This window comes from Camarhynchus parvulus, chromosome 1 (genome assembly GCF_901933205.1).
Source record: "Camarhynchus parvulus chromosome 1, STF_HiC, whole genome shotgun sequence".
Classification (NCBI taxonomy): Eukaryota; Metazoa; Chordata; class Aves; order Passeriformes; family Thraupidae; genus Camarhynchus; species Camarhynchus parvulus.
In genome coordinates, this window is record NC_044571.1 from 91076926 (window position 1) to 91142088 (window position 65163).

A 65163-nucleotide genomic window follows, 5' to 3' on the forward strand; every position below is an offset into this window, starting at 1 on the left:
ACACTCAAGAGAAGTGTCCACAGCAGATTGGCTCCTTCTTCTCTTGCATGGTGGCTCCTTGAGTTTCTCTAAGAGTTGCAGCTTCTGGCTTGACTGACACCAGCAAAGCCATTTCTCTAAATCTCTGAATCTCACAGCCAGTCTGGTATTTCTCTGTGTCTCACATCCTCCTGGGAGGCAACATATGCTCCCCTTTTCCACCCTTTACGTGTTTAGACTGCAAATGCTCTGTCAGCAGTATAAGGACCTGACCCACACAGCAGGAGAATTTGCAACCTGCCCAGTCCCACCCTGTCTGTGAAGCTGACCAGTCTCATCTAGCTTCATCCCACCATGAGAAGTATCTAAATCCTTGGCTAACACAAGTGCTCTCTCAGTGCCATGAGGTGACAGAGCCACTTTGGTACGTGCCTCTGGAGAAACAGGTCCTGCTCTTACTGATTGAAAGTAGTCACATGGGGATTTAATCACTGTTCCTAGCAGTGACATCTGAAAGAGATAAAAAAGGGAGCTGAGCAGCCTGTGTATGCCCATCTGCAGTCAGCCAGTTTGTTAAGGCATTAAATTCATCCACCAAACTAGGAGCCAGCTTTCAAACAGATCAACATCCCAGGCTGTTTTGATCCAGAGCTGTGGGTTAGCCTTGCTTTGTTGCTGGCCACTGCTTTATGAGAGCAGAAACTGTCTCTAATTATGGAGTGTGAGTAAAACGCTGCACCCTTCAGCAAGCACTCAGAAGCAAGGAGGTTACCATCATTCTCTCCTGGAGGGACTGGTACAGGATGACCTCAGTCTCCATATGCGCTGCACCACAGCTGATTGTCACAAAAGCCAGTTACTGATGTGCTTCACCATATAATGGGATCACTGCTTGACATCCCTGCAGCACAGAACTTTGAAAAAATTTCTACAAAAAGCAGAACTATCCAGTGAGCCTCTGGACTAGCTGATTCAACAATGCTGAGTCTATTGTGCCTTAATGTCTCCTTTGAGAGAGCAATGGCACGGCTGGCAAGCAGCAGTAAGCCTGCTTGTTGTGGTCACGTAACATCAACTGTCTCCTCGTGATCCTGCTGTCTTTGTCTGAGGCCCTTCCAGAACAGAGAGTGCATCAATCCAGCTTCATTTTCACTCATGTTGTGAGAAGCTGCTCCTTATTTCTTCACTGGATGTATTCACCTATCTTCCATAGTAGCAGGACTAAACTCACCATTTGCAACTTTACCTCTGATCATAAGGATGCATAATAACAACTCCTGGGTCCATGAATCACATATTACTTTTTTTAATCTTGGCTTTTTCTATGTTAGAATCACCAGGGACTCTGATTTTCAGTGTTCTTGTCAGGATTTTTCTTGTTCTTCAGTTTCCTACCGACCATGTGACAACTCACACTGTTGAGGTACTACTCTGAACTATAGCAGTGCTAACCATCTGTCTGAATTTGGGTCTGTGTCCATCCTCAGTAAGTACTTAAGTATCTAATCTGATAGATTGTCGAAGTCCAGATATTTTGGTACCAGGTATATTGTATCCAGGAAAAATTGCTTTCAAGCTTTTGGAGCCTCCTTGCTGGCTGATAATTACCTGGTTTTGGAATGAGTCCTTTATACTTTTTCGGAGTCAGCAGAATCTATGGGAGCAGATTTTGCTTCACAGTCTTGTTCACTTCAGTCTCCATAAACCCTGGGCACAGCTGGCACACAACATCTCTGAATTCTCATTTTGAGCATCTCATGGTTCCTTGCCTGACTTCCTTTAGGGATAATGGGAAGAACAACACTTTCAATGTGCTGCAACCTTGCTGCCATCCTCCTGTTTATCAGAGCCGGTACCTGCTGAGGAATTGTCTCTGCTGGGGCCCTGTCTAGGCCTGACATAAACAGCATCTTCCTCAGAGTCTACAGTTTGATTACTGAAGTCATACCCTTGATGCTCAATACAGACCAGCCTAACAACCTTCGCTCTATTTTTTGCTTCTTGTGGTATCATACAAACTAGTATTTTTGTTCATGTTTCATTTACAGTAATCTTACTATTTCATTCATGGTAACCCTACTATTTCTGTTACTTATGCCTAGATATTTGACAGGCTTCATTGACTTCCTTGATGCTACTGACCTTCTGATACCAGCATGAAACTTCTTTGGGTCTTCTCTTTGATTTTTTTCAGTTCCTGAACACCTTTGATGTAATTCTTTGAACATATTTATTCTTGCCTACCTGGCTGTATTAACTTCTCTTCCAGGCACACCATTTCCATCATAAGATACAGACCATTTTGCTAATTCATCTGGAACCTCCAGCTTTTTCCAAAGTCACTCCAAGTCACCCGTCATGCTATTCATATGATCTTTCCCATATCCAAATACCACCTCTGCAGACCTAAGTAATATCCTAATATCCTAATATCAACAATCTTGCTGTTATTTCCCTAGGAAGCAGGGTAAGATATGAAACACAACCTGGATGTCAGAAGAAGGAAAGGATGTTTCCTAGAAAGGGTGTTGAACACATTGCCAACAAACACTGTTTTTCTAAAGCCTTGTGCTGGAAGCCTGCTGATACATCACACCTGGGGAATATACTTGAGGATAACAAAAAATGATGGCCTGCCATGAAAAACATTTCCCTTAGTTTATTTGTTTCACATCAGAAACTAATGGAAGAATTTTATCTATTTCATCTATGACAGCAAATAGCTACTTCACTGACTTTTCTCAGTGATTCCTGATGCTCTAAGTCCATCTGGTTACACTTTTAGCCATTGGTGAAATGCAAAAGAAACTTTTCCATGTGTTCCTCTCAGCTGTATTCCCACAGTCTGCACCTGTGGTACCCGTCACCAAGGCAATCCCACATGGTTAGTGCATTCCAAGGAAAACACAGCTCAGGGCTGTGCTCCGAGGGGATGGGTCAGGCACTTTGGTCATACATGTCAAGGATGGACAGGCAGTTCAGCTGTTAAACTCTGACAAAACTCTATTGCCAAGTGCCAATGAGATTTAATCTGGGTTTCTTTGGAGACTCACAATATGGCCAAACTGGGACAGTTTTTCAGGCTATGACAGAACTCATATCCCCTGCAGTGGAGCTCCTTTCAAGCCAAATTTCTAATCTCTGCTCCACAGAAACTTTAGATCTTCTCAAAGAAAGGCACTGCTAGTCAATTTTAAACTACAGATACATCTGTTTCTTTTTCTCTAACCTCTTTCCAAGATTAAACTCAGCTCCCTCAACCCAAACCACCAGAGACATCCACCATGGTGAATCGCAGCCTCCACAGTTACATTCATCTGGGTTGCAAGACTCTGGGAACAGACTCTCAAAACCAGCCTTGTAGAAAGCATTGTCAAAAATTCCTTTTTCTTGTTTTCTACCAATAGCTGTAGCAGAAAGCAAATACAAGAGCTGAAAGCAGCAACCTATTGATCTGTACCTATCTGCAATGCTAAGGACCCTATTTCTGCCACACTCATTTCTCTGTCATTTCAGTAAGCCAGCTACTACCATGAACCTTTCCTCTTTCAACCTCTGCATGCACCCACCAGCACATTAATCCGCAGAAATCACTTCTTGCGGTTGCTTGATGGATGAATTCAGCAGAGGCCTGTCCTGCAATACATCAATGGTGCACAGTTAGGCCAGGCTCAAGGGTCTGCTTTCTAATGATAGACATGAGGGCAGCCACAGTGTGCAACCTACGTGTGAGATGGATGCCCTGTGAAAAGAGGTGTAGAGATGAGAGGGGATGTGCTGCTCATGTAAATTTTCTACATTAGATTAGCTGCCAGCATCAATGCTAGAAGCAGGTTGCTCCCAATTGTTAGGATTCCAAAGAAAAAGGACACAAAGGAGCAGTGCTACATGGTCCTATGATCCCTTCACCTTGTTTAATCCCTCCCTGGAGAAGAATAACTGATGACTGCTGAAACCAAGCAGTTCCTGTTTGAAAGGAACATATCCCTGCCTCGTTTGGAGTGGGAGATGTCAACGAAGGGAGGATTTCATCCCTAAGGAAACAGCTCCACCTGTGTGATTGAAATAAGATATGAGACACTTAGAAAGATTTCTAAAGCTTGCATGAGCACAACCACTGCTTGTACTCATTGCTTTTCCAATTTATCTATTTGCATTTCTGTTAGTGTGAACAGATCAGATTCAGCTTGTTCACTGGTTTTGATAAGTTTCATTTTTTCTGGCTGCCTCTCTTTGAGACAGTGCACCCTGGAGTTGGGCATCCACATACACATCAATGAACTTGCTGGATGGGTAGGGGATGATGCACGCATTCCATGGGATTTGTTGGGTGCCACTTCTGAAAACAATGCAAAGACAGTAACACAGCACTAGAAATCTTACTTGAAATGACTCTTTCTGAAAATCTCAGCCAGGATCAGGTCTTGTATTTTGCAAAACTCTCTCTGCCTCCAGACTGATTATGTTACTTCGGTGTATTTATTACAACCTGGGTGCAATCAGTTCTCATGATGAATATCCCTTTAGCCATCCAATACCAATTACTCATGCGCTACCTGCTCAGTGGAAAAGAACCAGTGAATCTCATTTCTTCACTCGCCAAAGATTTCCCTGCCTCCTTTTCCATCGTTACATTTCTGGAAGCGCTTTTCCTCTTCTTTTATTTTAGTCCTGGGTGTCCCCTGAGCTCAGTGATTGCATTTAAAACAGACACAACGACATTATGAAGCATTAAACTAATGGCATTTGAGACCATTTTTCTCCCGTAAACCATTATGACGTCCCTGGAACGGCTGGCAGAGGGCTGAACACCAGTGCCGCCATGCAGGGCTGCATCCCTCTCTGCCACTCGGTACCCGCTCTGGGATTTGAGGTGCCATCTCTTGTGCTTCTCTCGCCGTTACAGCCCCCAAGAAAGCTGTTTTGATCTTCAGAGGAGTTGTTTGGCACGACCATAATGACAAATATGTGAATGGAGGGTTAACCATGAATTGCAAAGTACCTATCAAATCCCCAAGGTGGAGAGGAATATATCTTCCTTCACACCCTTTTGATGTATAGTTAATTACACGAATCTGGAACTGTTACCATGTGCAAACAGAGTGAAAATTGACTTTCTAAGCCATCCCTGGCCCCTCTGCATATGTCACTTGCTCTAGCCCAATATCATGCTCTGTCTGTACACACACAAATATATAATCAGTATGGGTTTGGACCCTTTTTTTGGATAATCCAGCATTATAAAATGTTAGAGGGAAAGAACGGAATGTAGCATCCTTCAGGCCTGATGCAGCTTTTCTAAAAAGAAGAAAAAAATCCTTATTTTATATTGGTTGTTCTTTCTCTTGCCTGAATAAAAGCTTTAGCACAGCTTGAAAGGGTTGCATGTGCTGAAATGTAGCCCAAGGATATGTGTTATTATCCATCCCCTCTTGACCAGCAGGGTCTCAGCTCTCTCTCCCTTTCAGCCTTTTGTTTGAACAGATGGGATTGGGGAACGAAGGGAAAGAAAGGCAGTCTGTTCTCATTAACGCTCCCAGTACACAAACACAAACCTGAGCACAGGGGACCTACAGAACAGGACTGCTTCCACTCCACACATATCCACTGAGACCATATGTACCCGCACACAAAGGCAGACAGAAGACCCATGTCGAGCCAGCTACTAGGCATTTACCAAAGATGACTCCTCAGCAACTATTTAAAAATTATTTCTTTTAATAGAAGTCCTTCTAGGTCATTCATTTTGTTTCTTCTTTTTCAGCTGCCCAATTTAAAAAATAACCTTCACCGATGTGGTGTTGAGATTTTTTTTTCAAAAAAGGTTGTCATTAAATCAGCCTAACACCTGATCTGGGAGCAATGGTTTTGTTTTGGTCTGATACTAGCTGTGTAAAGAGATTTCAGGCTGAACTTGCCAGACTAAGGATAAGGTTTTTCCGGCTCAGTCTCCTGGCATGGGCCAAGGCTGCCTTGTCTGGAAAAGGTGCTCAAAAACCTGCTGTCCTCCATGATGGACTACCTGTCCATTAAGAATATCTCATAAACACTGTGGCCAGGGTAGGCTGTAACACTTCAAAGTTGGGTTCTTCCATTTCCCTCATGGCTCTTGCATATTTTTGCATATTTACTGATAGATCACTTGGAAGGCCCACTTAAATAAATATTTGATGCTTTTTTTGCATTGGGCATAGTCATTGGCCTCAGTGATCTCCTGTCACAGTGAATGCCTTCATGGGCAGTATGTGAGGAAATGTCTCCTTCCAGCAAAGCTTGACTCCTCGCTTTGGAAAAGGGCAAGCAGCTCCAAGCTCTGCAGCCTGGTGGCTCACCACCCCATGGCAGCTGAGCAGAGATCAATGCCTGCAGCCTGTGACAAACTCAAAGCCACTTGTAATAGCAAAGATGGGGAGGTGAGGTAGCTTCCTCAGCACCCCACTGCACACCACACATCCATCAGACACAGATGGCTACCACAGTGTGGCTGACATGTGGCAACTCATTAAGCTGCTGTACTGCAGCCACACACTGGGCTCAAGCCATGCTTGGAGCTGCAGCAGAATGGGTCTCTGTTTGAGCATGGCAGGTTCCTCCAGATACAGAATTTCCTCTGCTCCCCTTTCTGGGTGGTGACTATCACTGCAGTGCAGAAAGCATTTCCGGGCAACTCAGGTCTCCCTGCCTCTTCCTTCCTCTCCAGGTCAGCTCTGGCTCAGCTCTGTTCATCTGTCCTCCCCAGCATTAAACGGGCCAGGCCTGAAAGGAAGATGTGCCAGATGTCTGCACTGCTTAACAAGGACCTTTCAGACCAGAAGCGTAACAGACACCAAGGTGGCTCTGGAACAAGCACTGGTGAAATGAGTAGTCAGGAGTCAATTCCCCAAATAGGGTCTTTGGTTAAAGCCCCTGACTGATCTCTGTAGTTGATCATATTTCCCAAGGAGCCTCAGTACACCCTAAAGAGCACCATATACCAGACACTTTAGGTGTCTGGTAACCAAGTGAGTGAAGCTAGAGAATGGCTCTCCTCCAGCTGCAGTAGGCTGCAGTGAGCTGGAGACATGGCAGGCTCTTTTCTCAAGTGTAGAATGAAACACCCGTGTATTATGTCCAGCATCAGGTAGATCTATATTTCATTACAGCCCCGGGCATTTGACATGCAGTCTCAAGAAAAGAGAGCTGTCATTTTTTCCCCAGGTATTGTGAGCACAGGGAATGCAGAGCAGAAAATGAAGTGGTTCTCCCCGCAGGGCTGTTTGCAGAAGATCACAGGGGAGCCAAGGCAGAGGAGCATCAGTACCTCTGTTCGCAGGCTCTCACATGCTCCCTGGGCATGAAGAGGCAGGTTTCCATAGCCGCACACCCCCTTTGAACACCACTGCACACACACGTGCTCGGCAGGTTACTGCCCGCAGAGGAGCAGTTGGCAAGGCACCAACCAGCTTTTTTCCATGAACAGTTGCCCAGTTTCCATAAATAACAGCAGCCGGGGACAGAGCCCAAATGCAGCCCCCTGCTACCCAACCACGGACTGGCACAGAACAAGCTAAAGGCTTGCAGGCAGCGGGTCCAGGTTGCACATGAGCTGCACCATGAAGGTGGAGGCCCTGCACTGAGCCCCATGGCACAGCACCTCAGGCACAGCTGCTCTGTGTCCTGCAGCAGCACCACACGTGTCCTGCAGCAGCACCACTTCAGCACGGTGCAGAGCACAGCTAATGAACCTGGAGGGGCCCACAGCTGTAGCAAGCAGGTGTAGCACAGCTCTCCTCAGTGATGGCAGCACAAACAGCATGGCAAAGGGAGCCAGGGCCAGGACACATCACTTGGAACAAGGCAATGTTCAGGAGAAACCCCTAGATCTCTGTAGCACACCTCCCAGTGCTCCCAGCCGAGAACTGGACTTCACATCAGCTCTAATTGCACTTTAGGCAAGCAATGGTTAGCAGGAGAGACCAAATCACCAGCCGCCATTTTCAGCAGGCTGTAAGAACAATATTGTTATCTGGAGGCTGACACTTTGCCCATTAGCATGTCTACATGGCATCATTTATCAAAAATAGATTGTATTCCTGAAATCTCAGATAGCCAACCAAGGAACACAGGCCCCCAAGCTCTTCAAAGCAAAACACTTGAAGTTTGGGCTTGGCAAACATGACACAGCTCAGCAGCTTGCACTCTTCTTGGCAAGAAATAGCAATGCTTTCACCCAGACCATTACAACAACAAACCGCCCCCCCCCCCAAACTTAACAGAAAGATCAGCTGAAGTCTAGGAGTATTGAGGTTCCATAGTTTTCCTCTGTGTCTTTAGCAGAGGCAATTTTAAAAATTCAACTCTTGTGTTCAACCCATACCAGAAAAGCAGCCTGGAATTTGAAATGACACATTTAGAAAAAACTCAAAGAAGTGAGTTTCAGATCAATGAAAACATTTTGCTTCACCTTAAATAAAACCTAAGCAAGAAGCTGCTTGAAAATGAACTATTAATACAGAACATTTCAATAACTTGGAGATGTTCCACCTTTAAATTACCTATGAGGGCACAAGTATCTGTGGACAATGAAAAGGGGCTCAGAGTGCCACTGCAAAATCAGCAAATGTTTTGGGCTGTGAGTTATCCAGCTTCATTCAATCTGTGTCATGGAAAGATTGATCAAACTCTTCTCTGGATATTTCCAAAATATCCCAAAACTACAAAGGTAGGCCTGACAGTGATCCTCCTCCTGGTAGCAATACCTTTTCCCTACACAGCTGCTGCTAGTCATGCTTGGAAACAGGATACTGACAGACAGCTCTTTGGTCCAATAGAGTTGTCACAACATTGTGTGTGATGTTTTGCTCCACCATGTACTAGAGAGTCTCTTTCAGACCATCTGTGCCTCAGAGCACAGGACAGCACTGTGCTACCTGAGCCTGCAGTGTCACAGGAGAGGTCAGCACCCCTGGTGCCACCAGACAAACCACTGCTTGAGCTCCATTCTCTGACACTTGCTTGCATCACTTCTCAGCAGCTGGATGCACCCCGCTGCTCCCCAAGCTCTCATACTGTCTCAGATTCATGGAACAGGACACAGAAAAATGGCCAGGGGGACACCACCAATAGCACTCAGGGGGTCAAATCCCAAATGCCATGTAGACCCATGACCAGTGCTACCAGGAGCACTCCTTGGGCCTGTATGATCTGTCAGTGAAGATATACCTGTTTATACCCCGCTGAAAAGGCCCAGGGGATTACAAGCAGAGGCCAAGGAGAGTGTTGTCACTGTAAATAATACCATCCACATTCTAGGCTACATCAGGAGGAAAGTGGCCAGCAGATTGACAGAAATTATCCCAATCTGCTCCTAAGTGCTGGTGAGACTGTGCCTAGATATTCTGTTCTGTTTGGACCTCCCAAGTTCCAGAGGGATGTTGAAATACCTGGAAGAATCAATTGAAATGGTGAGGGTCCTGAAGCACATAACCCATGAGAAAAGGTTTTAGGAGCTGGGCTTGTACTCTGGTGAAGAGAAGCTACCAGGCAATATAAGAGCAGCCTACACTTATTTCAAATGGAGCCCCAGAGACGATGGAGCCAAACTCTTGTACAGTCCTAGTCACCCACAAGGTGTGAGACAGTGCAGTGAGGCTGAAGGGAGAGCTCAGTGTGACAGTTCCTAAAAACAGGAGGAGCCATTCAGGAGCCAGAGCTGCTGCAGGCAGAATGCAACAGCCCTCTCTCTAAAGTTTTCCTGGGATCAATAACCAGAGGTCTTAGTTCAAGTCAAGGGTCAAGTGATTTCACTGAGCTTCAGAAGTTGTGGTAACTCCTCTGTGTAACACACACTGTTCCAACTGTGCAGAGGTGTTTTTAAACTGGTCCTGGCTCTAGGACTTTTTGCATTATGTCCCTCCATCTCCCCACATAATTCGTTTCCAAGTGAATGTGGGAACATGACCATCCTAATTCATCTACGGTGTTTAGACTTGGATCACAGCTAATACAAAGGGGCTGGAGACAGCAAGTAAAACACCATCTGTTCATTAGCTTTGAAAATTGCATAAGCCCAAAGCCAAAACTTCACTTCCTCTGAACTCTGTAGAACTGCAGATATGGATGGAGATCTGAATCTTGTGTCTGGCTGATCCAAGTGCTCCTAAGTGGCAAGTGGTGGGGGAGAATGTGATGGCTGCTGGACTGCAACTGCTGGCTGCTGTCAGTTCCCAGTACTTCAGTGCTGCCTGGCCTGACACTCGCTCTGTTCCCAGTGAAATAGCTGGAGCTGGGATGTTCAGCTGGAACAGATCTTCAGCTTTGCTGCTTGGACTGGTTTCTACCTGACATCTCACCCTTTCTCCCAGTTACTCACATATCCAAGGCACCCACTGACACATACTGAGGTCCCAAAGAGTGAAAGGAAAGGGAAACTGGGGTGCATAAGGAGGCTCACTTGAAGATGGGCCCCACTTTGCTTCTTGCTGCAGGACCCAGCTCCATGTCATCAGTAGTCACAAGAGCTCAGCTCCCCACCATGGTGGTATTCAAGCCCTGCAGTGAATGTGATTTTTGGTCCTCAAGAAAAACTAGGTCCTTTGGTCCTTGACAGTGGGTGCACAGGGAGGACAGCAGAGAGAACAAGCCACCCCTCCTGCAATCCAAAATAAAATCAGAGGGATTGGCAGTGGCAAAACAGGCAGGAGGAGCAGTGGCCCCTCTGTGCTGTCTGGACTATTTCCCAGAAGGGACAGCAAGGCCTGTGTAATCAGGCTCAGCTGGTAATCAGACAAAGTCCAAACTAGCATAAAGACTAAATTATCCCTTAGTCCTTCCAGCTCAGGGGAAAGGATATTGATAGGGGAGGCGAGGATGGCTGCTGGACTGCAGCTGCCAGCAGCAGCCCGTGCAGACAGAGAAATATCTCTCTGTCTATATATACACACCTAACCTGCCCCTCGCCCCATTGTCATTTAAATAGCCGGCGCCTGGCGTGCAAAGGGCACATGCAAATCCCAGCGCCCTGCTCAGCCGCGCACCAGCATCGCTGCGGGCACCCCGCGGCCCTCGGGGGGAAATAACACCATCTGTGCCCGCCAGCGCTGCCTGCAGAGCCCGCCGCTCCTCCTGCCCCGACCTGCCCCTCTCTCCCGCGTACAAAGAGGGGGACTGATGCCAGGCTGTCTCAATTGGTGTGAAAAGAGGCCCCGGCAGACAAGGCTAAACCTGAGCCCAACTGGCCGTGTAGCTTTGTTTCCATCAGTGCTGGAAGAATGTACAAAAAAGCATCCCACCATGGGGAAGGTGGGGGTGTGCCTTGGTGCTGGATTTAGCCTTGGGGGAAGCATTTGTCACACCCCTAAAAGGCAGCAGACCCATCTTTACCTGTTCAAAAATCGAAGCTGCCTAAGTTACATGACCATTTTTAAATAATAAGATTTAATTTACATAAATAGACTTTTATGTGTGCATTTGGTTGGGAAGGGGTGAGCTTTTTTACAGTTTGGTTTCTGACTCCTTAAAACCCTGCCATAGGTCACGGCTTCAAGCTGCCCTCTGCAACTTTGGAGGCCAGGGGGAGCCTCAGAATTTGAAAGTGGAAAGCCAAGACCTTAATTTCACTCTAGCAGTTACCTCCAAGTCCTGTGACTCCCTGCCACTCCTTCGTACATTGCAGACACTCTGTCAGCTGCGCAAACACCGTCCATGGGGACCACTCTGGAGCCCACACCTCTGTATAGGTCCTAGTTTAAACACAGAATTTCATCATATGTAAGGCTGGAAGAGATCTCTGTGGATCATCCGGTGCAACCTCCCCACTCAGGCAGGGTGGGGAGCACACTGGACAGAATTGTGTCCAGATGGTTCTTGAATATTTCCATGGAAGGAGATTCCACATCCTCTCTGGCCAATCTGTCCAGTGCTCAGTAACCTGTACAGTAAAGAAGTTCTTCCTCATGATCAGGCAGAACTTCCTGTGTTCCAGTTTCTGCCTGTTGCCCATTGTCCTTTTGCTGGGCACTACTGACAGGACTTTGGATCCATCCTCTTGGCATCCTCCCTTCTGATATTTGAATACATTGATAAGGTTCTCTCTGTCTTCTTTTCTCGAGGCTGAACAGGTGCAGCTCCCTCAGCCATTCTTTACAAGGCAGGTGCTCCCAGTCCCTTAATCATCTAATCAGCTTTCCTCTGGACCTGCTCCACGATATCCATGTCTCTCTTGTCCTGAGGAGCCCAGAAGTGGACACAGCACTGCAGACGCAGCCTCGCCAGGGCTGAGCAGAAGGATAGGACCAGCCCCCTCGACCTGCTGGCACTGCTCTTCCCAAAGCACCCCAGGATACTCCTGGATTTCCTGGCCATGGGCGCACACTGCCGGCACTATCAGCGAAACACGGCGAAGGCGCCCCTAGAACCGGACCCGCTCTCTGAACGGGGCTGCCGAGGGGTCGGGGAGCACCGACCGGGCGGGGCAGGCCACGGCATGGCACGGCACACGCGGCATCAGGAGCGGGCTGCCCTGCTGTCCCATGGCGGGCTGTCCCTGGTCACCCGGGCTGTCCCTGGCCACTCGGGCTGTCCCCGCCGGGCTGTCCCATGGCAGGCTGTCCCTGGTCACCCGGGCTGTCCCTGGTCACTCGGGCTGTCCCCGCCGGGTGTCCCCGTGTCCCCCGCGGGCCGCCCCTCACGCCGGGACAGGGCGGGCGGGGCGCACGGCGCCAGGCGCGGGGCGGCAGCGCCACCTGGCGGTTCCCCGTGAGGCGGCGGCCGCGGGCCGGGGAGGCGCGGCGGGCGCGGCACAGGCCGCAAAGGTGGAGGGGGAAAACAGGGACCGGCTGGACACAAGCATCTAAAGCTGAGGAAAAGCTGAGGGTCTCAAAAACACGACGCTGGAACAGGTTGCCCAGAGAAGCTCTAGATGCCCCGTCTCTGGAAGAGCTCAAAGCCAGGCTGGATGGGGCTCTGAGCTACCTGGTCTAGTGGAAGGTGCCCCTGCTATAGTCAGGGGGTTTGGAACCAGGTGGTCTTTAAGGTCCCTTCCAACCCAAACTGCTCTAAGACTCCGTGATTCTATTACAGGCCTCTTCCCACCATCAGATTCAGCAGCAGTTTGCAGCCTAGGCATTAAGAATTTAAAGCCTGAGGAGGGAGGCGAGGTCTCCAAGTTTTTGCTAAACTTTCACTGTTATCATCTTACAGTTTGTGATTTTCAGAGCCTTCTGTGGCTCTTCATCACAGGTTTCATACTATTACCCAAAAATTTCCGCTTCAATTTTCAAACAGAGATGCTTTTAGAGAAGCTTTTCTATCTTCTGTGACTGCAGGTAAAAGCTTGAGCAGAGTCACCCTGGAGCTGCCATGCTGGAAAAATATCATGAGCAAGATGTTTCTCAGATCCTCAGAACCAGATGATCTTTAGGGTCCCTTCCAAACCAAAGCATTCTGTGATTCTACCGTTCTAGGTCCACAGTCTCCTCCGCCTGTGTCAGAGGAGAGGGAAAGATCAGTCCCTGTCTCCTGCCATGCCAGGCACACAACCATACGTGTGATACAGGGGGCTATATCCCCCCCACCAAGGACACTCAAGAGCCACCAGCTCAAACTGAAGACCTGATCATCCTGCAGTAGCTGCTCTCAGTGTTTTGACAGCTCCTTGCTAAAGCAAAGTCACTTCTGAGCCTCAGAGTTTGGCTCTTAATTTAGACCTCAGCATGTGGATTCTGGGTCTGCAAGGAGGGACAGCCTTTATCAGCTACAAAAAGGCTGATCTCCCAGAGACTTTGATAATTAAAACTTATTAATGTGTTTATAGTTGATAGTTTGTGAGAAACTGTTGATGGCTGGCTGTATACTTCTGTGCAGCCTAGCCTCCCCATCACAAATCAGCCTCTAGCAGAAAAGAGAGCAGAATCCCATTCCATTAATTGCATCATATCATTTAAGAAGCTCTATCTAGCTAAATCTTGAAGGACCTTCAGGAGTTGGGCTCTGATCCAGGAAAACAGTGACCCACATACTCAACTTCTAGCACAAGGGCAGACCTAATGGGATGCAAAATTAAGCACAGGCCTAAGTGTTTTTGCTGGGTTCAGGGCCATACAGACTAACACTTCAGAGAAGGTCAACATCTCACAGCCTGTCAGTGTCAGTGGGGAGATAGATGGAGTGCTGCTTCCTAATTTTACTTATGCTAATAAATTCCCCACCTGTGTACAGTAATTTACAGGCCAAAAAAAAAGCCAAGCTGCTGACACTGGATAGCTATAAGACAGCAGCTGATCATGGTGTTTGGTTCACTAGAGTTTAATAAGTGAAATCTCTCTGGGCTGGATAACTCTGGGCAGGTTTGGCCACTCCTGCAACCTCTTCCTGAGTATCAGGCTCCCCAGGTTTCCTTCAAAATATTTCCAGTAAATGTGTGTATATGTGTGTGTCTGTGCACACATATCCTGCCTGATCCTCAAGCAGTGGTCTCCCAGCTCTCATCTGAGACACAGCATAGGTACAGGAAGGGAATTTTGGATAAAAATGAAAATATTGCAGTTCAAAATGTCAAAAGACATATTTTTAGTCCAAACCATTCTGTCGAATTAAAACACACTTTTAAAGTACTTTATGTTGCAGGATCTGTGGTTTCTGCCACTGGAGAGTTGTAACTGTGTTTTTTTCAATTAGCACTTCAATTAATGTCATGGAAAGCCTGTCTGAGATGATTGCTGAGTAGTCTCCTTTTCAGCATGTGCAGTTATTTGGGTTGACACTGTCAGGATAAATGATGCTGTTCAGCCACATAGTTCTCTATATGATCACAACACGTGGAAGTCAAAAGGACTAACTTCAGTCTTAAATACTCAGGCTCTTCATCAGATTTGAAAAATTGTAAATTCATCAGTGACTCAGGTCCTGTTCTGATTCATTTAGCTGAATGAATCGGAATCTCTCCTCTGTGGGTCTGATCTGGACAAATTGCAATCAGAGCAAACTCTAGGAGCAGGAAAAAACATCAGGGTTTCACATCTTCACAAAACTAGCCTTAAGTATCTAATTGGCTGTTTAAACCCCAACAATCTGCTTCTTGCAAATGAAATAATGATCCTGAAATGACTGCAGCTTGAAATTGGTCTTTAAAAGCAGCTAAAAAATTGGTCATAAATCTGCAGGCTTTAACTCTGGCAAAACAGTAATATAAGAAGTCCAGAAAACAGCACTTTATGGTGAGGTGGGTATTTGTGGCTTTGTCAAAACATCCCAGACAGAATAATGAAAGCTCTGTAATACTCCTGGAAATATTTCCCTCTGTACAGGAAGGAAGGAAGGAAGGAAGGAAGGGAGGGAGGGAGGGAGGGAGGGAAAAACCCAACAAGACAAATACATTGACCAAGGATGAACGGGTATCAGTTATATTTACTAAAATAAAGCTATCTTGGTTTCCTGCTATGGGCCAGTAAGGACTGAGCACAAACTGCTGTGCTAGATCATTTTAGGTCCTCTTTTTACATGTGACATTTGCCTGACTGCACTAACTACTCCAGCTCAAGTTACTGCATCCCTGCCCTGTATATCCACACCTGCTAATCCAGGGAGCTTTGTAGGAGCTTAGTTGCAGCCATGAGCGTGCACGCGCTACACACAGCTGTGACGTGCGGCTCCTGAGAGGCGGAAGGGCCGAGCTGGCAGGGCTGGTTCCTCACCCCACGCATGTGATCTGAGACACAAGAGGATGAGAAACACCATCAGCGTACAGCCTGACGTCTAAAACCTGTCACATCCTCCAAGCTGGCTTTTGTCTACTGCCCATCAAACTACCCCTCAGTCAGGGATCTTCACTAGGACCACGGCACCCAGCAAGGGACCTGTTGAGAGCAATGTCATAGTTTGCTGCCAAGCCATAAGGAATTTCTGAATGTTGGCCACAGGCTGACATCTGATCTTTTCTTTGGTACAACTCCATTTGGAGTGTACCATGTGGTACAGCTGGCAGCTCTAAGAGTCAGTCTGAAGGCATCTTTGATGGCTCAGAGAAAAAGGGACCAAGCTGGAGCCATGCCTTAATATTTTGTGATCCTCCTAACCCACAGTACCTACTAAAATGCACCTGAAGAAAACTCTCCACCTGCCTACAGACAGCCTGTCTCCTACAGGGATGTAGTGGTTCCCACTTTCCCTGGAGCACTAGAGAAAGGCACACACGACCCTTGAAGAGTTTATGTGAGAAACCACGCACTGTATCTCCTGTGCACCCTGTTTCCTCCTGCCCTTCACCCCTCAGACCATTCTTCCATGCCCCTCAGCCAGCCACCCCCAAGTCCCATCTGCTAAGGGGTGGGAGGCCCCTTGGCAGGCAGGGATGGAAACAGGAGCACAGCCTGTGGAATGACTCCCTGCTCCGGGGGAGAGCTGACCTCTGCAAGCTGACACACCATGCCAGGGCAAGCGTTATAAATATGAGTGAACCCAGCAGCCCTTTATGGAAACCATGAGCCAGGCTGCAGCTCAGGGGTGCTGCCAGGTGGTATTTAACGATAAATCTCAGGTTAGAAAGAAAAGCCAAACCATGCTCTGGTATAACACCTGCTAGCCCCAGCTTGGAGAGACACAGCTACTGCTTTTTCCTCCAGGAAAGTGTTGGCTGCATGTTTCTGGGGGTGTTGGTTTCTTTTTTTCTTTCTCACGACAGACCTGGTGCAGAAGGCTGCTGTGGAGGTATATTCCTTCTAGCAGGTCTCCTCTGAGCATCCAGCCTACCCAGGTGGAGCCTCTGCTTCCCAGCCTCTCACAGCAGACACAGCCAATGGGCCAGTGCTCTGTCCCAGGATGAAGAGACTCTTCATCAAGGCAAGCCAATATTTCTTCAAGAGTGGGTGGCCATTTCTAAAGAAGGGGCAAAAATATTCAGAAGAAGCTGCAAATTGTTTCCACTGCCCAAATGTTTCTGCTACCCACATTAATTGTCGGTAGTGGCTGATTTTCAGTATGGCAGAGGCATTTTTTCAATAAGGCAGAGATTTTTTACAAGGGCATGTAGAGATAGGAAAAGGGATAGTGGGTTTAAACTGAAGGAGAGTAGGTTTAAATTACCTATTAGAAAGAAATCCTTTCTCTGAGGGTGGTGAGGCACTGGAACAGGTTGCCCAGAGAAGATTCAGCAACAGTTTGCATCCCAAGGAAGGAGGCAAGGTCTCCAACTTTCTGCTAACCTTCCACCATATCATCTTACAGTTTGTGATTTTCAGAGCCTTCTGTGGCTCTTCATGACAGGTTTCATGCCATTACCCAAATATTTCCACTTTCATTTTTGGACAGAGATGCTTTAATGGAGAAGATTTTCTCTCTTCTGTGACTGCAGGTAAAAGCTTGAGCAAAAGCACCCTGAAGTTGCCAGAGAAAGATGTTTCAAGCAAGACACTTTTCAGATCTCCATATTTCTAGGCTGACTTAAGGATCCAAGGGAAGGGGATACTTGAGTCATTACTTCTGAATTATTGGGAACATTGTGTAACTGTACCCAGCTACATACCAATATCCATGTTGGGTTTGCTGCCCGTAGGACTTATTCACATGGAAGAATTTGAAAAATTTGCAAAATTTGCCTGGCACCAAAAAAAAACCATGCCCAGAGGATGCATAATGGACTGCCTGGAAGACATCTAGACTGCCTGGAAACTTTTTCACCCCAGAAATGCAAGCACTTGATAAATTAACTTTTTAGAGAGACTCAGGGCCATCCCAGACAGTATAAAACCCACTTAGAGGAGGAGAAGAAGGTGGTAAAAATGGAGCAGAAATTCAAGAGCAGCAAATCCTCTCTGTCTCCTTACAAAATTAAGGAGCGTGCTAAGCTTGTCTGGCTCATCATTCAAAAGGAATGAGGTTCCTGGTGGCACAGTGAGCTCACCCCAGTGCTTCCCAGCCTGTCAGCTGTGCCCCAACAGGCGTCACTGTCCAGGCAGGGGAGGAGGAAGGTTCTGAGGGGCAGCACAAGAGGCTGAGAGCAGAGGAGAGCTGAGCAGCCACTCCACAGAAACAGGTGTAAATCTGCTGGGAACAGCTCCGTCAGCAGCAGCAGGCGCCACACCACTAAATTAAACACCCCTCCAGTCATCAAGATGTTATTAAATATGCTGGTCCCCTCATGGCTAGGAGAAACCTGAGGTGCAGGTGTCACCCCTGACCTGTCCACCCCAAATGGGTGTGCTCCATGTGGGCTCCATCTTTTAGAATCTGGCCTGGCAGAGCTGGGTGGAAGCAGTGCCAGTGGTTAATGCGTGCATGCATGGGCGCATGCAGACAGACACATGGACACAGACTCGGACATACCAATCATAGACAAGGCTGGGCAAGAGTCCAGTGATCCCATCTCCTCCAAGAAAAAGGCAGGGGACTGATGGAAATGGCCAGGCTGTACATGCCCTAAGATTTTTCAGAAGGGAGCATACTGCGTCAGATCATGTGTTTTATTTCTTTAATTTATTAATAATGATTAAATTATTATGATATCATTTGTAATTGCTCAGGTCCCTGGGTCAGAGCTCAGTCTGCACCATTCACACTCCAGTTCTTGGGCCACCATCTTTGGGCCAAACTTTCACACTACTCACAGCTTGGCTGTGGATCACTGGGCTTTCACAAAGATCTCAGCACCTCTCACAGGAACATGCCTGGCCTGGTTTCTGAGCCAGCCCTTCTGAAAACATAGTCAGCAGCTGATGCATCTCCTTCTCCAGCTCTCCACGATGCCAAAACCTTCAGGAGCACAGACCTGACCCAGGCTCCCTGCCTACCTAAAGCACTAATCCCTGTGAGTCTGATGTCTAAGCACCTTGCAGCATCATATCATCCCTGGACCCTGGTGGCACAGTTCACATGGAAAGGTTTTTCCAAAACCCTGTGGGAAGCCTGTCACTGTGGAAAACTTGAACATCCATCTCCTATCCACAGCCCCTTTCTGTCCCTCATGAAGCACCCACCCATACCTTTCCCCTTGAGGGGAGATTATGCCACTGCCTCGGGGCAACTGCTTTAACTCCTCAGTTGTGATATCTCAGCAGAAGAAAGTGGCATTAAACTGGACTGAAATGGTGTGGTGGTTTTTCTGAAGTAGGGTGCATTAGAGATCATCTGGCGGAAAAAAAAAGGACCTCTCATCAGTCATAGTCCCTTGCTATGCAGGGATCTGCACTGACACCAACATATTTTAGGAGTTTATACATCAAACAAGGGCTGAAGGTCCCAGCACCAGATGCATGCCAGACCCCTTCTTGCTCCCAGGTCCTGCAGAAGAGAAGATGGACAGGAACTCACTGCAGGCAGCACTGTGGCCAAGGCTCTGTGTGGGCTGTTTTGTGCAGCATGACTGGAATAGTTCTGAGTCACAGCTGGAGGGCCCCAACTCATTGTGATTACCAGCAAAGCAAAGACTTTACTAACCAGCCTACGCCTGTCACATGCACAAAATTCTCCCATCCTGGTGCTACATGCAGGAAGTCCCCCAGGGAGCCCCTCTACCCTTTCCAGGGTGAGTTCCATGTGGACAAATACAACCCTGCTGCCAGAGGCTGGCAGAGCTTCCAACCCAGCTGGGAGGGATAGGCAGGTCACTGCCTCTGTGTCCTGTTGCAAACTATCTGCCAGCTTTTCCAGTCCACCTGATGGGTTCCTCAACCACCACAACAGATTGCCCTCAGATGTCCCTTGTCAGGCCCCTGCATGAAGCAGCAGCCTTGTCTCCTTTCACAATTTCTCTTAACGCTTTTCATTTTCACTTCGTTTCTTTCTCTTTCCCTCCCATTTCCATATATGCCAATGGGCACATTTCCATTTGGCCACAGTGATGCCTTAGTTAAATCCTTTCTTGCTGTGTAGAGATTATTAGCTCATTAAGAGGTGACTATCCTAGTCCTTCTGGGACAGTCCCAGTTTTGACCTTCTAAATTACTTTTTGACATGTACAAGTCAGAGGTGCCAGACAAGGTCCCAAAGGCAGAGAGGTGCAATGATCCCCCTAATGTGGCACAGACATCCCCCTAATGTGGCACAGACCAACTTTGCTCTGGGGGACACAATGCCTAAAAAACACAAGATTTTTTTTAAATGCCTGTGTGCAGAGTTAGGACTCTTGGATTATCTTCTTGACCTTCCCTTTACAACTTCTATATAATTTCATAGAAGTGCTTTTGTCTATCCTGTATTTGTTTTTCCTCATCAAAACCAGCGTCCATGAGTCAGAAAGGGTTTATAGCATCTTCTTATCACACAGCAGGTCTCAAGACACCTCAGTCAAAGTAGTGTCAGGTACTACAAAGATCTCTGGCTTTTTGTAACAGGTGAAAAAGGGAGGGAGTGCCAATGATACAGCTCCTCTGCCTTGCACTTGCCTGCCATCACTGGCATGACTGCATTGGAGTACAAGCAATGTAAAGCACCATGAAGGACTTACCACCTTTCAGGGCTGAAGGGAAGGGAAAGAGAACTACGTTTTTTACACTGCAGAGCTTTTCTCAGTGTTCCCCTTGGTCTCTTTAGGAAGGTTCAGTGTGTCTCTGAGGCTCCCACCCTGGTCATTGCAGTAGCCCGCAAGCTATTACCCACTCTGACCTTGCTTGGCTAGCTGGTGGCAAAAAGCATATTTTCTGAATACTCCTATCTTGCAAAACACACAAGGTCTTAGAAGCTTGAAAAGAGATTAGCTAAAGCAGAACCCTAAATCCTGAAGCCCTGGAAGAAAGGCTCAGTGAAGCATTTGGATCAGCAGTGGCTGGGGACGTCTTTTACTGTGTGAGATAAAAAGGACAGTGAAGGTGAGAACAGCAGCATAGAGTGCAGCTGCAGTGGCCAGGAGGGAGGAACAGCAAGTGTATATCCCTAATTTATAATACAAGCAGGAAAAAAATCATGAAGAAGGAGATTTTTATTTGCTCTATGTCTCCACTCTGCATTTCTGCAAGCTTGAATTGAAGGGATGAAGTTGTACTGTTTTGAGCACTATTACTGACTACCTATCCTCACAAAATTGGAAGAAATAAAGTAAAATCCTACTTCAATGAATGTCAGGGTTGGGTTTGCAAGCTGAATCCCTGGAGCTAGGATTTTGCTTGATGGATGGACCCAGAAAGCCAACAGTAGTGAATAAACCAGCAGCAAGTGTTTCCTCTTAATTATCTCTTTCTTTGCCTCAAGTTTTGGGCCAGTTCTGAAGGTTGTTTAAACAATATAAGCACCTGTCAGGGTGGACAGGCAGTGAGCCCTACCAGCTCATTCCTCAGAAAGCTTTCAGGGAAACATCTCTGCGATAGTTAGCTGGGGGAAAGCACTGTACTGGTTTCTTGAGGCAGAGCTAAGAGAAGGAGCAACAGAATGGATGGAGTCAATGGTTAAGTAATCAGAGCCGGGAGGTTGAACCGGCTTATATCAGAGACTAACAGATGCCAGCTTTGCCAGGAAATGAGATATCTGAGCTGAAAGGCAAGTGTCCCAGGATTTAGTTCAGACCATCTTGCCCTCGTGTGACACTGCCCACAGAAACACGTGTGTGAAACTACAGGCAGTTAAGTGGGATCAGGAAGTCACTAGACTGTACAGGAAGAGAGCACAAAATATCTGCAGTGAACAGAGGAGTGCAAAATCTGAAGTTTCACAGAGAAGCCTGTGAAATTTCTTTGTTCTTATCCTTCCCTCCTGAGGGGAACTGCTATTGCTCCTACCCTATGAAAGAAGATCTGACATGCACAGAAAGCTTATGCCAGTGTCCTGTAGAAATGAGCCTTCAATAAAACTCAGGTTGCCCACATGCATGAGGTCTGCACACTATACTTTTCTTGACAGTGAGCCTGGCCCAAAATTCCAAATTGAAAACATTATCTGAAAGTGGATGGACATGCTTTGAAATTCCAAGGAGTTTTGCTTCTGGGGTTGAGATGAGCACATTTCAGTGTGCTGCTGTTAGCACCAATAGAGATGATGAAGAGAAAAGCACAACACTTGTGGCCTTTGTCAGGTTGTGGGAGCATCTGCTTCAGTCCCAGGTCTGCTGTTCCCCAGGGGAAAAAACCAAAGCAGTTCTGCTCAGATTCAAGTATTTAACTGCTGCTCTGAACATCCCAAAACACATGAATACAGGATTCCAGACCTGTATTGGCAGGACTGCAAGGAGAACATCTGCTTTTGACTAAAGTGTATTGGAATTAAGAATTTTAGGTGATTGAGGCAGTTGTTCCAGCTTTGAGGAATTCACCATCACTTCTGCCTTGGTGAACAAGGTGTCTTGAATTTCATATAGATGCAGCTAGAGCTAGAAGATCACAGAAAATGTCCACTAGATTTACCTCTGCAGCTCCACTGATGTTCTGGTTGGAGACACAAAGAGATGGACTCTCTGGTGACCATGACACCCAGGGTTGGTCTGCTGGAAGAATTCCGTTTGATGCAGAGATGAAGCCTAAAAATCACAAATATTTGCTACTCATGCCACAAGCAGATAAACGAGATTCATGTGGAGCTAACAAAGCAACAATTTTTGTGAACAAGAAGCATTTTTCCCTTTTTGATAGGAAAAAAAAAGAGGAGAAAATGAAAATTGGATTATATCTATTTTTAGGCAGATTAAAAAGTTATTCAGACTAGAGAAAAAGTGCATCAAAAATAGCTTGAGCAATATCAAAGTGGAGCAATTGCTGAAGACCTACAAGAATAAAGGAGGTCAGGAGCCTCAGAAGCCAATCTTTGAAGTAGCTGCAAACGTTTCATTTTCACACCCTGTCTAATGTGCTCCTGCTTTAAAACACATTGTGACACCAGTGAAGCCTGCTCCTGCACCCCAGATCCATGTGAGTCCTTCAAAGGCAAGCAATCAGCCTAATGTATGCCTAATCATCCCACAAACTTGGTTTTGTGTTTTACATCCTGAACACTCAGCATAAACCTAACCAGCCATTGCCACCAACGGTGACACAAGACTTGTGTCTCCTACTAAAAGCAATTCAGACTTTCCTCTCCCTCTAAAAATGACTGGCCCTGAAGTCTGCCTCTAAAAAGTGTATTTTGGAGGCTTCTCTTGCTTCAGCTTTTACCCAGATTCCTCAGGCTTTGTCATTTGGACTTTAATTTGACAGCAAGTGTTGAACTTATGAAAAGGCTTTGGAAATAACAGATCAGAAACAGGCAGATTTGGAAACTATTACCCAGAGGGTTTCAGTCAGTATGTTGTGGGCTGTTCAGGTGGGAAGTGATAGCTGACATAGAAGTGAAAGGATGTGTAGTCCTAAGTCACCCAGGAGATGTGTTTAATCTGCCCAGGAAAGTGTTCCAGTCACCATCCCTGGGGGTATTTAAAAGACATGTAGGTGTGATGCTTAGGGACATGGTTTAGTGGTGGATTTGGCAGTGTTTGATTAATGGCTGGACTCAATGATCTTCAGAGTCTTTTACAACCTAAACGATTCTATGATTCTGTAATTGCTAAGTAATGCTCACCTTTTCCCCCAGATGTTGAAACAATCCCAGACATACAATTAAATGGAAACAACTACATTAAGAAGGGATATTGTCTCTTCCCTGGTGTGGATGGAGCAAAGCTGTGATGGAGCAGCATGCAAGGAAAAGACCTGATAAAGCCACTTGTCGGCACATCACTTTGGCAGGGGGAAGGGAGCCGTGCCCCCTGTCAAGCTCTTCTCTGCCAGCCCTTCAGCAGGCCTTTTCCAGTGGATCCATGCCAGCCCCAGGGCTGGCTCGTGGCCAGCTGGCCTGCCTCCACCTGCCTGTTGCTGCCAGTCATGGGTCAGAGGTGACACCGTGGTCAGAGGAGGGAAGAGCTGAGGGACTGTGCCTCTGAACCACTCTCCCCAGCAGCGCTGTGCAGGTGATACAGCAAAGCAGCAGCTGTGCTCAGGAGGAACTGGCCACCATCCCTGGGACATGAAGAAGGAGGAATATGCAGGACAGCTTGCTGGGAAATGCAAGAGGGTTGTGTGAAAAACCTGCTTCAGTCCAACAGGCAGGCCCCAGAAAGGGTGGCTGGCGGTGATGGTGCCATCTGACCATCCTCTTGAGGAGAGCCCTGCCTCCTGCCCCAAGACACTGGCTTGGGCACATGCCTCCCACCCGCCAGGCCCCTTAGCACGATGAGGTTTAACCACTCGCCAGCAATGCATGTGGCTTGGGAACTGCTGTGAAAATGTGAGGCTGCAACATAAGTTTCCCTCTGCTTTTGGATTGTAGGTCCAAGGGCCAGCAATTCTCCTGCTGCCCTACAAGCAGAGAATGTGCTTCAGAAAGCACCTTGAATGTCAGCTAGCAGCTCCAAATGGTGCTCCAGGCAGGAGAAAGAAGTCCCAGGAGTGTTCACCTCCTTTGCTGCTGAGGAAACAGGACTTTTCCTCTAGTGGTGCAGATGAGGCTCTGAAACTGTTTAACCTGAGATCTGTTATCAAAAGCTTAATCACTGTGATGCCCAAAGGAATATAAAGAGAGATACCCTTATTATAAATCGCAGTAAATACTTTCTATTTTTGTCAATTCCTAGTAGGACAGCCTGTGCCTTGGTTCCCTGTGTGAGTGAAGTCTGTCCCTTCTCAAACCCTGCCTGCATAGTCCCAGGACTGACATCTTTCACTCCCTCCCTCTTGCCCACTCTGTCTCTCTCAGATGATGCAGAGTGCCAGCAAGTCCCTCAATGGTGTCATATCTGTCCTTTTTATTCATTGCAGGGTTTATTTTTAGCCTGAAACAACTGCTTCCTAAAAATGGAGTTCCTAATGACACGGGAGCTGGACACAGCTATGTAAGGTATCCAGGGCTTGGCCTGACAGCTTCTCCCGTCTGTCTCTCTCTTTGTTGTGAGTACAGGACAGCAAAGTTTGCTGCTCCCCACCAGCCTTGCAGTGTTTGGGCTCAACTCTAGGAAAGCAGCAGAGAGAAACTTAGAGAAACTAAGAGAAATTTAGTTCAAACTTTACCTGGAGTCCTTGGTCTCCCTCTCTTCTCAAATCAAGAAAGAGGGGGACATTTACCCACCCTTTGCTGCACTCCAAGGGTGCCCCTATGAAGGCAATTTGCTGGATCCTGGCAGGTTTTTACCTGCTTTTCTGCTGCAAGGCAGAAGAGGGACTGAACTTCCCTACTTACGATGGGAAAGACCGAGTGATCGACCTGAACGAGAAGAATTACAAACAGGCACTGAAGAAGTATGACATGCTCTGCCTGCTCTTCCATGAGCCTGTGAGCTCTGACAAGGTCTCCCAGAAGCAGTTCCAGATGACAGAGATGGTGCTGGAGGTAAGTGCCGCTGCATGTCCCAGTCGGGGTCAGTGCCACAGCACTGCACGGAGTCATGGAGAGGAGCCACTGGACAGGAGAGGCAAATGGTCTCATGCAGAGCAGGTTGGGCATCCAAAAGTTTGTTTAGTTGGATTTCAGTTAGCCCCTGCCTGAATTCTGCAAAGCCCGGGGAAAAGCCACTTTTGTGCTCTTCTCAGTTTGCTGGGAAATAGCTTTTCTGGATTGTCTGTCAGAAACTCAGGCAATAGCAAGTAACCTTGCAAACCTCAGAAACATGAACTCAGCTCAGCTCAGCTTTCCCAAATCTCAGCACCTGAACCTGTAGCTTGAAATTTTTTGATCCTTTCTCATTCTGTACAAGCCAGTATCCCACTTGTATTCTGGATTGAGTCCCATTTTTTATCCCACTTGCAGCAGTCAGCCAAGAAACCTTATCAAGCTGTGCAGCAAATGGGTGTCCTAGCTCCCCATCTCAAAAGCTCCCTGCTGGTGCAGCAGCATTAAATCCCTTTTTGTTTTTTGACACTTGGTTGCCTGCTTGGAATCAGTCTATAGCTGCTTGTTAATGCAACCATTGTCTTCTGTGCTGGAAAAAGAGTGTTGTTAATTCTTTCATGAACGAATGATTCATTAATCCTCGGTAAAATAAATCATGGCAAAAGTGACAATGTAGATTTGTAGCATTCTTCCTTGTATTGTAGCTGTAATCCAGGGAATCGCACAGCTGCAAGCCTCGATTGTTAGGTGCATATTTCTTACCAGGAGCTTGCAACTATTCCCTCTTAACTAAAAGACATATTTGAAAAGAAAGTGAATTCAGAATTGCAGAAGAAACACTTCAGCTTTATTTGTCAGATCCAGAGAGAAAATGCATTGCATCCCTGAGAGCGTAGGAAATGTGAATAAGGAAATATGCTTGCTGAGGGATAGGACCCAAAAAAGTTCAGTGTCAAGTTCAAGGTCTGCTGACCTCCTCAGCAAGCCTGATGACTCCCAGAAAGAAAGGTCCAAAAACTAACCAGATTTTACTTACCTGTCAGGCAATGGTTACTTTCTGCAGGTGAGTGATCAAATAACATTTGGCAAAGAAAAGAAAAAAGTAATGCTTGATCTCCGGCTGAAATGAGTATTGTTGGTTGTATAATGACATTGTTGTTTAGCAGGATAGCTATTTTGTGCTTGGTAGGTGTCAAACAGTTACTAGGTACATATTTATAGAAACCTGACAGAAGCATGTCCCATCCCTGGAAATGTTCAAGGCCATGTTGAATGGAGTACTGGGCAACCTGGCATAGTGGAAGGTGTCCCTGTCCATGGCAGTGGCTTTGAACAAGATTATGTTTAAGATCCCTTCCAACCAGGCCATTCCATGTTTCCATGACTCTATGGTGTGATGTGTACCATCAGTTTGAGTCCTCATGACACCATTACCCATGCTATCAAGGGTGCGACAGCTGCAATATAATCTGGCCTTAAGCTTTTATTTTTCAGGGTTGGATTCGGCCATGAGTACATTAGCTTAGGATTCTGGTGATTTATTTGGTTTCCAATTGCTCTCTGCTATGGACCTCTTATGTGACCTTGGGCAAGAGACTGAGGGTTAGACCTGCAGCAGCCTTTACATAATTGCAGTGCTCCAGTCCCTTAGTGCTCAGCTTCCAGCTAACGGTGCCACACATCAACTGGCACTCGTGGCTTTGACCTCAAAATTTCCAAAGCACTTGCAGTGCTGATTCAGTACATGTATCACAGTTTCAGATCAGTCCCTCCCCTGGACTGAGAACTGCAGCAGCAGCAATCTGACAGCCCAAGCACAAGAGAAATCTGCAGACTGAGCACTTCTTTGCTTCTGTCACCCAGAGAGAATCAGAAGGGGAGAGGGTCTCAGAATGCAACAAAGATATGTTCTATTCTGCATAGGACACAGGCCAGAATGGTGCTACAGTTCCCAATTTCTGTACTAATTTAACCATGGGAGCACTCTGAGTGGGCAAGCCAGGTTGTAATCTGCTCCTTCTTGTGAAAGCATTCAACTCTCTCTGTTCAAGCCATAATGTGTTGTACCATAGTGGGTCACTCTTAATTTTCCCTGTCAGAGCTCATTCAGCTGCTGGACTTCACTGCATGTTCACCAGCACAGGGAGAAGGAAAGAAATGTCTGCAGTGGCTCCTTGACTGAGATGTGGAGCTGTTTGCTTGTGAGATGAACTGCCTGGGATCATTATTCCTGGAAGCAGTCAGCAGCTGAACCCAAGTCTCTTGTAATTTGAGCAAGCCTTAGAGTAGTGAGCTGCTCTGTAGGCACAGGAGCAGTGACAGAGCTCTCCTTCCAGCCAAACCTGAGAAAAGTTCACTCAGGAAGGTTTTACATATCTAATTTCAGTAGAGGGGTCAGGACTTGGAGTGCTGAAGGTCCTTTACACCTGAAATGAAGTATTTAAGAGGTAAATACTCCAGCCCTCACTATTCCCTGCCATCTGTCTTGGGAAGTTCCCAGCACAGGGTGCTGCCTGTGATAAGATGCTCCTTTCTAGAGCACCTCATGTTTTTCCATCTAACTTTACTGACAATTCTCCTGCTGTTTCACATTGAGAACATGCTGATTTCACAGCCTGGCAATACAGTTTGTCTTTAGCCCCCTTCCATACAATGTCATCAGTCTCCATCCTTAGGAATAAAAGTGAGCCTCCATCCAACACACAGGCAGGTGTGGAGCAAACAAAGGTCTGAGCTGGTGGTTAAGGGCTGTTACATCAGATTGTCTCATGGACATGCATGGGTGGGCACATGAGCTTAAAGAATTTAAGTCCAGAAAACCCTCAAATAGTCCATCCTTTCTACTTCTCTAACATGTTATATTTCTTATAAGAAATGTACAATTCCAAAGATCAAAGGCAGGAAGAATTACGTTAGACACCAAAGAAAAGAGCAAGCGATATCCACCATGGCTTCCTTGAAATATGTAGCTCATCAGTAACAAGCTCTGACTGGGGCCTCTCCCAGGAGTGAAGAACACGTGAGGCTCTCTCTTAACTGGGTCCTTTGAAATTCCATGGGGGCTCAGCTCATATGGCAACATTTCCTTCTTTCAGGGCACTTCAGCCTTTTCCCTTCCAAGTCTTTGCTCTTCATAAAACTTGCAATAGCTTCATTATGTTTGAGATCACTGACTCTGGAAAATTTGGTTTAAAAGGGCCAACAGGTAGAAAGCTTATTAGGGAAGGCAGCTGATAGACAGGGGAGAGAGAAGAGAATCACAATGCTATCATTTACTTAGGAAATCAAGCTGACAACATGATAGCACGTAAGTAAAGTTAAGCACTTATTTAAGGACTTTACTAAACCATAACTATGTACAGCAGACCAAGAAGTGATATAATAAGAAAAATTTCCTTCCAAGAGAAGCATGTAGGACTGACTGACACTGTTGAAAGCTGAGGATGCACACCCACTGTCGCCAGAAAAGGGATGATGTCATCAAGCTGATATTGCATTTGGCACAGCACATGGGGTGTTCAGCTCCCTGTGTCCAGGTATACTGGATCAACAAATTCCCACGCAGCCCAGGGTCACTTTCCAGTTTAGAAGGGGAATGAAGGTGGTGTTCATTCTGAAGCAGTCCTAACAGCTCTTACCACCTACACTGCTGGGTGCCATCTGGTCCCCACAGGCTCCAGGGACAGCCAAACCCCTCTGGCAGTAAAAGCAACTCTTTGGACCATCGTTAGTTCATGACAACAGCTCCAGGGGTGGCAGTGCCAGCCCCTCAGGTCCAGATTGGAAAGATGGAGGCTGTTGGGTTGGTCTGCCAGGAAAAATAGCCAAAGGACTGATTTGAGATGCCTACTGCTTTCTGGCTAGGATGGAAAAGAGTTGGGGGAGGATTGTTCTAAGACAACCCTGGGCAGAGATACCATGAGCACAGGCTGTTTCACAGCTCAGGGTAAAAGGTTCCTTTCCTTTATGCACCTTTCTCCTATGACTCCACTCTGCACCACTGGCTACTGGAAAGCACCTGCACCTTGATTGGGAAAAGCCTCCAGACAGGGCAATGCAGAGTTTGATCCAAGCAGTCCCAGAGATAACAGTAGCCGTTCCTACCCTGTGGTGATGTTTGCAAGAGCTCTGCACACTCCATGAGGTGAGCACAGTGAAGAAAATGAAACAGCCAAGCAATCACAAGAATTGTTTAACAGACAAGTAAAATAAAAAGCTACTTGTCCTAAATGGTCTCAACTTTAATGAAGAAGGGTTAAGAGGGGAAAAGATCAAAGCAGTGAAGCTGAGAAATACCTGTTCTACTTTTTTTCTCCTCTCTATCTCCTCTACCATGTTTCACCCTGTCTCCTACCATCACTTCTAAGACCTTCTCCCTTCTCATCTCTGAATGTCCTAAATAGGGAGTTTGGCCTTCCAGTGGGTCAGCCCCTGTCTCTAGGAATCATGTAGCAAGAATAAATGAGCATTGGTGTTAGGGGCTTTCCTTTTGCACTTGAGAAGCTCTCTCCAGCAGCTGAGGAGTTCTCACTATCATAGCAGGCTGCCTGTGATGCACTCTGGTGTCCTCTTTCTGCTGAAACTCCCTCAGTCCCAGCTCCCCTGCCATTCTTCCCTTGCCATCTGTGTGCATGTGTAATATCCTTAAAAAAGAGAGGCTCATCAAGCCCAGATATTTTAGTCCCTTCAATGCAACAGTGCCCCTGGACTGAAAGTTTATGGAGAACTGGCCTAGTAAAAGCCAGTCTGATAAGAGGAAAGAGAGGAGGGATGTGGTACTCCCCTCTCCAGATGAGGCCTAGGAGCGGTCCAGCCTCTAGCAACAAATGGCAGAACAAAGTGAAACTCCTGAACATATTTGGCCAATTCTGTAACACATGGAAACACAGCCACTATCTCCCTGTGGTGTGAAAGAGAAAGAAGGATTTTGAGTCCGGTAAAAGGCAAGGATTAAACTGTGTGTAAGCTCTACCTTCTAATTCATTTATTTCCAAGTGCTGAAACTACTGCAGCTTCCAACTCGGGATGGAAAAAGTAGTAAAGATCAGCTGGTTTGGGGGTAGTTTCCCTCATATGGTCTTGAACTCTTTTGAGAGCAGATATTCCCACAAGAGTTCAGAGCCATGTAATACACAGCAAAAAGCCTCTCTCTGCTTCTGATGCAACACAGAATAAAGTTTTATCAGTTTAGATCTGTATACTTTATCCCAAAAATCCATAGGAACCAGGAGATGAGATTCTACTTTATCCCCATCTCTAGGTGTAAAAGTATAAAATCTTAAAAATATATAAAATATCAGTAAAAATAGAAATATAAATCCAAGCCCTTTCTTTAAGCACTCTTTTCTGTGTGCTTCACAAACTCAGATTTCAGACATTTTCTTTGAAAATGGCCATGTTTATGAGACAGTGCCTCAACACAATTTAGTGTCGAGGTATGAGTATAAATATGGATCTAAAAGACATGTTCAATGAGTGTCACAAAAATTCTCAGTTCTCTGGGTCCCTACAGAAGAGGTCCTCAAGGTGAGAGATGAGGGACATCTGGCTGGATAGGTATGTGTGCAACAGCCTGTAATAAAAGAGGTGTTTTAGCTTCTATGTCTACAAAAGAAGTGCTTCCACTACAGATAAGTTAATGTATAAAATAAGGAAGGCGGAAAGGAAAAGAAAAAGAAAAAGTGTGCATTGATTACTTCCCATTTGAGGCCATGTAAGTAGGTCTCAACTCAGCAACAGCCAGCAAAGTACTGATTTTTAGCAGTAGCACCCAGGGGGTTTCACTCACTGACATGCCAGCCACAAAAACAGGTTACAGAAAGCCCCCTGTTTCACAGATGGGCACATTGACATCTAGGGACAACTGTGTGCCTTGATCTTTCTGTGCAAGTGTGGCCAAAATAATTTCCAAGGCTGAATTACCTATTATTGAAATGTTTCTTTCTTTGAAGTCCCTCTGTCAGTTCCAAGCAGTGACTTTGGACAGGCTCCATGAGCAGCATCTCTCCTAGAACTGCACTTTCACAGCCATAAATGTGCTTTGAAAGGCACCTTTCTCATCTGCTAAATTATGACTGGGGAAGGGATTGTACATTGTACCAACTTGAGTTCTTCTGACATGAGCAGAAACCAGCTGTAATCCCAGGATCTAAAGATTGCAAATGTCTCCTGGAGACATGGCAGACCCCTGTGGGCTTGGGCTTGCTTTGCTGGCAGAGTGCAAGGCCAAGTCTTGGCCCTGAAGTGTGGAGCTCTTATCACAGTCCTGCTGTTGCAGACAACCTCTGTAAGTGTGCTAGAATCATGGAATAATTTAGAGATCATTGAGTGCAACCATTAACCCAGCACAGCCCACCACTAAACCATATCTGAGTGCCAGATCTACATGTCTTTTAAATACTTCCAGACTCCACCACTATCCAGAGCAGTTGTCCCAGGGCTTGACCACCCTTTCAACAAAGGAATTTCCCCTTATACCCAATCTAAACTTCCCCTGGTGCAATTTGAGGCCATTTCTATGTAAGACCTTGAGCTGCATGGAGACTCAGCAATTTCTGAGCCACTCCTCCCTTCAGAAATACAATTGAGAAAAAATGTGGAAAAGTCCATCCACTTTGGTCTTGCCATCCTCCCATGCTAGTGGGGTTCCCCTAAAAGTGCCAGCAAGGGTTCTCAGTGTCTTTCTGCTGGGCTGGTCCTCAGGAGGCAGGGTCTCACTTTTGTCAAATGAGATGCCTTTCATACAAATGCAAAATGGTTTGGATTTGAAGGGACTTTAGAGATTACCTGGTTCCAACCTTCCTGCCATGGCAGGGACACCTTCCACTAAATGAGGTGTGACTTCCTCTTCAGGGTGGGTCATCACAACATATTGCTCAAAGGCCCCCCCAGCCTGGCCTTGAACACTTCCAGGGATGGGGCATCCATGTTTTCTCTGGGCAGCCTGTTTCATTGTCTCACCAGTCTTACAATGGAGAATTTTTTCTTGGCCTTATCCTGAGTGAGGGGCCCAAGAAGGGCTAGCTTGAGCTCACACTCACCTACTCAGAGGACATGTGTGGTGTTTGTAGTTACCATTTCGAGCTGCCTGCCCTGGACCCTGACATTTTGCAGGAGCTGAGTGCAGGCTGGGGCAGCTGTTGCTCTGTGAGGCAGACTGGGTAGGGGTGGCCATGCCATGCTCGCCCACCCTGACCTTACTCCAGAGCCTGGTCTGCCCGTGCCCTTCATCTAAAATCAAACGAATCAAAGCCCTTCCTTCGTGCCTGAGCTTCATTTGTGGGAAGAATGGAAAGGGGATATGATAATTCCTTTTAAACGCCCGGGAGGGAGAAGAGCTATTTAAGCGCAAAGCCTAAGGACAAATGGGCTATGAATAAAACAAGTCTGGAACTACAAAGTCCCTAATTACCAGAGGAGGAAGGGGAGAACAGTCCAATGAGTCTTAAATGGACACTGACTGCTTTGTGACAGAGATTGAATGACACGATTCTGAGTCTGATGACCAAAGATGTCCTTTTGCAGCCTCTGTCCCTAAATAACAGGCAACCAGGCACGAAATCCATGGCCGAGGAAAGAAGTGACTTAGCAAGGTCCAAGTTCTCCTTTTCTTTTTTTTTTTTTCCTTTGCACATTGGGATTTACCTACATACATGAGAAAAAACACTTGCCCAAGGAAATGGAGCAAGCAGCAGCCAAGAGCTCAATTCCCAGGCAGTGGCTCCTCCCCTCCCCGGCACCCCGAGGGTCAGCGCTCCCTCCTGAGCAGTGCTGATGGTGCTCATTCCTGCGTGCTCTCTGACACAGCTCTGGTGAAGGCCAGCTGCTGTACATGATATGTTCTTTTTCTGGGAACCCTCTCCAGCCCTGGCAGGAGACACTGCCATCAGCTAGCAGACCTCTGACACCTCGAACCCAGGGCAAGGAGGGCTGGGTATATTTAAAGCTTTCTTCAGTTCTTATTTCTCTCTGCTCACTCCTTGGGGAAAAGGTCTTGTCTCAAGGACCACTCTGTTCCCTCAGGGCCCTTCCTCGCTGATCACTCCTGTGTATGCAGGATGGGAGCTCCCAGCTCTTGCCTGCAGCATCCTGAACCCTCTGGGATTCCAGAGGTGCTGGGTTACACTCACTTGGGTCAGAAACTGGAGAAATCTGGCTTGTTCCTGAGAGCCAGAGGCATTGGAATGACATGGGCATGTGTAGGTGAACGGGCTTAATACCAAGCATGCCTCCCTCCTGCAGCACCCACTGAAAGCACCCAGCTTTCTGCCCTGCATGGGCTTCACAGCAACTTCCAGCCTTCAGTTTCTACACAACTTTTCTGAGGCCAGAAAGAGAACCAGGGAGCAACAGCCTCACTTTTGTAAAGGACAAGGACAGCCCCAAACTACACTGTCAGTCTCTGTTTTGGAAAGGGCAGCTTAGTTGGGTGGCCCCTGCCCAGTCCCAGATGCCTGGGGCAGCGCACACACACACACAGACACACACACACGTCCCTGTCTGCCCTTGACATGCAAGTGGCACAGCTGAGTTGCCAAAACATCTGCGATGCCGTGCAGGGACCGGCTGGGAGCAGTGGCAGGTGGCCCCTGCGCCCGTGGGTGCTCGGTGGCACAGGCACCAGCCTCGGGTAGCTCACTGCCAGGGAGGCTGTGCTTTGGCTTGCAGCTGGCTAAAATTAGGGATGCCAGGAGCAGATAAAAATACAGCCCCAGCTATGTGAAACCTTTAGGGAGGCAGGCAGAGAGCACGCTGCCATATGTCTGACCCCGCTGAGCGGCTGCGCAACAATTAAAGCTCCAGGGCAGCGTTTTTGAAGCATTACCTGTGAAAGCCAGCTCTGAGGGAGTGACCTTTGCATGTTCCATATTTGGGGACTTGCCTTTTAGTCCAAGGAGTAGTGATCTCTAGGAGGGGGGTTCAGCCACTCCAAGCAGCTCAGGTGGTGGAAAAGTGTAGTAAGGTGGGACCAACATACTCTCCTTCAGTCCCCACTGGCAGCAAAGTGACTTTTCTAGTGGCAGCTGCTCAGCAGGCTTCTAGCCCTGCTCTTTGATCACCACCGTGCTTCAGGACAGCCTAAACTATGGAAGAGCCTAAGACATTACTGGTGTGCCGTGCAAGGGGGTGCTAGTGGGGACAGCACAGCATTAGGAAAGAGAAATAATGGCCTCTGTTCTCCAAGAAACTGCCCAATGTCTCAAACAGAGTAGCCAACTATAGCGTGTAGGTGGGAGTCCTGCATAAGGATTCAAAACTTCTGGGGGAATACACTAAAAAACTTGCCATTCCCCCCTGCTGTTTCTGAAAATAAAAACCTAACACTCTGGGATATAAGATCATCATCATTTCATCAACCAGGTTCTGACCATCAGCATCAACTGCAGAATTAAAGAGTAGGAGAGAACCAGCAGACGAGTGTAGATTGCTTGAAGGATGTTTCCTCATCATCTCCTGTTTCTCTTCTCCCTGCATTGCTGGAGTTTTGTTCTTCCTGCACTGCTAAACAGCAAAACAGAAAGCTCCCCATGGTTAAGAGAAGTATACTCATGATGGTTTTCAGAGACACCCAAAATGGCCCCAGCCCTTCCTCCCAAGCCTGAGCAGCTGGGGAAGAGGAGGCTTATTGTCTGCGGGACCTCTGGGCAGGTGCTGGAGAAGTGGGAAGAAAAATCCAGGCCAGAATGCCATAATGTCACTTCACAATGAAAACTGACCATGCTGAGGCAGACACTCCTCCCACCCCTATTTTTAACCCTCTCTGAGGGATTTTTTTTTGCCATTTAGCAGCAAAACTGACAAGTGCAAGGTTTGGCACAATCACTGCTGTCTGCAACTGGAATAGGAGCATGGTCAGGCAGAGAATGACATTTCTGCTGCTGTATAACCTAGGATTTCAGAATGACCCTATGGGACTGCTTAAATCTCCCAAAACTTCCCAGCATCACACCTAGGCTCAGGTAGGTACAGTGGGTGTGGAGCTGAGGTGTTGGGCAGGGAGCTGTGCCTTTCCATATCCATTATTCTGAGTGCCTGTAACTGCTGACGCCATCCAGCATGAGAGGGCTCTTGCATACTTGGTAGCAGTCAAGCTTCACTTTGGGCTGGACCTCTGACATACCAGAGGGCCATTCACCCCCTCACACTCCCCCAAATTCAAGAATGGTTATTACCTGAGGGATATGGGAGAAAGGAATAGTGCTGCCAAACTCACTCCTCTTTTTCCCAGTGCTGCACAGGACACAGCTTGGGATCCTATGGGTAGAAAGTATGCATTGCAAAGACTTCATGAACATGAGAATAAGGCTGCAAAATGTGCACGGGACATGAACTTACAACCTAGTAGGCTCTTTGCTCATGCTCTCAGCCAGCTCTGCCAGCCCAAAGCTCTTGCTCTACCCCTGGGACTGCATGATCTGTTTTGTCCAGTTCTTCCAGGGCAGTTTCTACCCTCCATGTCTCCGTGCAGCTGTTGAAGCTAAATTATGTGCTATAGAGATAGAGGCTGACACAAAGGCAAGGGCTCTGGCTGGCCAAGATTTCGAGCAATATGAATTTAAAGGCAGGAGGAGGAGGGGCTGTGCTCTTAGATTACAGATGCCTCTGTCCCAAGGCCCTGAGCCAAGAGGATTGTCAAGATTAGAAACATTATCTGCATTCAAATCCCACTAGCATTATGGAATCAGAAAATACTGTAAGGGGATATATAAATGCTTGATACTGTAATGAGTAGGGGGAAATTAGCCAAACTGCTGTGCCTCTGGCATGCTCCATATTTTGCTGCCTTTTCGGGTTCAGATCTAGGTGTGGGAATGTATTGTCACCTATGCACGGGTTAGACTCTCCTGCTGCAGTGGAAAGCAGAGAAAGCAAGGCCAGGAGCAATGCCCAGCCCCTGCATAGCTTGCACTTGCAAATGCCACCATAAACACCCTGCAAAGCCTCCTGCCTCCAGGCTCTGCCACAGTAGAAAGGGCTCCTGAAAGTCTCGTGTTGCACAAAGACCTCCCTGTTGTGAGACCCTGCTCTGGAGAGGAGCTCAGGCTGTACTGATCTCCTCACTGTCTCACTGGCATGCGGGTCCCTGCAGAGGAGGCAAGCTGCCCACTGAGCTCCCAGCTCTGCCCCCTCAGGCACGCTCACACACCATGCACAAGCACTCTCCTGTGTGCCCAAACTGCTGCACATCTCTGGGGATGAGCCCCTTCAGAGAAGCACCCCAAACACACCCACCATACCTACACCTCCAGGAGACAGTCTTGCTAGACACAGTCACACAAGCCCTGCCACACAAACAGCCACACCTCCAGCACTACCGAGACCATTTTTGATGACTGAGCACTCCCACAGTCTCACACAAAGAGGCTTTCATCACATCACCCACATTTTCTTGACACTTTTTTCCAGCAAGCTTCCATGCTCACAGCTACAGAACTGCACCCACACCCCTCCAAAGAGCTACCTTGTGTGTGCTGTATGCTGACATACATGAGTTCTGATCAATGCCTCCTCCCTTGCACACATCCCTGCTCACATCCAACCACTTGTCTGTAGCAGGTGTTGCAGCTTTTCTGCATATTTCTGACCTTCAAACGCTCACAAGCAACCCTAACCATCTCCTGTGTGCAGGAGTCAAGAACTACTGGGCTTAAACTGCCCTGACTGTGTCTGGCGTGTGGCTGACATAACTATAAGTAACTAAATCAAGTATGGGCTGGACTGGACATGACTGAACAAGTCTTCTTCCCTTGGCCATCCTGTGCTTTCCTCTGGTCACAGAGCAGCCAGAGCCTCAAGTGGTGGTTCTCAGGAAACTCTTGCTGGTGTACACAACCACCAACAAGCAGGGATGTGCTGACAATGTCCCAGAAAGCTGATGGTCCTACAGGCTCCATCCTTTTGTCCAGTCAGGGCAGATCCCAATAACAAGAAACAGAAAATCTCTTCTCTTACCGCCGCTCACTTGCAGATGTCTAGAGAGCTTGTGAGAGGTGTCCAACTCTCACTGCAAATATGGGGCTCCAGCTGCTCTCAGGTGCTCTAAGGTGACCTGAGCCACCAGATGGGATGCTAAATCAGACCAGTGCCTTGTCAGCCTAATCAATGGATGTGCAAACACAAATTATTGCTCTGGCCCTTTCAGGCAGTGCCCACTGTAAGCACAAGCCCTGAATCTGCAGCCTTACCTTCATTTCAAAGCATTGGCAAAGAGCAGGGAAAGAGCACTGACACCCCTGTTTCCTGTGTAACAGAGGCACCCCTTTTGCCCCCCATGGTGGCATTTGCCCCTAAAGACAGCAGGGCAGGTGGCTGCAGGGGATCAAAGTTGCAGCAATGCTGTGGTGGTCAGTGGAGTCTTTTTCCTCCTGGAGGGCTTTGGGACAGCCCTGAGGACATGGAATTGATGGAAGGGAGAGAACAACGACATTCTCCATCTCTCCCTTTTGCTCAAGCAAGGTCCCTGAGCCCTGATCACCAGGGTGCCTGCCACCATCCCCCAGAATTTCAGGGACAGGCTGGCAGCACAGGGAGCTGGCTGGCCCCATGACACCCCCTTGCACAGGCGAGGTGGCTGCCCTGCCACTTTTGCTCCCCAAGGCCTCTAATCACTGCTCACTCTCACAGAGGCCTGGCACAGGCAGGAGCTATTTATAGCAGGGGAGCCAAGGGGCCACGTGGCCACGGTGGCAGCGTGCTGGGTGACATTCAAACTGGCTTTGAGTCTGGGGGAGGGAGCCAAAATGAGCTGGGGCAGGGGGGGAGCTTCCTCATAAATCAACCCACCATCTCGCTGGCCATGGCTTTCTTCTGCCCCCCTCCAGCCTCCTGCTGCCAAGCACTGACAGCTGTGCCCTAATAGGGACATTCCTGCCCCAGAGGCTGCTGACCCCTCATCTCCATCATCCCCCGCCATCCGGCAGGGCTGGGAGGAGGAGCAGCAAGAAGACCATCAGCATCAGAGGCATTTGTGCAGCAGGAAGGGAGAGGGAGGAGGAGAAGCCTCTTACAGCTGCTTGGCGCTTCTCAGAGCATCATTACTACCTTGTAGGGTCTCTAGTATGCTTGTGGTGGGGCTGTCAGTCATGCAGTGCATAAGTGGATCCATTTACCAGGGTCAGTGCATCTCTAGGAGCCAATTTGGAATTCACAGGGTCTCACCCGGGGTCGCTCTCAGCACCAGGCCCTTGCAGAGCGTCTCTCCTTTCCTCACATATCTATTTTCACAAAACAGGCAGGAACTCGATATCTTCAAGAGGCCCCTTGGTCAAAGATGGTGGGAACAGGGTGCAGTGGTTTTGCAAAGCTGTGAGGAGGTGAACATGAGCATGGCTGGGTTTAGATGCATTTCTTTAGTAAAAACAGGGGACCAGGATCTGGGGGCTTACTGAAGCCTGGACTGGAGGCATGACTTCAAGCACTTCATAGGAAAAGGAGCCTGCTTTGGCCACCCCATCACGTGCATGAAGAAAACATGATGCTGCAGAGTCCTGCATGCACTGCTGCCTGCCACCATGCACTTCCAGAGTTAAAATGTCCATGGTGCCCACATCACACCCCCCTGCAGGAGGCCACCAAGGCACCACAGAGGAAACAGGTTTTGCTTTGTGCTGGTGGCACAGGACTTCCTTCCAGCCATCCCCCCTGCTTTGGTGTCCCCAGTTCACTCAGGAGCCCTCTCCTGAGGGCAGTGTCAAACAGCACACGGTATTGCCAGCAAACTCCCTGCCGCAACACAATGGGAACAAACCCAACCCTTGTGACCTCTGGGTTATCTCAGCAGAGAGGCAGCATGTGACACATGCCACCCATTGGTGCTGTTCAACAGCAGAATATGGGTCACTTGTGTCTGTCATGTCATGCTAGCAGAGCATGATGCCCTTTAGCTACCCTGTGGTGTTAACACTACTAATGTTGGGCTCTCTGCTTCTTCCCACAGCTGGCAGCTCAGGTCCTGGAGCCCAGGAGCATTGGCTTTGGTATGGTGGACTCCAAGAAGGATGCCAAGCTTGCCAAAAAGTTAGGTGAGTCCCAGGTCTGACATCTCTGGAATAGCTTGGAGAGACTGTAGGAGTGATGTGCCTATGGGAGTCCCTTAGAGGACAGCCAAATCCTTGTTACCAGCACGGGGAGGATGATGATGGCACTTGCACACTGACCACCTGCCCACCCCAACAGGGGAAGGATCAGGGGTGGGGGTGAGGATCAGAGAGACAAGCCAAGACCCTTCCAGAAAAAGCAAACCAAACCAAACCAAGTGAAAAAGAAAGTCAATTCATGCTGTAATGATGACAGGGTGTAAGTTCAAAGCTTTCTGTGCAGAAATAGTAAATAGGTGCCACGGAGTAACTTCCTGCTCTTCCTACACAGAGACAGGACCAACACAGCAGTACAGAAACAGAACATACAGGGAAAACTCTTAGTCCCCAAAATGTCATCAACCCCATGACCCACTGACCCCTGGGGCAACCACTGGGGCAGCTCCAGCCTTGCAATGGCTTGGCCATTGGTCGGGTGCCAACCATTCTGGCTTGTTCCCCAGAGTGAAAGAGGAAATGTGCTCTAAAGGTGGAAGGCTGCTGCATTGCCCACCCTGGACACAGCTGCCTTCCAGGGCCTGGCAGTCCCTTCATATTTTAGCCCACAAAGCAATATGGAAATACTGTGTCACATTAAGTACACAAATATACCACTAAACCTAAGGTTTAAGCATACTGGACTATAATTTTCTTTCCTAAATTAGAGGCTGTGAGTGCTAATGGGAGCTAAACTAAAGACAAGAGCTTCTCCAAGAAAGAACAAGCTATCAAACTCCTTGGCCAGTGGTACTCTGCCATCCTGCATTGCAGGAGACCAGTGCTGTTGAATTTGGAGCCTCCAACAAGATTCTGTGGTACTCAGTCCTCAGTCCAGTGATACAGCATTGAAACCTGTCACCCTGCAGCCTGTGGTATCTCTATCATTGGTTTCTAACCCTTTTGCCAAGGCCAGCTAAGCCTCAGACAGTTTGAAGCTCACTTTCAGGTCACTGGTGACGCTCACATAGTTCAACCTTCTCTGGACAGTGAGCACAACCCGAATCAAAATCCAGTTTCCATCTAGTGACAGGTTGTTAAAACCTGAGCTGCCAGTTAGAGCCCAGTATTTACTGCAAGATAGACAGCCAAGCTAAAACAAGTTTCTGGTGCAGAATTTTTCCAGCTGAGCCCAAACTGTGGCCTGAATGAAAAGTTCAACATTTGGGAAGAAGTTAGCACCAGTTCTGGCTGAAGTCTGTCCCCTGTGTCATGAAACACCAGTCAGGAGATTACTCGGGTTGTTTGTAACTGGACCAACACAGCAAACTGGTAATTGCATTTTCCCAGGAGGAGTTGCTGGGATAACAAGAAAGACACTCTGCACTAAACATGTTTTTAACAACATGTTAACCACTTATTGTTTCCTCTCTTCTTTCAGGCTTGCTTGAAGAGGGAAGTCTCTATGTCTTTAAGGACGAGCGGTTGGTTGAATTTGATGGGGAACTGTCTGCAGATGTCTTGGTGGAATTCCTCTTGGATGTAAGCACAGATAAGCTCAGAACTACATAAAAACTCTCAGAAGACCTTGCAAATACTTAGTTTGCTATACAAACAAGTGTATAATTGTTTGAAATTTCATCCCTGCTTGCTATTCATTGGTAGAGATGGCATTTGACATCTTCCCCAATACCTGTCTGACCATGAGATCCCAGGAAAGGTGGTATCCTTATGTGACACTAAACACTTTATATCTTAGAGACAACCTTTCTTATATAGAGCATTTGAATGGAAGCCTGCTACAATCCTTATAACTGACTGCTGTTCACCCACCTCAGCTAGCAAGCTCGCACGCAGACACTTTGCCATTTGCAAAATCTTTCACGCTTTTTCTTTCTTGTTTTAAAAAAGAGCTATTTTCAAAAAAAAAGAATATCCAAGAAATAGGGTTCTAGTAGAGCAACTAAAAAGACCTCAGTGCATTGAAAAAGGTTTATGTTGCAAACTCTTTGCCCATTTCTAGACACAAGCAACATAGCATCTCTTCAGAGAACTTGCCAAATTGCACTGCCACAAGTGAGAGGAGAACAGGGTCCTAGAACTAAATGGTCTTGGGCCATTTTGTGCATGGGCACTATGATGTACTCACCTTTGTGCCTAAATGCAAAAGCTATGCTGAATCCCACATCTACATGCTGCGCTTCTCTTTATTTACATTTTATTCCTAGGAGAGGCAACAAAACCCATGGTCTTAGCTTTATAAATGAGAACATTTTGCAGTGGCTTGGCTTTCCTTTGAAGTGAGGCTTTCTTTGTGCGTGGCCATGCAGTAATGCAGATAAGGGAGGTAAGGTGAGCAGCAGAGCTGGCAGGGTTTGTTTCCCAGGGTGGCATGTTGCCTAAATGGTCACCTGTGCTTCAGGACTGCTGGTGAGGAGAGGCATGGCCAGGGAATTAAAACAAATCCCTTGGACCTCAGCTTTCCCATGACAATGTCTGTGGCTGTGTGCATTGGGTGTTGTGACCAAAACACATGCAAGTGGCTTCAGGGACAGAAATGGGCATCCCATAAGGGCCACAGACAGGACAGAGCTTTGCCATGACCCTGCAGCAGTGGGATCCCAGGTTCCCATGGCTCAGGCCACTCTGGCAGCAGGAAAGTGCACATGCTGCTGATCTCCAGCAAAGGCACAGCCTCACACTGGAGCATCACTCTCAAGGATGCTGTAAGGCGCTTCATGAGGTTTTACTTGCTATGCCATGTGGTGTGTCACTGAAAAATCATGTTCTGTGAAAAAAGAAAGAGAGCGAGGATTTCTGATTTTGTGTTTTCCACTCAGAAAGGAAAATACCTGGCAAAGCAAGAAAATAAAACCAGACACGTCTGTGGTGCCTTGGCAGCCTCATCTGAAAAGTAAAAGAAACCCAGAGGTTCTCTACACCTCTGTAGGCAGTGGGTTGCCTGCTTTTTTTTTTCTTCTAGTGAAAACACACTTGATTTATACCACTGTTGCTGGGCAAAATAATCAGACTGAACCTTTTCACCAGCAGTGACTAAAGTTAAGAAAAAAAGAGAAAAAGTTAAGAGAAACGAAGTTTGGATCAATGACAGTCTAAAGTGCTAGACAGGTCTTCGAACTTCCTCATCAACATTGTGATGTGTGTAGGACCAAAGAATAGGTTTAAACTATTTTGCATAGGATGAGGATCAGCCAGGAAAATTCACATCCAGACTTTCTACTGCTCCAAACCACTGTTTGGTCACCCTCTAGCATGCTGGTTTTAATGTTTTTCAAAAGCGAGATCTTTGCAATGACCTCTTCCAGCAAATTACACATTAAAAAAAAAGTGTATATAGCTTTAGATACACAGGTATCATTCACAGATATTCACAATGATCATACCAGCTCCTTTCAACTTGGCCTCCTTAAAGCCAGCTGCAATTGCTACTCCTTATCCCTCACCAAAGTAAGTCCTTCAGCATTCATTTGGGTTACCCAGTCCTCTATCAGCCTCCCTCTCGATGCTCTCACCTCTGCAGTGAACCTACTAACATCTCCCTTTGAAGGTGACCTGCTTCTCTCGGCTCCTCACATTAAGGCAGAGAGCACTAAGCAGGGCTTCCAACAGCAGAGGAATTGGGTGACCTCTTTCTCCCTGCTTAGGCTGCTTGTGGCACAGCCTGCCAGGCATAGGTTGGTGCTGCAAATCACTGTGTTACCACATGCATTTGTCATGGCAGTTGCTGGAAGACCCCGTGGAGATCATCAACAGCAAGCTGGAGCTTCAGGCCTTTGACCAGATTGACGACGAAATCAAACTCATCGGCTACTTCAAGGGAGAAGACTCAGAACGTAAGATAAACGTGTTCCTCGTGGGCCTTGGAGCCTGCCTGGGAGCTCCAGGGGCTGGGCACTGGTTGTTCTCCATGAACATGAAGGGTGGTGTGGTATATGGCAGCCTGTGGCAGAGTGAAAATTGCTGGAGGATGAGTGTGTTTGCAGGCAAGTTTCTGCTGGTGTAATGCATGAGCCCAGTCCTACACCAGCATCGGTGACCTTTCTGCAAGGGGTCTGCTGGCAAGAGAAGAGAGCCATAATCCAGGGGCACCTGCAGTAAAAGTGAGTTTACTTCACCCAAAAATCAGCTGAGGTTAGAGTTACACTGAGAGAGCAGCTAAAAGGAGCAAAGTGCTCCTTCCTGTGAGCAGTGAGCCCTAAGGATCAGAGGAGGGAGGAGGGAAGGGAAAGGGGGACACGCATTAAATACCACTATGGCAGACATACAGCAGCAGTGAGCAGGGCCCTTTGGGGCAGCCTGGCAGAGGCACTGACCTGCTTCTCCTTGCTGACCCCCAAGACTGGGAAGAGGCTGGTCCCATGCCCTGAGGAATGTGCAACTCAGGGATGTCACTATCGAGTAAGAAAGCGGCACAGACTCCAAGCAGGCTGGTTTGCACAACAGCAGCTTTAATGTGAAAAACTCTTCTCTTTTTATAAACAGTTTTGACACATTCTACTTGATTAGCTAATTAACAAAAACATCTTTCTCACAAACAGTCCTTAAGAAGAACAGAAAAAAAACAGAGTAAGAAAACACCACCCGCAGGTTGTTTATAATGACAAGTCATCATCATTTCTCTACAACTCCCTAAAAAGTCTCATAAGTCCACTGTGGGAAAACTACTCTCGTTTTCTCACTCTCTGACCAGGCTGTCCCATCTACACAGGGGCCATTCTGGGCAAACCCAACTTTCACCAGCCTAGAAAAATCCTCACATGAGAATCTCCCTGTCAGGCCCTGCAGTCTCATCTGCCAGCCCCAAGTGCTCTCCCTGCTATCTGGGCAGTGCTGGCAGTGTGCACCCCATGTTGGCAGGTCCTGCCTTTAGCAGAAGGACAGGTATTCCTAAGTGAACAAACCACATATCACCAGGTCTGCAATGCAACAGCCCACCCGCCTCTCTCTTCGTCTTTCTCAAACTGGGCTGCAGGGCAGCTTGAGCAGGGCTGTGATCCTAACACTGTTCAGTAATAATGACTGAAAGAAAGGTGGGAAATGCCTGTTGTAAAATCCCCTGCCACGCTGAGAGCATCTTTCCTGAACCCTGAGGACCAGGGGGACCTGGTAGCAGTTACAATAAAAACTTACCTGGTTCCTGCCCCATCCTCCTGCAGTGGGGGAAGCCTGCCTGATGTTGGTGACTGTTTAGGGAATGGCAGTAATCCTTAATGCTGGAGCAATTCAATGCATTTCCCAGGCTGAACTACCCCTGGACCTGCTTCACAGAGCTCCAGATTTCAGCCCCAGTTAAGTATGGCATGCTGGGCTCTGCAGCTTTCCTGAACACTGTGGGACTGCACAGCACATTGCTGCACATGAAATCATCCTTCTTTGTAAACCCTGGAAGGGTGGAAGAAACACTGGGCAATCATCTGATGCAGTTTGCAGTGATTTGTATTTGTTCTTCCCCCAATACCTTCTGGGCTGATCAGAGTGTGGCCAGCTGTCTGTGAAATATCTTCTTCATTCCCCTTTTCTCCTTCCAGATTTCAAGGCATTTGAAGAAGCTGCTGAACAATTCCAGCCCTACGTCAAGTTCTTTGCCACCTTTGACAAAGGGGTAAGCATCCGCACATCTTCATGGTAGCTCACCTATGCCACCACCTGTTTGCTGAGAGCTCAGGATGTTCCCAGATCTATTGTCTGGTTTCAGCTTCTCATTTTCAGCGTTCCTGGATTTTGTGGAGTGTAGTAATTACATATCCTCTGAACAGAGAGAGACATAGTTTTCCCAGGAAAATCCTGGGAAGCTATGTAGAAACTGTAAGAAACTTAGATGAAAAAATTCAAACAACTATTGTCTCTCTTTCTGTAACCATTGTTTATAGATATAGTTCTCCAAAGTGTGCTATTCATAGTTCACCAATGGTGTGAGATGTTTCTACTTTGAGACCAATCAAGTATCACCTTAGCAAGTCACATTATAAAAAGACCCACTACTTTCATTAAACGTTTTTGCCTTCTGATCCATCTGAAGACTGGAGCCTTCTTTCTGTCCCTGACTCAACAGCATCAGTGGTGTTGGTGTCTGTACTGATATTTTGGCCCTGTTGCAAGACAGAAGGCAATTTCTGCAGCATGGAGACAGGTCCTGATGTGGGTTTGGAACCCAGCCCCTCTAGGTCACAGGCCCTGGGCTGTGGCTTTGCTCTGCCCCAGTGCTTGACACCAGTAGTGGTTTTTTAAACAAGGAGAGATCAATTCTATTTTGTGGGCCACCCCTAGGAGTGCATGCTCTGGGAGAAGCACCTCGATCTCAGGTCTGCCAGCAGCAAAGACTCTGGGTAGGCACAAAGGCACATCAGGCTCTCTCACCTGTGACTTCTGCACTGCAACAGGTTGCCAAGAAGCTTGGCCTAAAGATGAATGAGGTGGACTTCTATGAACCCTTTATGGATGAGCCTGTCCACATCCCTGATAAGCCTTACTCAGAAGAGGAGCTGGTTGATTTTGTGAGAGAGCACAGAAGGTATGTAGCATGCAGGATGCTCCTGGACAAGGGAAGTGGGTTAAGGTGTCTGTCATTGTGACCTTGCCTCTCTAGGGCATCGCTCTCAAAAAACATTATTATGAGTACTTTTGATGATTTTTCTGACCCAGGTTTGAAATTGTAAAATTGCTGTTTTTTCCTACTCCCAGAGGTGCAAGTATCTGTGCAGCAGTCATAGTTCACCACAAGGGAGCTGGGATAACACAGCTTCCCTCCTCCTGCTCTTCCTCCTCCCTGTTTAGTCCTCACTCAAAAAGCAGTGAGCCTGGAAGGCAGTGGAGAGTGAAATACTTGCCCTAATTGCCTATGCTTTTAATTTAGGTCTGTACAGAAGATGACCCTCTCCAAGGCCTCTCAAGCCAAATCCAAATCCTGTCCAATCCCTCCTTCCCAAAAGCAGATTTACTGATTTACTAATGGGTGTATCCCTCTCCTGGTGTCAGATACGTCTGGAGGCAGTCTCTGAGCTCAGACCAAGCTCAGAGGAGCCACAATGGCCTAAGAGGCTCCTGCTGACCATAGGCACAGAGAAGAATCCACAGCTGTTATGGCTGTGTTGAGCCTCATGTGGGAATGATGCTGAGCACCTACAGTGTTTGATCAACTCAGCAGGAGCTGTGGATGCTCGTGCTTTTTGCAATCAGGTTTATTGCACAGTTGCTTAGGGACTCAGCTACAAAAATAGTCTGGAAGTCACTGGAGAGGCTGATCCTGTGTCAAAGCACAGGATTAAGTATAGGGGCACAACTACCCAGAGGTGGTGTATTTTTATACTCTTAGAACCATGCCTTAGGAGAGTGACACAGGCTACCTGCTGCTCCTACAACTGCACTTCTCAGCAGACAACCAAGGGGTCAGATGAGTTTGAGGAAAGCAGGGCCATCTATATTGAGAGGGGATCTCAGATCAGGCTCAGCTGGAGATCTGTGTGCACACAGACAGGAGATCATCTCCAGAATCTGAGACTCGCCAGAAACAGTTCTCTGCTTTTTCTGAAATATGAAGGGCTTCTCTATCTTCCATGTACCCACAATTCACTTTGCTGACCTTCTAGGCTTCTGGGCCTTAGTCCTTCCCATTTTCTTTCCCCCAAGCTCTTTCTGTCAAGCAGCAGCATCAGAAGGCTGATTAAACACAGCCGTCCAAATTTTATCCTAATAAGGCAAACTCTTCACCAGCACAAAATTGCAGTGGAATTTCTCCAAGTCTTAGATATTTCAGGATGTTTTGTGGTGCTTGGTAGAAGCAAGGGGGTGGGCATGTATTTTGCAAGTGCCAAAGCTCAGAAAATAATTAAAAGGAGTCCATAAAGCAATGTGTCTGAAATCCCAAACCTGCCAAGGTGCTGCCATGGCAGGGGAAGAAGCCCGGAGTGACAGTGATATGTTCCCAGAAGCTCATGCTGAGCTTCTCAGAACAGAAGTGCTTCATCCTGCCTTGCCACCAGTAAAGGACCTAAAGCCACAGGCTGGAATTGGTCAGACATGGAGAGGATCTGTAGATTACAATGAAGCAACCTCAGCAGGTGCCATGTGCTGGTTCCCTACAGACAGCTCAGCTGGGCAGCTGCAGGCTGTGGTGGGAAGGTCCATGCTCTCCACAGAAGGTCAGGAAGGTGGTGCTCAGCACCATGGGGTGACCCCTCCAAGGCTGCACAGGTGGGTGTCCATCTGAGCATGGTGGTCACTGCCACTCCAAGGTCCCAGCCCAGATTTCACTCTCAGTTGCACAAATAAAAATTACATGGTGCAGTCTCTGGGTTGGTGCCTCTTTCACATGCAAAATGCTGGGGTTGGGACCCCGACTTGTCTGCAGTTGTGGTGTAGCCACATGGGGGCTCAATTCTGCTCTCGCTTACTTACCCAAACCCCAGCTGCCTCACTCCTCCAACACAGGCAAGTACCCAGAGTCAACACAGCAATCAGTACACGTGGGTGTGCCCAGATCCTTCCCACTGAGTTTCCTTTCTCCAAGAGCTTCCCCCAGAGAACAGCTAGGGAAAGTGTCTTAAAAGCCAAGAACAAGTACACCTAAATACATAATACACATTCACCTGATTTAATCTCTAGTTTTGGACCATCAACAATGAAAGGACTTGCTAGTTCAAAAACTGTATCCTTGATCTTGTGTTTGGTGGCTATTTCTTCAATTTCTATAGCTCTTTTTACCTTATTTCTGTTTTGATGCTGAATGTGCCAAATTGTAATGAGTTCAGCAGCTAAAATATGCATTGTATCAAAAGACCTTTCTTATTTGTTTCGTTTATACCTGCTACCTAATAATTTCTCTGGGCACCTACTAACTCCTTTTTAAAAGGAACAATTATTAATATTTAAGGGAAGAAGAGAATCACAGAATATTCTGAGTTGGAAGGGACCCACAAGGATCATCAATTCCAACTCTTAAGTGAATGACCTTTGCAGGGATCAAATCTGCAACCTTGATGTCATTAGAGCCGTGGCCATGTTCTAAGCTATTCACGTTTTCTTTACCGTTCCCATTTTTTAGCATACCTGCCAAAACCCTCTTCAGTCACCTCTTTCACTAGATAAAGAATTCTTATCTATTTAATCTTCACCAAATAGGAGTCCTTCCATACCTTCACTCACCACTCCCACACTTCCAAGTGCCTTTTTCAGTTGTCCATATTATTTCTGGGATGGCATGACCAGCACTGCACATAACTCCATTGTCATGGCTCGCAGTGTAGCTGTCCACTGCCATAATGGTCTGTTTTACTCCTTGGCCATTTCCCAACTGTTTTCAACCTTCTTTTGGCCTTTTTCCTTTGGAGCTGAATATTTCTCAATTTGTGACACCTGGGCTCCTTTCCTGAGAGGCAAAAATTAATTACAACTAATTTAGAACCAATTGCTGCACCTGTACAATCAGGGCTGGTTTTCTGCAAGTGTGTTACTTGCTATATGTCTGTCTATCATGCAGACACTCAAGTCTCAGGAGATCTTCCATATCAGCTCATAGTCAGGCCTTTGTTGCCAAAGAATTGGATATGATAAGCAAATGCTGCCATATTCCTATTTCCCATCTTTTTCAGATTATGTGAGGCTATGTTATGCATATGATCATGCCAAATAATATGCTGTGAATCTTAATTGGTGAATTCGAATTCCCTCTGTCATGAAAACTGACCATTTATTTCCACCCTTCAATGTTATTAATCCACAGGAGATTCTCCTTCTCTGATCTAACTGGAGCTCAGTTCTGTGGTTCCTCAGGTCCATTAGGAAACTCTAAAAAGTGTTGTTCCCTTGTTTCCATTGCTCTGTTTGTTAGGCAAACTGAAGTGGCAGGTTACACATCTCACTTATTCCACCTTGGTCTGGCAACACACTGCCACTCCTACCAATCAGTTCTAAAACCTCCCAGACTGACACTTCTCTTTGCAGCTGGTCCTGGGGCAGGTCAGCCAGGGAGACCTGCTCTGCTGGGGAATCCTCCCCAGACAGCTGATACCACAGCAAACAGATGTGCAAAGGATGATTTGTGTTTGTCTTCTATGGCTTTGTGTTCCTTGGTTGCCCCTCCAACACCACAGTCAACTCTCAGCCTGCCAGGCTTCCTGCTACAGATGTGTCTGAAAATTAATATTTTTTCCTTTATGAACCACTTCTCAAAAACAATTTCTTTGACCAGTCTTAGCGTTTAAATTTTCTTGTCAGTAGTCGTTAGGGTCCAAATTTTCTTCCCAGAGTTAATTCTGTCTTCTTTGCTTCCACAGAGGTGGGAAAGATTTCTGTTCTGAAATTTTGATGGGGTGAAACCAGGAGAAAGGGGAGCCAGAGCCCATTAGGAATGTCCCAGGGACTCCAAAAGAAAAGTGTTTGCTGTCTCATGCTCTCAGCACAGACAGAACAGTCTGCCATGTGTGGGACTAATTCATCAGCACATCCCAGCACAGAGAGGTGTCTCACCTTCCCAAGCAGAAACAGTGGCTGCAGTGACTCCAGTGGGGCCATGGGCAGGGTTTTATCACCAAAAATAAAGGCATAAATTGACCAACAGTGCTCCCATTCTTGCATTCAAAATGTGGTGGCTGACTCCAGCCACCAGCCAAACCTGCCCATGGTGACTTTCCCATGATGCTGACAGTGTCACAGGTGGCAGTGCTGGATATGTCCTCAAAGAGCATTTCTGTCTCCCTTGCAGGGCCACCTTGAGGAAGCTGCGCCCAGAGGACATGTTTGAGACGTGGGTAAGCACGTGTGGTGGGAACCATCATGTCCCCTGCCAGCTTCCAACAAGAAACTGCTGCTCAAGAGCTGCAGCCTCTGCCTGGGCAAAACAGTACCTTTCCTTCCTTGCAAAGCTACTCTCTCTCTTCTGGGAAAAAGGGAAAGCCTTGTCTGCGCTGCCGAGTGCCTCAGTTCAAACAGGGTGCTCAAAGGCTTTGTGCAGCAGTGATGGAAAGCTGGCCTGGCTCCTGCTTGTTTCACAGAGGGAAGGAGGAGGGAAAGCTAAGCAGTGTGCCAGGCAGGTGTGGGGCCCATGAGTGGTCCTGCCCAAGGATGCTCCATCTCAGCTAAGTGCTGAGGACATCAGAGCTGCTGGTGGGGTGATTTCTGTGGCCTGCTCACTGGGTGAGCTATGGAGATTGTGCAGATGTCCCACGGAAACTCACAGAGTCATAGACTGGTTTGGGTTCAAAAGGACCTTAAAGATCATCTGGTTCCAATCCCCTGCTGTGGCAGGGACACATTCCACTAGACCAGGTTGCCCAAAGCCCCATCCAACCTGACCCTGCACACTTCCAGGGACTGGGGCATCCAACACTTCTCTGGACAACCTATTCTAGTCCCTCACTACCCTCGCAGTAAGGAATTGCTTCCTAACATCCGGTCTAAATCTACCCTCTTTCAGTTTAAATCCATTCTCCCCCATCCTGTCACTACATGTCCTTGTAAAAGTACAAGAGCACTTGAACAATTCAAAATGGAAGTGAAGGCAGGCAGTACAGTTAATTATACAGATTTCAAAACAGATCGTGTATTGACTGCACTTCTCACAGTGCAAGCAAGATGCAAATCAGCAACTGTGAAGAACTAACCTGCATTTTGGCCCCTATTGCACACAGAGGACTCTTGGGGTCTGCAGGGGTGGGGAAGAGAAGGGTGAAAATGAAGGAAAAATTGTGTATATCAAAATTATCCCTTCACTGTGAGTGAATATGGTGTTAAAAGCTAGTCAGGGGCTCTCAAGTGCCAGATGAATGCTGAAAAACAAGGCTGAACAGGTGCTTTACAGACACTAAGGAAGATGCAGTCATTCTTCCAAAAGACTTGACACATTTATAACAGCATTTAGATGTCCCCTTCTTGGCTGTGTAACATGAAACACCACGGGACTCCAAAGTGGCAAAAACCTTGGGAGTCTTTAATACAGCAAGGCAAGAGGTAATAAAACTGAACCAGGAGTTATGAGCCACTTAGGCACAATAGCTTTTCATTTTGTTTTGAAATACAGATTCTGTATGGAACACAGCTTCCAAGATCCACCAAAAATCCTCCAAGGTTTTTAATGGCACTTCAGTGAGACCCAAAATACACGAGCAGTGGTTTCACTTTCATACTGGCCATATTCTAAAACAGCCTCATGAAAAGTGTGAATTCCCAATGGTGGGATGCTTGCTCAACAGCAGCCTGGGAATAGAGCTTGCCTCTGCTACGAGCAGTGGGCTCATAACTACAGAAGGCAGGAGGCTGGATTCTGATCTCACTGCCAGGTCACAACATCCTCAGTGCCTTCACTGGAGTTAGTCCAGTTTTGTCTGCTGCCTTGCAGGCCAGAATAGAGCTGCATTATATCGGTACATACATGTAATTATGTATGGCACATAGAGATATAATTTTTATATTGCTGTCTGACAATGCTGCTGGTGAATATGAAGAAAAAGCAACAGTGTAAATTTTGCCAGCTCTAAGTGGTCTGAATCCCAAGTAAATCCGCCTGGAATGTCCCGGTGAAAACGTATTCCCCAAAGATGTCCACAAAGGCTGAGCATCCGCTATTGTTTTTAAAGATAATGTTTTCCACTTAATCTTTCAGGGTTTTTTTTCCCTTTCAGTATTTGATGGTGGCTTTTTCACCTCTGGGCTCAGAAGGGAAAAGAAATTAGCATTTAGATGGGAATTTTTGCTTGCATTAAAACCAATTGAAATGGAAACTGGGACCGACAGCGGGTGAGGAAGGCGAAACCGATCCATGGGATAATTCAGAGATGACATTCATAGCAGGCAGATGATGAACCGGCCAGCAGATCCATTGGCCTTTGCCAATATCATTACTCATGTGTTTCATGGAGAAAAGTAATCCACCAGGCTGTAATTTCTGTCCTCCACTCACTGGAGCCCTGAAATGAGCCCCCCACTCAACTTCCCTCACTGCTCTCGGAGACCCTCACCTAAAGCAGAGACCCTTCACCTCCAAATAGGGGCCCAAATGAGCCACCCTGCCTCTCATATTGGGAGAAAACCTCCTTTGCTGGCCCAAAGGAGCTGAGCATGGTGGCAGATATTTGTTTCCTTGCAAACCACCCCCCTGGGAGCTGAAAATTAATGAGGGTAGGTGGTCTCAGGCATGAAGGGGGAGCCTCTATTCTCGTCCTAGAGAGCCCTTGAGCTTTTCTGCAGAGAAGCTTTTGCCTCACATCATCAGAAGCTCCCTTGCCATTGCCAACATGGTGCCCACATAATTTTTATCTGAAGAGTTTCAGCAACACTACCCAAACTACCCCCTTCAGCACTAAATACCTTCATGAGGCAGCCTCACCTCAGCTCCCATTTCTGGTTTCTCAGTGGGGCTCTAGTCAAGCCTGCCTTTGTAATTGCCCTTTTTGAAGGCATCCCACTGCTCCTGTCTCCAGCAACCACCCAGACTCTGTCCTCCCTCCCTGGCCCATCAGTAATAGTTGTGTTGTTTCCAGGAGGATGACATGGAGGGTATTCACATCGTAGCCTTTGCTGAAGAAGATGACCCAGGTAGGAGCACATTTTCTTCCTTGGTAACTCTTCATCCCTCAAGAAAGTGTATTTTCATATGCTTTGTTTGCATTGTAAACACCTACTGGGTGTTTATGCTACCAGGTGTGCTAGCCAGGACTCAAATTTTGGATAGAAATGGATGATTGCCTGGGGAAAAAAAAATCATTCCTTCTGCCCCAGTACCAGGATTCGCTCCCTAAGTCTGCATCCATCTTGCTGTGCAGCTCTGGGAGAGTGCTGGGGGCTGGGTGTGGGATAGGCATGTGGGAAACACAAAGCCACCGGCTCCTGAAAAGCCGTGGCATCGGTGCTTCTCAGAGCCATCAGCAAATCGGAAAGCTTTGGCCTCTTGTGGGCTCAGTTCCTCCTCAGCACAAGAAAATAGTGACATTGTTTCACTCCACGGAAGGATTATGGGGCTTAATTCATGTGTAACTAATTTCAATACCCGAGGAGGATGCTTGAAATTAAAAGTCTTATTATCAAAAGAAAGCGCTGGGAGACAGCATTTTAATGAGAACTATAAACAACTCCTGTGTGCATAGGGGAGCCCGGGAAGCTGGAAACCCCACAAGCAAAAAGTGCCTGTGCATTTGCAGGAGAGTTGCATGGTTCATATATCATTTCAGATGGTTTTGAGTTCCTGGAAATCCTGAAGCAGGTTGCCAGGGACAACACCGATAATCCCGACCTGAGCATTGTCTGGATTGACCCTGACGACTTTCCTTTGGTGAGTGGCAGAGGATCTTTGCCTTTCTTGCTTTAATTCATGGATGGGATGGGCATGAGGGGGTGTGAGGGGGTGTGCATGTGCACACACGAGTGCAGGAATTGCCCCAGGGAATGTGGGACAGGGAAGGATGGGAAACTGGCCCTTGAAAGCTGCTTGTTTGGTCTGCCTCCCAAGAAGGCACTGTCTTGGGAACACCCCCGGAGTTGGCGCTTTCCTTTGCCATGTGTGGCAGCCCAAGCTTGTGTTCAGCCTCTCCTTTCTCCATGCACACATGGATGCACATTCCTCATCCCAGACACCCCTGACTGAGCCTTGTGTCTCACTCCTGCAGCTCATCACTTACTGGGAGAAGACCTTCAAGATCGACCTGTTCAGACCACAGATCGGGGTGGTGAACGTCACAGATGTGAGTAGCACGTGCCCAGAAAATCCAGTAATCCCAAAATTAGGATGCTGGAAAGGTTGGGTCCAGAGGGACACTGGAATCAGTGGGATTTCCACTGTTAAGTGCAGGTAGAACAGGGAAAAAATTGAAGGCCTCACCCTTCCCACATGGCGCAGGGTTTGTAACAGCTCTGATGTCAGGCTTGAGGGCTTTAGTCAGTGTTTCTGCTGCCAAACCACACACAAACCACATCTGCTGGGGACAGCACCAGCCTCTGTGGCCTGGGATTCAGAGCTTTGCCCAGTTTGGTTTCAAGGTCTTGCATTTGCACCCCAACTCACAGCACTCACCTTTGTCCATTCCCTCCTCCGACTGCTTGGGTGGCTTTGTGGAGGAAAAAGTGTGTGTAGGGGGAAAAGAAAGCCATGCTTAGGGGAGGAGAAGAGGAGTAAAACGAGGTTGTTTTTTTCTACAGAAGCAAAAGGGCACAGCTTGAGTGTAGGAGGGAAAGATTGTCCCCAGCAGATGGCAGGGAGAAACTGCACAGCTTGAAAAAAGCTAAATAAACACACAGCTTTAACAGAAGTACAGCATAAACTGGTAATCAAGGAATCCTGCTGCCGTAAGGAGGGTGCATTGGTGTTCATCCAGGCCCTCCTCCCCTTCAGCCCCTGCTGTGCAGGTAGTGTTGGTGGGATTCGGGTGGGAAGAGGGGACCTGGCTGCCCCACACCTGGTGGCAGTGAAGGTTTCCCCACCATCCCACAGGAGCAGCTGCAGAGGGACACCTTCAGAGGCAACTAGGTGCTACTTTGGCACAGCTGAGGGAGCACAACACCCACAGCACCCACAGCTGTGCTACTGGGACAAGTTTCTAGCAGCTACTGTTTTCACTGTGGTAGCCTTCAAGCCAGAAATCACGGGACTGATCTCAGGTTGCCCATACACAGTGAGCTTTTAAGGCAGGTGGGAGAGGGACCCGCCTGACCCTCACCAGCAGAGATCTCAGGAGAGCTGCTGAGTGCAATGGAACAGCCCTGACACAGAGAGAAACCATTCTTTCCTCTTTCTGACAATAACAGTCCAGATGATCAGGGAGCCCATAATGCAGCATGCTCCTGCCTAAAATGTTACCTTAGTTTATTTTTAACATTTAAGTGCTGGGTGTTTGTATTAATCTCTTTTAAATGAACCTATGTAAGTGTCTCTGGAAGCAGAAATGTAAGTGTCTCTGGAAGGAGAAATCTCTCCACCACAGAAGTGTTTGTAAATTGGTGCTTGACTTCATGTTTGAAAAAATTTGAGTCATAAGTGAACTTGATGTTTCATCAGAAGAGAGCAGAGAGGGACTTAAAATTGGGACAAATGTGTGGGGCTGGGTGCTGGTTTGGCTCAACACTTCCAGTCTCCACATTGTCTCTCCTGTACTGCCCCAGAAAAAGAGGGACAGCAAGGGTGTACTGGATGGTTGTGCCTCCTGTTACAACAGATGCTGTAAGGCTGTAACATAGGAGACCTGGTGGGGAAGGCAAAGCAATGGTGTCATGAAGAAAGCAGAGTCCTTGGATCTTGCTCATCCCGCTGAAGTGGTTGAGAGGCTGAATTGGGAGTCAGGGAGTAGTTTCAGCCCTGGCTGCATGTGAGCTTTTTGCCTGTACTAGAGCAGTACTCCACCAGACCGTGGGGCAGACACCTAGAGAATGAAGACCCAGTGAGTTAATGCTTCTTAGCAGAATTGTTAAGGGAGAGACAAAAGGAAAAAGGCCAACATAGCACCTGTCACCTAAGACCATGAGAGAAATGAATAAACAAGCCAGAAAAAGAGCCCAAGTCTTCCATCCTTATGCCCTTAACACAGTATCTCCCTTCTTTATATTTACTGTGACTGGGCATGTTTAAGTCACGTCCAAGCTACATTAAACAGCACTCAATGGAAGTTCATGGAAGTGGGATTATCAGTGGCCTGAGAATCATATAGAAAGCAGAATTAGGTAAGAACATATGCCTTATTATTCAGCAGTCACTCTGAGACCTGTAAAAACTCCTGCATTATCTGGCTTTGATATAGTAAATGTTTCAAGCTGTTGATTACAGTATTTGCAGGTTTTATTTCATTCCTCTTAAGTCCTTTATTTCTCGAGAGAGATTTAAGAAAGTTCTAGGTTGGCAGGTGATATCTAAAACAAACACTGAGCTCATTTTATTATTTCAGTGTTTCATCACTGCATTCAGCCAAGTTACACAGGTACAAAGTGGGACTTACACAACAGAGTGAAAATAAACACTGCTGTTGGCTTCAGTGGACATAACCCTCGTGACCCCATCACTTCTGTAAAAACCTGCCAATGCAAACACCAGAGCTCCCAGCAGCCCCACCTGGCTCATCACATTGTGGTGACTGTGGCTCAGGACTAGGGCCATGATGCCCTGCAAAATATCACTGCTTTATTTGCACAGCACCTTCTTGAGGTGACATGGAGCTACTCCTCTTCCCATTATTTAAAAGTGTCACTTTTTTCCGCACGAACACTCCTGAGGTTGGGAACATTAACATTTTAGTGAAGCAAGGACTGCATGCCTCTCCAGAGTTCTTTTTTATTGCAGTTTTGGTGATTTAGGAGGAAAATATTGTATGGGAGACACAGCTTTCCTTGAGCAGAAATTGGTCTGGCTTTTTAGCAAGCCATAAATCAAAGAGAATTAAATACCACAGACAGGGAAAGAAGTTGGATGCATTTGCAAAAGCTGATAGTTGTCTTCTGATATGTGAAGTTGCTTCTGCAACATCAAATGCTAAATGAGATAAACCTCATAATGCCTCTGCAAAACAGGAGGCTGATCCTGTTTTATGGAGGGGAGACAGTGAACAGAAAGGGGCTTATTCAGGCATTTACCCAAGGAACTTATAGCAAAGCAGAAAGGAAAACTTTCATTTCTAGACCTCGGAGACCAAATAATCATGCTGTCCCTGGGTAACAGACACAAATTTGCTGTTGTCTTCATACTGAATTCTCCCATCCCTTTTGGTTTATGGAAGTAATGCAGACAGCTGGGGGGAAAAAGCAGGGGCACCTGCAGGACAGGGCATTGGTGTTTCTCACCACTCTTCAGCTGAGATCCATGGTGTGCATGGGAGCATGGCTGAGATGATCTAAGGGAAGGGTCTTCCAAGAGCAGGAGCCATTATCACACATGGAGAGTCCTGAGCAAGGTCCTGAGGCAAAGGTGATTGTAAAAGAGGCTGGGGAGAAATGGTGCTGGGGGTTGTGAAGGCTCCAAGGAAGAGGTCCCAGAAGGGTTCTGGATGGAAGGAGGGAACCACTGTGATGTCCTGCAAACTGGGGTGATGCAATGGGTGCTGGCAGAGGTCTCTTTGATACCTCTTTACCTAGATTGGAGTCTACAGAACTGTCCAGATGGAGTGAGGAATGCATCAGGTGGGCAGTGCTCCTGCTCACAGCTATAGGCAGCAGGCACACATCTCATCAGGGCACACAGCACCACACACTCCCATAAACCTGCTGAGCAGCCCCACTGCCCTGGTCAGACACAGCAGCACTCCAGGGGGAGGTGGGGATCTCTGCATGGGCAGAGAGATGCTCTGGCTGAGCCTGCCCACAGGCTGTACAAAGAGGGAGCCAATGCCCTGCATCCCAGCCGTGCTCCTGCCCTCTGCCCCCAACAGCTGTGTCCCACCTCTTCCCTGTGTCCCTGAGGGCAGCTAACCCTCATCACCTGTCCCCACAGGCTGACAGTGTCTGGATGGACATCAGAGATGATGACGACCTGCCCACAGCCGAGGAGCTGGAGGACTGGATAGAGGATGTGCTTTCTGGGAAGATAAACACCGAAGATGATGATGACGATGAAGATGACGACGATGATGATGATGACGATGATGATGACGACGACGATGATGACGACGATGATGATGATGATGACGATGATGACGACTAACTGTGACTCTGTGCAGTTTGACTTGTGGGGCCCGAGAGCCCCGGCCCTGCGGCAGGTCCCTCCATCGGAAGACCTTTGTTTGAGCATCAGCAAGCACCGCTGCTCCTCTTTTCCCCCAGCCCCGCTCCCCCTGCCCTCGCCCTTGCCGGGAGCCCCTCGCCTGATTCCCAGCGGTGCTGAGCCACCGGGACTGCCCCTGCGGAGGGCAGCGCCTGCAGGCACCCAGCACCGCTGCCAATCACGCCTCCTTAGCAAGGACTGTAGGAATCTGCAGGGAATCTGCCCCCAGTGTCCCAGGGCAGGAGAAAAGTGCCTGCCTGCTTGCTGCCAGAGGGACGCAGGGAGCCAGTTTGTATTTTCTGTGTTCATCAGCCCAGCACTTAACATCCAAAGACCAAATCTCACTTCAAGACATAGGGAAAACCCTAACTGTAAAGTTTAGCCCTTTTATTAAACACAATGCCCTTTGCAGCTACTCTGCCAAGACCACTCAATCCTGCAAGTTCTGCTGTGGGAGTCTGTAGCTACTCCCTAACATGCTATGAGCCAGAAAAATGCTTTGGGAGGGGAGGGAGGTTTTAGGGATGCTATTAAAGTTTTCAGTGATTCCACATAACGACAGGATATTCTTGTCTGGCAGCGCAATGCAAAACCAAACACCGGCTCCCCTGTCTGAACCTCTTTCTTCTTGAAAGCTCAGGCCACAGCTGGGGTCAGTGCAGGGACCCTGATATGAGACACAAGGCTCATGAGTTCCTGAACTGCTGGACAGGCTGGTCCAGCTCTGAGCACAGTGTGAGTCCAAACCGCTGAGTCTGAAGATCATGGCACTGAGCCAAGCCAATGGAAACATCCACAGCGGCCCACCCTGAAGCACTCCTATTCCCCATGACCTTCCAGCTTCTGCTGACTTCACCCAAAGCCCATGCAGCATCTTTTCTCATGATCAAGATGTTGGGAGGGAACACATCCATCCAAACACGTTAGACAGTGGATGAGGTGCATTGGGGTGTGAGCAGCAGAGGTATTCAAGCTGTTTGGCTTTTGAGTATTTAGTTGCACAGCTACTCCCTACCTAGAGACTCAGATGTCCCATGTGAGAAGCCTCTCTAAGCTGCAGGCTGAGAAAGAGTTGAGGGTGCCAGTTTGCAGTCAGGGGGTCACTCACAAAGCCCAGGGTCTGTACCATGGTCCGGCGAGTGCAGCACCATCCAAGTGCAGGTCACTGTGGCAGCATTAGGTCTCCCTGCTTTTCCATGCTGGCAGATTTCAATTTTCTCAGCTTCTTATGTTTGGCAATAGTGCAATGAATGGAGAGTTCAGACATGGTGTTATCTTTATAAATACATTTATAAAGATGTTGTGCAGTTGTTCAGAGTTGCTAGCATAGGTAGTGTACACATCTCTCTTGCTACAAACAAAAAACATTGTTCTGACCATCCTTATACTGGCTTAGGACAGAGGGACGTGATGTGAGGGGAAATAACAGCGTGAGGGACAGAAGAATCAGAGTTACACGAGTGTGAATCTTGGTGAGAAACGAGGTTTACACACTATATATTTCCTTTATCAGATGAACTGCAAAGCAAGATTTTATAATTTTTTTTCTTGCCTGTTGATCAGTTTCTTTGACTCCCTCTCTCTACATTAGCTGAAATAGAAATTTGAAACTACTGGTATGAAAAAGCTGAAGTATTGATATGTTCCCATATGTGGCATATCCCCATGCTGGAAAATTCCAGTATGAACAACACATAGCTGGATTTCTCTCTGTCTCAAAGCACTAGAATCAATACTGTGCTGACATGGTACATGGCTGTAGGCCAAGCTAGCTCCTTGCTGAGCATCAAACCCTCAACATGTGCTTCTCAGACACAGCTTGTTAGAAGAATAGACAAGGCAGCAAAGCCCCCAGGTCAACCATTTGCTCTTCTGTGCTTTCTTATGATTGCTTAGAAGATGAACCAAGTTTGTGCAGGAAGAACAATCAACTGGTTGCTCTGAGGTGATGAATAACTTTCAAAAGTCTTGAAATTCAGTGTCCTCTCAGCATGGAGGTCTCCTCCTCTCTTCCATTCACACCCTACTCTCTGCTGGCTGACAGGGTGCCCAGCACTCTCCTTCTGCTTTTCTTCAAGGTTTGCTGGAGGACCCCAGCTCAGAGAGGGAGCAAGCAGGACTCAAGGTCTCATTCACCCACACTGGTAAGGAGCAAGAAGAGGCAGAAGTAGCCCTCTGGTAGCCTCCTGGCCTGTGATTAAGGGACAACTACTGACCTGAGGAAAGAACTAGCTTATCTTTACCTTTGGGCTATTCCCAGGAGCAAATCATGCACAGTTTCACCCTGCATAAGGTAACAGCCTGCACTGGCCATCAGTCACTCCAAACACAAAGAATAATGAAAAGTTCCTCTACTGCCTTTTCTTACTGGCACAATCTCCAGCCATGCCAAGTGCCTGAGTGCTTTCTGTGTGCTCCTCTCCCCCTGTGGATGCCCCTCTGCTCTGAAGTGCCCCACTCTAGATGCTCTGAGAGGCGCAGATTGCCCAGGCAGAGCAGGTAGACCCTGGAGACAGCACTAGGGACATGTTCAAGTGCACAGGTGTTCCACAGGCACTTGAACAAGTCAGAGCATGGGGGAAAAGAAATAAATAATGTAGATGTGTAGAGGCTGAACTCATACTGGGGAGTGGTGCCAGTTGTTTATGGAAAGTTTCCCTTGAGTTATGCAGGAAAGAGCTAATCCTCCAGCTGCCACTCCTTCGCGGTGCCAGGGATGGGGCTGCCCTTTCTCTCTTCCCTCAGTCTGCCATGGCAGTTCTCAGCATTGACTTTGCCCACAAACAGGAACTGTTTATTGTCAGCTTTTGGGACAATCACACAAAAAGTTAGGAAAGCGTTGCCACAGAGGAAGGATTGCAGCAATGAGGATGAGTGGGCAGCAAAGCTTTTTCCATTAACACCTTGTCTGCCCCAAGATCCTAATGACCAAACAGCTGAAGGACACAATGTCCCTTGTGAAGGAGAAGGCAGCTTGAATTTGAGTGTTTTGCTTGCAGGGACAGGTAAGACACTGGTGTGGGGATGACAGGATCACAGGCCCAGGTGCTCCTGGGCTCCTCTGTCACAAGTAGGAGCACCTGGCATTTGAAAGGCACTAGTGGCTCTGAGGAGCAAAGCCAGCCTAACCCTGCCCACTATACACTGAGAAGAAGAGTCAGCACATTTGGATGAGGAACCTGCAAAAAGCCCCTTTATTAAAAAAATACAAATTTGTGTACGTGGGCAGCACTGAGTGCTTAACAAGCACGTCTCTCTTCACAAATAGTTCTTTTGTTCCAGCATGTTAACTAAACATATTAAACAGATCTTTATACAGATAAAGACAGGAATTGTATTTTGCCCTCATCTAACCACGAGTGCTTCAAGCTGATCAGTTTCTTCACAGAATCATTCAATCATTTTGGTTGGAAAAGACCTCTAAAATGATTGAGTCTGACCATTAACCCACCACTGTCAAGGTATTACCCAAAGTATTCCAACACGTGGTCTTATCTGTCCCCAGTGACAGTGAGGACCCTCCTAACACGTTATATGTGGCAAGAACACCGAGTTATGCAGCACCTCCTCCCAGTGCCCAGGCACAGGGCTGGAGGGCACAGCTGAGGGTTTGTTAGTGTTGCTCAGGGGCAACAATCAAGGGAGAAGGAAACCCATCAGGAGCAGCACACTGCAGCTCTCATACTGCAGCATGGAGGAGAAAGTTGCTGCCTTTGCAGCAGTCGCTGATGTAGAGGCTCTGTGAACCCAAAAGTGCTCCAAGTTTATGTCAGCCATTTGGGAAACAGCTGCAGGAGGAAAGGACAAGGGAGGCACTCTGGAAATCGCAGATTACTCCATGTTTTCAGGGTCATCAGTTTTTGTGATGTTTCTGAGGAGTGATGAGTCTCCTGTCTCCCCTGGGAAAGGAACAGCCCCATAGTGAAACCAGAGATTTCAGCTGCTTCCCATCCCAGAATGAAGCTGCTCAGCCAGACTCCAATGTGAATACAGAGCCCAGGACACCAGCTGCTTCTCCATGTCTGTCTGCACATCTACCTGAAGGAATGACAGATCCATCACAGACACCAAACGGAAAACATTGCCTTTTTATTCCCTGAAAAAGAATTAATTAGACAGGAACATATCACTTCCCAGCTGCCACTGACCTACAGTCTTGTGAAAAGAGGCCAAGATTGCATCTGAATTCCTCTCCACTGCAGCCAGGCTTTGGCTTTGAGGAAGTCCCACGTGCAGCCATTGCACACCAATGCCTGGACTTGGGGGGCTGGAGAGGAGGATGGAAAACAAGCAAGAAGCACCCCAGGCCTCTGAGGCAAAGCTCACTGCCCCCTGGCTGCTTTCAGACCCCAGGTACATCCATGCCACGCAGTGCAAGAGCAGCTGCTAGGAACTGGAAAGAGCAGAGCACAGCAGGACGGATACCTGACCTCGGTAACGAGGCTGTGCCAGCAGGACTGTGCCCTACCTGGGACCCAAGGCTCTGGGTCAGCACACTGCACTGCAGCATCCCCTGCCTTCTCCCCACTCCCTTGTACCACTGACCTTAGCAAAGCAGCCCTTGGCTCGTCAGTACTCCTGGGGGACAGCCATGGGATGACTCCCACACTTCTTTGGCAGAAAATAACATCTAATGACAATGGGGACCATGGGGCAGGGCCCAGGGCAGAGTTTTGGCCCAGCTCCCAGAACACTCTGCCAGGTTTAAAAGGTGCTAAGCTGTTTAAAAGGGAAATAAAAAAGCTACAGAGCTTCCTTGCAGCTTGAAGACCCATTTCAGGAATCAGATTACAAACTGCCTTTGGGATGGAAGCAAAGATCCTTCCGGTGCCTCGCTCCCTGCTTTCTCTTGCCAAGCCCCTGTGATAAAGGGGATCAGCAAAGCACTCAAAGGGCATTGTCCCCAATGCTATGGAAAACAAGAAAAGAGCTTTTCCACCTTCTTTTCGTGCCTCTTGACATACTACTCTTCTGACCCTCTCTGGCTGCCCCGAATTTATTTTTTATCTCCATTTCTATGAAGCCCATCTTCCTTCCTTCCTTCTCCACACCCCACCCCCACAGCATGTGGTACTGAGGGTCACTGAAGGACAGAGCCCTTCCCTGCCCCTGCTGCCCCTTCCCCATCTCAGGGAGAAGCAGCCTCCCTCACACCACTGCCATGAGCCTGTGCTGGATCTCCACAGCTGTGAACATGGGGAGGGACAACATTTCCTTTCCGAGGAGAAAGATGTCCGGACAAGGCTTTTATTCTGAGGAGGACAGGTGGGACATGCTCAGGGAAAAGCCATTTCACCAGCCTGGGCAGAAGTAGCAGAATCTTTTGGTGGACCTCTTTTCCTGCTCTCCCAAAATCTGTAGGAGGAACCTCCACCCTTGCAACAGAGCCGTGACTGCTGTCACTGTGGGAACAGACCAGTAAGACCCAGTGCCACCAGCAATCACACCACCACATCATCTGGGCAGAAGTGTCATGGCTTCACATACAAGAAATAAACCTCGAGGGTTAAAGGAGCTGAGTTTGCTGGAGGGGTATCCCACAGCAGCCAGAGAGCCACCTCCCTGCCAGAGACTCCCAGTGCCTGTCCTGACTGAGCCCTCCCTTGGTCGTGGGTGGGAAATCACTTAAACAGCCATGGGCAACCTCATGTGTTTTGGGATTTGGAGAAAGCCCAGTTTGAATCAGGTCCCTCCCTCAGTAGCATGGCTGGAAAATAAAGTGATGTTTGACCAGAGAGCAGCCCTGAAATTTGCCTGGTGTTGGATTTTGATTTTTGCTTTAAAATTCAATTCAACATTCGAAGAATGTTCAAATTCACTGCTCTTGCCAGTGACAAAGAGATTATTGAACAACAAAAGTAGCAAAATGTTTGAGGAACATTTTAGTCCCCACAAGATGAACTTGCTGAAGGAATTTGCACAGCTTCCCACAGTCTAGTTACTGAATTACTAAACCAGTTTCTCACAACCACTTACAAAGCAAAATTATAATCAACTGTAGGATCTGGTATTATGAGTACTCAAGAATGAGCTTTTACAAAATAGAAGCTAAAAGGTTTGCAGATCTGTTTCACATCTGTGGCCCAGATATAATCAGCTCCTTCTTGTTCCCTCTTCTAAAGCATGCCCACAGCCTCTCACTTGTGCTGAAGTGAGGTCCAAAGGGCCATACAATTCTGAATGTCTCTTAAAACTTTCAAGGAGGCTGAATCAAATGTGTTTTGTCAAACACATCTCCCTTCTCCCTATGCATCCACTTTTCATTTGTGCTACCTTTTTAAATAATATGAAAAAAAAAGGGAAAAAAGACAAGCAAGACTAGATGCTTAAGCATTTGTAAACCTGATTCTTGCCTTTGGAAGAGACTTAAAATGTTTCAATTTACAGAGTAGCTTCATGCCTAGAGCAATTTGTGTCTCAGTGGTTTTTTTAAAATCTTTGTGCCTTCATGTTCCTAAGGATGCTGGAGGGAATACCCACACCCTAGTCTCTAAAGTCTCTTCCACTGACTTGACACTGCCTTGTGTTACTGTCTCTCTGGAGGCTCTGCTTCTTGCTCCATATTTTGATACATAGCAAGGTGAATGCATTAAGCTACCTCAAATGCACATCCACAAGGTAAAATTTTCTTCCTCCTTCCTCTTTAAGCTGTATTTAGTGCTGCCCACACAGAGCCCAAAGAGTGATTGTTCCCTCTGTCCTGGCTGAGCTCTCTGCAGCAAGCACCTGTTCTTCTCCTGTGAGGAGCACCCTTGGACTTTGGGAGGCCACCAAGCAGCAGTGCCACCATGGAAGGCTCCTGGGGGCCCCAGGCTGTTCACATCAACTGAGCTGGAACCAGAGCAAGCCCCAGGTCCTGTCCAGTGTCTTCATTCAGGTCCCCAGGTTCTGGAGGAAGAGGAGGATCAGCTCAGGGCTTTGGAGCAGGCTGGCAGCTTTGCAGCATATCCCAACCTGAACAGAGACTACAATGTGAGCAGTAGTTGGGGGGGCAAAACCCAAACACCCCACAACCTTTTACAAGTTCATTATGGAGAGGGACAGGGAGATGGGGACAAACAGGAAAACAGCTTTCTTCCCATTTAAGGTATTCCCCACTTTCGAAGCACCACACCAGCATAAACTAGCACACCAGCTCACAGCAGGGCTGCAAAACTTGTTACAGCTTCCAAAGCAACTCGGGTAACCTTGTTCACAGCTAATGATTTATGCACATGCCATCACCCCACTACACCA

At 47.5% G+C, this 65163-nt stretch overlaps 1 protein-coding gene across 1 annotated transcript; it reads left to right on the plus strand.

The window, feature by feature from the left end:
* Positions 1-24806: 24806 nt before the first annotated feature.
* CASQ2 (calsequestrin 2) lies at positions 24807-60344 on the plus strand. Its single transcript, XM_030945080.1, has 11 exons — positions 24807-25230; positions 39167-39251; positions 40684-40784; positions 42985-43096; positions 44792-44865; positions 45644-45774; positions 49963-50008; positions 52736-52790; positions 53423-53523; positions 53858-53932; positions 57658-60344. The coding sequence occupies exons 1-11, from the start codon at positions 24997-24999 to the stop codon at positions 57865-57867; spliced, it is 1224 nt and encodes a 407-aa protein (XP_030800940.1). The 5' UTR covers positions 24807-24996; the 3' UTR covers positions 57868-60344.
* Positions 60345-65163: the final 4819 nt, after the last annotated feature.

What these genes read in the sequence shown, in the direction of transcription:
- CASQ2 (XM_030945080.1), top strand. Translation starts at nt 24,997, where the DNA reads ATGAAGGCAATTTGCTGGATCCTGGCAGGTTTTTACCTGCTTTTCTGC. An exon ending in TGACAGAGATGGTGCTGGAG is followed by an intron (nt 25,231 to 39,166) that starts GTAAGTGCCGCT and finishes TTCTTCCCACAG; the next exon opens with CTGGCAGCTCAGGTCCTGGA. An exon ending in TTTGTGAGAGAGCACAGAAG is followed by an intron (nt 45,775 to 49,962) that starts GTATGTAGCATG and finishes TCTCCCTTGCAG; the next exon opens with GGCCACCTTGAGGAAGCTGC.